The following is a 53467-nucleotide window of genomic DNA, read 5'->3' as shown; positions in this document are numbered from 1 at the left end:
AGACCATCCTGGCCAACATGGTGAAACCCCGTCTCTATTAAAAATACAAAAATTAGCTGGGTGTGGTGGTGGGCACCTGCAGTCCCAGCTACTTGGCAGGCTGAGGCCAGAGAATCGCTTGAACCTGGGAGGCAGAGTTTGCAGTGAGCCAAGATTGTGCCACTGCACTCCAGCCTGGGTGACAGAGCAGAATTCTGCCTCGAAAAAAAAAAAATCATACATACAGTTTAGGTGGGCACAATGGCTCACACCTATAAGCCCACCACTTTGGAAGGCTGAAGCAGGAGGATGGCTTGAGTCCAGGGGTTTGAGACCAGCCTGGGCAACATAACAAGACCCAAATCTCTACAAAAGAACCAAAAACAAAAACAAAAACAAAAAAACATGCCTAGGTGTGGCGGTGCGTATAGTCCCAGCTACTGAGGAGGCTGAGGCAGGAGGATTGCTCGAGTCCAAGAGTTAGTGCAGTGAGCAATGATCATGTGACTGCACTCTAGCCTTGGTGACAGGGTCAGACCCTGTCTCCAGAAATAAATAAACACATGCTTGTATCCCTATACACTACTTAAGTTTTGTCCAAATTTCTGAGTTCATATGAATGGAATCATACTACGTAAAATCTTTTAGAACTTGTTTTTCTGCTGTTGATGCATGAACTAGTAGTTCATTCATTTTCAAAGGTGTAGAAAGGGCTGTTAGTAGGCTGGCACACATGAGTATCGGCTGGGGCTTGCTGTTTACGGGCAGCAGCCACATTGACTGCATGGTGTCTACACTGTACAGGTTGTTCATTAGTTTTAGTATCACCCCTGTCCTATAGTAATCCACTGTACAGATAAACCACACCTTATACTTTCTACAATCCATGTTTTTTTCTCCAGTTTTTTTGTTTTGTTTTTTTCTTTTTTTGGTGCCATACAAAGTGCTCTGAACTATGCTGGATATGTGCTGGGTTGTAGGGTATACACATTTTCAAAGTTATTAAAATCAGTTTTCTTTGAAACAATGGTCATGGCCCACTATAGTTTATAAAATTTCCTGGGTTGGTTCCAACATTTTTAATGAAAAAGAATAAATAAGAAAAGCAAAATAGCAGAGAACATTACCTTTAGTAGAGAACTGATAAAATCAGCTTCTAGATACTTTGGCTTAAATCATACACATGTATCATATGCATACATATGTGCCAGTAAGTGAATTTCTTTCCGTTGGTCACAGTCAAAAAGCTCAGAACTGTCTTCCAGTTGCTTAATTCTTTCTCTGGCTATGTCTAATTTGCCATTAAACCTATTTGCTGATTTTAAAATTCCAATTACATGTTTAATTTCTCCAAGAACTATTTAGTTTTTTTCAGATCTTTTTTGTCATTTTTATATTCACTTGCAATTTACTCACACTTTTAACCTTTCCATTTCTTTAAAAGTTATTTTACATTCTTTCTGACAACTATAATATCTGAGATTATTACACACCTAATTCTGTTATCTACTATTTTGGCTGGTTCTATCGATGATGCCTTGTTTACTTTGTTTTGTGATTCTTGACTGTCATTAAAAATTTCTTTAAACTTTTGAACTCTTAAAGGCTTGCCCTGAAGAAAGATTCCTCCAAAAAGGACCTGCACTGGCTTCTGCCTTGTGCTACTATAGTGGAACCACTCTATAACTATACATTTGCCTTTTCTTTGGACCACCCATAGGTCTAAATTAGAACTGCAAACTTCCATGAATGCTGATTATTATTGGTTATGAAATATTAGGCAGTTTTTCTGAGATTTTCTGCGGACTGGGAGGTGGTCAAGGGAAAAGTTGTATTTCTAGCTCTACAATACACTATGAAAGTCGTCTTTAGGGGTCCCAGCTGTACGTGGAGACAGTGTCTACTAAACTTTTTTCCCCAAAGCAGGCTCTGGGCTTTGTCTCTTGTCTCCAGCCAACAAGGGACCAAGAAAATTCAAGCTCAGTTGGACTCAGCAAGTGCTCTTCAACCATGTGTTCCCCTTATCTCTCTGATTTCTTGCTTTCACTTTCAGGTCAATGTTTGGTCTTTTATTTTCATGTTTTCTTGCCATTTAGAGATACATCATTTATCCAGCATTTTTATTTGTATTCATAATTCAGAGTATCTAGCCTCACATGCCATCAGAAACCAAAGTACACTGACATTCTAAGCAGCCATTATACTGAGTTTGTGTTGAACAAAAACCATTATGTCTTTTTCATATGAACTATGTTGTTTCCTTATTCCTGCACTTGCATAACTACTACTTGTAATCTAAATGCAGAAATTCATATTCTGACCTATTCAACTTAGTCTGTATTTCAGGGATTGTTTTAAGTTATTAAAGAATTCTCAATCTCTCATTTAAAAATATTATTTACAACTTCGAACTTTTTCAATCACAAACTTAACATGCCTTCTATATTTTACTCTAAGTTGAAAAGATGTGGAACACTGTATCATTCAGCATATAAATCATTTTAAGTTTCTAAAAAAAAAAAAAAGGATCCACCTGCAAAGTAGTACCTGGTACCACCGATTTCATACCCAAAAAATGTTTGTCTGAAAACGTGCCTTTTAAAAATTCATGTTATATTATCTTTACTTCAGTATCATTTAAGGACGATTATTAAGAAACATATCCTTGAAACAGGGATTGCTATGCCTCCCTCACACACCACAAATTAAATTTGTTACAGACCTAACAGTAGGTTAAAGTTAACAGGGAGGACAGCTTTGAAAGCTGTAATACAGAAATAATCAATCATGTTTTTGATGGTGCTGACAAGTTAAAGCCCTGACAAGCAATAGTAAAGATCATTCAGGGAAGGCTAGAGTCATTCTAAGGTTTAGCTTTTGCTTCGGTGATTAATTTTACAAGAAACAGCAAGGTCATTCAGCATACCTGCCTCATTCCACCTCTATGAGAAAGGGACCAGCAACTAAAAATCATATTAACATCATGTAGGGCGACCATACAATTTATCAGTGCATGGTAAATGCATCTGACAGCAATAACTTAAGCATACCCTGAGAATAACCCTGTATGGCAGAAGCACCTAAATATTCCAAGTTAGGGAATCCTGGAGTTGCCAACCAGGAGATTTGTTCTTTGTCTATGAGGAACATCAGAACCCCCAACCGCACAACCTCTGAGGTCTGGTGGAATGCAGGCCAGACAGAGGATCATGGCCCTTAGTTTTGGATTGAGGGAAGGTTACCATATGGAGACTGTTGAGCGGGCAGACACTAAGCGAAAATGCTATATAAACTGCATGCTTTTGGGGCTGGTTCTCCTACCCAGTTCACTGCCACTAGACTCTCTTCCTTGGATGTAGGCCCCCAATAAAGCCCCACGTCATCTCGCTTGCTGGCTCTGGGTCTCTTCTTTGGCCTCAGGAATCTGGTACCGTCCCTGGTGGAGTCAAAGGGGTTCAACACAACAATCGTCCAGGATGAAAGGTCCTGTTACTATACCAGAACAACAGGAGTGAGCCAGGACCAATCCAGCAAACCAGGACGCATCCCACCCTGATCATACACTTCCCTCTTTTAATAAAGCAACTGCCTCAGTATACTTATACTGCCCATAAAAAGTACCCACCCACTGCCTGTTTTCTACTGGACAACATCAATAGTTTTAGCATAATATGCTAATAATGCCCCTCAATCCCCCAAAATATGTTTAATATACTGTTAAAGGAGACACGATGATGTACTTTTTCTTAAGAGGAAAGTGTTTAAGAAACTTGTCTAAAACAATTCACTGAATTGAAATATCTCATTCCATGATTTTTTTTAAATTAGAGTGATTTTTAAATTATTCTTGCAATCAGACTCTCTCAACAGCTTTTTTTTTTTTTTTTTTTTTTTTTTTTGAGGCGGAGTCTCGCTCTGTCGCCCAGGCTGGAGTGCAGTGGCCCGATCTCAGCTCACTGCAAGCTCCGCCTCCCGGGTTCCCGCCATTCTCCTGCCTCAGCCTCCCGAGTAGCTGGGACTACAGGCGCTGCCACCTCGCCCGGCTAGTTTTTTTGTGTTTTTTAGTAGAGACGGGGTTTCACCGTGTTAGCCAGGATGGTCTCGATCTCCTGACCTCGTGATCCGCCCGCCTCGGCCTCCCAAAGTGCTGGGATTACAGGCTTGAGCCACCGCGCCCGGCCTCAACAGCCTTTCTGATATCCACATCCCTTCTGTGGCTTCACCTGCTCATAGCTGGCCAAAATCTCTTCTCACAGGACTCAGAACTTAGTACTACCCCCTAACTCACTCCCACCAGCTAACCAGAAGATACTGATACAACTGTAAAGCACAAATCCAGCTTCCATAAGTGTTTTGTTTGGCCAACATAGTGTTTTGATGCTTTTAAAGAATGGAAATCATCCCCAAAAATCTCAATCCCTGAAAAAATCAAACCCTGTGTTTGGAAGATGCAGTCTCTGGAAGTCCAGTGTTTGGTGAAGGCACAGAAATGATTATGGAGGAAGGGTCTTTCCTACTCCATGCAGAAAACATAGCAGTTACTGCATTTACTCTTTAATCTCTTTTTAAAATTAAAGATAATGACCATTTTGTTGTATATATGGCATTTATCTTAGAATAGATTATGGCAAGAGTCATATTACCCAACTCTAAAGCAAATATACAATCAAGTTATGAGTATAATGTATAATGGGCCATTACAGTATAATGGCCCACCTAGCCAAACAACAACAACAGAAAGTTCTCGTTTGTGGGTTAAGTACATTGTTAAGATAAACCCACTGGAGACTTTTAAAGACAAGGTATATTTGCTTAAGTTGGTTTTTAATCATGGAGGTTGGTACTTAGAAAACCTGATGAAAGCAGAAAGAAGTAACCCTTAAGGATAGGAGCTAGCTTCTCATGCCTAAATTTTCATAACTACCACTCTGAATTTTGTCACCTGTGAACCTCTATTTAAGGGTCACCTTTTCCGAGAAACCTTTCCTGATGCCTCCCTTCCTCTTCCAACAGTAAAAGCTGGCAGCTGCCTTCCCTACCTGCTACATCCTTCACCCGCCCCAGCGACTGAAACACTCCCTGTACTGCTGATCCAGCTCCCCTACTGCACTTGTAAAAACTGCTCAAGAGTATTGTCTTTGTTTCCCCATCACTTACATGGCACCAAGAGGAACATGGGTACTCAACCTCTCTCTACAGTGAAGCATCAAGCACGGAATGGTAGTTAAAACCAATAGTGGTGGAGTATCCCTTGGCCTCGAATCCTAGCACTGCCCCACCTCTTCTTACCTATGTGAGTTTGGGCAAATTATTCTGTCTCAGTTTTTACAGAAGTAAAATGGGGAATAAAAAAACACAGACTTTTATGGGGTTATTGTGAGACTTAAATGAGTTAATACATGTAAAGTCTTGGGACCTAGCGCATCACAGATACTCAAATATAGATTATAAATTACGTTTTTTTTTTTAAGTCTCCAATTCTTCGCAATCCTCAACTCAGTGCTAATCTCACAGTTCTTCAGAAAATCCTCAATGATTTCCTTGTTGCCAAAAGTCAAGCCCTTATCTACATGATTTCTATCTCAGCTTTGATACTGCTGGCCAATTCTTTGTTCTTGAGGCTCTTTTCTCCTTTGTTTCTAGGGAGGTCACTGATCTCATTTTCTCTCTCTGGGCTTCTCTTCTTGCCTGGGGCCAGCTGCTAGAGCTCCCTTACTGCTTGGTTCTCTCTTTTTACTGCCTGCTGCAGGACAAGTTATTTACTAGTTGGTCTTCAAATACCAACAATGTGTCCAGTCTGTCTTAGGACTGATCATGTCGAATAAGTGATTGGAAGAATGATTGGGCTACATGACTATTTCCAGCCCAAGCTTCTTTTTGAGCTTCTAATCTTTATTTCTTACTGCCTTCTAGGTAATATCCATCTAGAAGTGAACACACTACCTTATCTTTTTCTACTCCCTCAAATGTGCTACAGTTAACTAGCATGAGGTACTGTGACTTCTTTCTCTCTCCAGATCTGGTATCCTATTAGCTATTAAATCCCACCTATTCTGACATCCAATAGTGGGCAAGAAACATCCTCTTTTCCCTATTACCAACATGAGATCCTTTCATTAAGATTTCCATGCTCTCGTTTTTATTACTGTGCTACCTTCTGGTCTCTTGGCTTCTAGTGCTGCTGGAAAGACAGGGAAATAGGCACCTCATAAATAATGCCACCAGAATGACCAGCCTATAATGATCCGATCCCATCATGTCCCTGGTTAAAAAAAAAAAAAAAATTAACCTACATGTACGCATTTGAATACAATCTATTTACTAGCATATATTTAATGAGTGCCTCCTGTGCTGAATAAAGCCCTGAGTCCCAAAGAGTTCTAATAAGAAACTGTTCCTGCCTCTAAGGACCTAGTTTGGCAAAAGCTACTTTGTTGCTTATAAAGTGCACACGCACATGCTTCTGTCTAAAATCTAAAACACTCTGGACTGGAAATGAGATAAGCAATACTTATTATTAACATAGTTATCTGTAGTACACATATAATTAACATAATATCAAGAATTAATAAAGACAGGAAGGAGGGAAAGTGGAGGTTTGTGACTGCCACTGCAGGTGCTCTTCTTAGGCGCAGTTGGTCAGTCTAACTTCCAGAATATATAAGGGTGTTATATTTAGGCCCAGTCCTAGTCATTTAGGAGCTTAAAAATAACTTGATTTGACCTGAATTAACCAGTGTTCCAGATCGGCTTTCTGCATCAGAATCTTAGAAGCTTCTACATACTCAGCTAGAATGTACTGTGTGTTTTTTTTTAAAAATTGTGTTAGAAGAGTTCATCTTTGTTTCCATGATAGGCCTGAACCCACTGTCATTAATAAAAAGTCATCAAAGAGAATTCGCTCAGCACAGATAAGCAAGTGGGCAGAAGGGCCAGGCCAAAGAGTGACCCTCTCAGCGACAGGGAGCCACTGAGATGGAGGATTTGAAGAGGAGTGTCGCGAGTCCTATGCCCCGTTTTACCACTGTGACTTTCCACTTTCCACTTCTACTCTTCAGTGCCTGCTCTTTTGAAAGATGGTACAATGACTTCCCAAGTGTCTCTCAGTGTCAATACCACCCGTCACTAGGAATTCCACAGACTATTTGGTGTCAGTGGTCCTTAATGATAAAAACTAGTATCTTTGTCCTTACTGTAGCTGCCTCTCAACCATGTTGTTCTCAATGATAATTTTTCAAAGGCCAACTTGGTAACTGTTGGCAAAATCAAAGTATACTTGGTAAAGCAAGATTCTCAATTTTTTTTTTTTTTGCCTTACAAATATTTTAACTTGCATACTTAAGTTGGCAAATCCTATTGCCAACTAAATTCACTAAATTAGTTACACTTAACTTTGTTAGCGTGCTGAATATCTGAAAAATGGAAAACAATTTTCCTGTTAAATACATGAGGTCAAGAACAAGAACTGCAATGATGTGGGTTATTTCCAGAAAAAAAAAAATCAAAATAATCATATAAATGAAAGGCTTAGTAGGAAGCTGGGTTGTTCCTTAAAGAGAAGAAAAATGAATAAGATGGTCACAGGCAAACTACCATATAAGCCAGTTAGTTAATCTCTGTGTAATGGTCATGGTTATAGCCCATAATCTCAGCCACTTCAAAATACTTAAGTCACAGCCCAACAAGGATGAATCCAAGCAAACTTCTCAGTGATGCCATAACGACGTGGCTGGCATGCATTCACTAGTAATAAGTCAGAATCAGTCAGGTGGAAGGCTGTGGTGTAATGACTTAATGGAAGGAAGCCTGAAACAAACAGGGTCATAATGACAATGTTGCTAATCTCATCTGCAGCTATTCGCTTAGGCTTTCTGAGCCTAATTTTCCTACCTATAAATTGCCAGACCTGATTATTTCCAGTGACTGTTAAGAATCAAATTGGATAATGGACATGAAAGTGGTTGAAAGACTAAAATCGTGCTCTGTAAAAATGTAAGGTGAGGAGAACCAACAATGAGGGGATAAACTGTGAACCAGGGAAACATCTTAAAATTATAGACTAAATTCACAACTTCTGTGCAAAAACCAGGAGTCCCAGGCATGTGGTGTTAGGCTTTGGGAGTAACACACTGGGCTTGTTCTTAATGCACCAGGGGGAAGAGAGGCTGGAGAAAGTTGTGTCACAGGTAGAGGGTCGTGACTACAAGCTGTCCCGGTTCTTGGTATTTTGAACAAAGAATTGGACAAAACGCCCAGCAAAGCAAAGAAAGAATAAAGCACAAAAGAACGAAGGCAGGGATTTACTGAAAACGAAAGTACACTCTGGGAGCAGACCCAAGCAGTGGCTCAATGGCCCAGATACAGATTCTTCTTGGGTCCAAATACCCACTAGAAGTTTCCCGTTGGCCACTTCATGCTCACCTCATGTAACTGAAGTGGTAGCCCACAATCAGTCTGATTGGTTGCGGAAAGCAGCCAACCAGAGGCTGAAGAGAAGTTACAAATGTCCCACTCAAAGGAAAAAGCCACCAATCAGAGGCTAGGGTGAAGCTACAAAGTTATAGTTCTGTGCAAACCAAGACTCCGCTGGTGTGGACAGCAACCATTCCGACGCTGGAATGAAGTTACGAAGTTGCAAATGAAGACTCCACCTGCACTCAGTATGATTTGTGGCAGACAGCCAATTTCCCATCCTCCAGACAGAAAAGGTCAAAGGGAGTAACCTCTGGTCCTTTTGTTACTTAAGCGGAGGGTTAAGGTTCTCCTTTCAATTGAGTTCTAGGAAGTCGGTGTGATGGGTTTTCCTTTCATTTTAGTTCTAGGAAGTTGGCATGAAACAGCCTTAGGTTCCCTGCCTCCAGACCCTATTCTCCTGCCTCAGTGGCAGCCTGGGTGAGGAGAGGAGACCAAGAGACCCGTTCATAAAAGCCTACTGGCTTGGAATAAAGTCCAAAATTTCTCGGTACAGCATGTAAGACCCTTTACACCTGGTCCCAGTCACATTATGGGCTCATTTCTGTCTAGTCTCATCCCATGCTGAGTGACTCTAGACACTGTGCTGCCTCCCAAAGGTATTCTGCACATCCATGCTCCAGAGCCAGCTACCACCATGGTTTTCTGGCTGTGGTGGCCTCTCCCCAGAGCACCCCATCACCTCTCATCCACCTTTGTGCCACTGTCCCCAGGTACTATTTCTTCTGGTGCTTTGGTCCTTGATCAGTATGTACTACCTTCTAAATAGCTTTCTGTTTCTCCTTCCTCTTTCCTTTGCATTTATCTCTATTTCTAAAATAAGTCTTTTTAAAATTCAACTTTTGCTTTGTTAGATTGAAAGGGTTTTAAAAGGCAGAGGCCATTTCTTATCTTTGTAACACCAACCACTACAAGAATTGTTCCCTTGACTTAATTTACATAAATGTTTATAGAGTGAATATGAACATTGCAATCTCAATACACTCCACTGGAAGACATTGAGCAGTAAGACGAACCTAGGTTATTCTAAAGCAATCCCAACGTTCTCTAATCTAAAATCTGAGTATGTCGAAATCTTAATTCAGGACAAAGACAGGAAAAGCTGCTTCTTATAACCAAGCTTGCTACCAACGGAAAGCTAAGCAAACTCTAGTACAGCATGAGTATCCTTTACCCTGGTGGGGTGGGTAATTATTCCTAACCTCAGATACAGCCACTCCCCCAGGCCACTGTGCACATCTAACTTTAATGATATCAAGACTATTTGTTCTCCGGCAGATCACATTCTCCCTTATATCCTGTGCCTTTGGACCTGTTGTCCTGTTTGTATGGAGTGTCCTCCCAGAAAAATGCCTTTCATCCTCAAGTCTTAGCTCAAACTGAACTTTCCTCTTTAACATTCCCTGATTTCTTCAGGTGGACTTAGGAAGATCTTTCCAGAAGCACTCACTCCCAACCCCACCCTGGGAACCCACATCTCTATTTTATCCATTATCACACTTCACAAACTATTTGTTTAAAGGCCCCTCTTTTAACAAAGTGTCTCAAAGATAAGATTGGTTCTTACTGTTTTTGCATAGCTAGCTTGCAAACATTCAACAGATACTGAATGAATGAATCAACGACAAATAAAGGCACCACCCAATCTACCAACATCAATTACCTACCAATAGCTACCCTACCCACACTGCGTTCAGGATTGAGTGCTCACTGGTCGATATGTCTAGAAGAGGCAAACGCAGAGTGCAGCACCAACAGTTTTCACCTACCTGAGCAATATTCCCACAGAAACAATACTACCATCAATGTATAGGTTTGCAAGCTGGCCCATCAAGCCCTGTTCAATTTAAAAAATCTAAAATAGTTAAAGCTGTATTGAGGGAAATTAAGATTTCTACTTATTCAGATTCTACATTAGGAAATGTTGGGATTACTTTAGAACTAACTTGGGCTTAGAGTATTGCTCTGTGTCTGCCAGCATAGTGCCATGACTAAAAATGAGAAGTATTTTAGTACAACTCCCTGTCTGTTTTGTAGACTCTCATGGACTAAAAAAAAACCTAGCCGTCCCTTATAGGATAAACATCTTTGGAAAAACATGTTCCAATTCACTGTGGACTTCTGCATTGCTCACATTTAAAATCAGAGGTTTCCTTTAAACAGAATCTCCATTCTCTTTGCAGATTAGCCATGGCACTTCTCGCGTGTTGGCTGGGCTTTCCACCTCCCTCCCTCTTCTTTCTTTCACCTCCTCCACTTGTGTGATCAGGAAAAATTAGTTTAATATTGGCCAAAATAAAACAATAATAAATAAATCTTCTAGGAGAAAAAATTACACTCCATTTACATTGCTCCAACCTCAGTGGGGGCCTCAACACTACTGAGCCCTGCTCCTTTCTCTCCAGACCACCGAACTCGCTGAGACCTTAGCCACCACTTGCCCCAAACTTCTCTGTTTTGCTCAAACTCCAATCTCAATGCCATCTGTTTTTACTTCCAAATAACACCCTTCTCTCATCCCTGACTTCACAGAGAAATTTACGGCAGCCGGACACGGGTTGTCTTACTCCATTTGGGCTGCTCTAACAAAAAGCTATAAACTGGGTAGCTTACCAATAACAGAAAATGGTATTTCTCACAGTTCTGGAGACTGGAAAGTCCATGATTATGGCACCAGTGGATCAGGCGTCTGGCAAGGGTCCACTTTTTGGTTCATGGATGGCACCTTCTTGCTGTGTCCTCACATGGTAGAAGGGAATAGCTAGTTCTCTTTTATAAGGGCACTAATTCCATTCATGAAAGCTCTACCTCCATCTTCCAAAGGCCCCATCTCCAAATGCCATTATCTTGGAGGTTAGGATGTCAACATATGGACTTTAAGGAGACACAAACATTCAGACCATAGCAGGCTCCCTCTAATTTTTAAATAAAGGACCTCACTGTCTGGCAGTCTGTCTCACAAACTCAGTATCTCAAGTTAAGCCTCATGGTCAGTTTATAAGGAAGATATATCACGCCCAGCTGACAGATGGATGATGAGCAAACTGAGGATCAAAGGGATTAAATGATGTGTCCACAGTCCCATGACTACTAAGTGACAAACAGAACCTGGTTATCCTAACCCTCAGTTCACACTGCATGCACCACATCTGTTTCAGGATAGTCCCAATTTATCTTTTCATTCACCCTTCATATGTCCCACAGTCTAGCCAAACTGGCCAAATGAACCTACCCAAGCATTTTAACAAATAAACTAGCCTTTGCTTCTTAAAAAAAAAAAAAATGCAATCTTTTTATGATTGCAGAATATTTGCTTATTCTGGGGAGACTGAAGAGGAAGGATCCCTTGAACCCAAGAGCTCAAGTTTGCAGTGAGCTATGATCTCGCCAACGCACTCCAGCCTGGGCAACAGAATGAGATCCTGTCTCAAAAAAAAAAAAAAAAAAAAAGAAAAGAAAAGAAAAAAAGAAAGTCATCCATAAAAAATAAAAAGAATGAACAATCTACAGTTATACACAATATGAATGAATCACACAACTTTGGGTGCCAGAAACCAAGACGCCAAAGAGCACATGCTGTATGATTTCATTCATACGAGGAAAAAAAAACAGTCAAAACTATGAGATGCCAATAGAAGTGAGGAACACAGGGCCTATGGAGATGCTGATAATGCTGTTATTCTCGATCTGTCCACTTGATGCATGGATTTGTTCAGTGTATGAAAATTCAATAAACTATGTGCATGTGCATATACATGTACACACAGATACAACATACTTGAAGTCAAAAATCAATGTTAATATGTTAATATTTTGGTATGTCTTCATTCTGGTGCTGTTTTTTCCTTTTGGTATTACTGTTTTAAAAAATACAAAAATTCTTATCACCTTGTATGTATAATTTTGTATTCTGTCATTTTTTCCTTATAAAAAAGTAAAGCATTTACCTAAAGTACTATAAATTCTTCATAAATATTTTAATGACTATATAACAATCCATCTGGAGTCTGTACCATAATTTACTTAACCAGTGCCCTGATATCAACCATTAGATGTTTCTAATGTTTATTATTATAAATACTGCTGGAGTAAATGCCCTTACTATTTTAGTTTTTTAGCCACTCTCTCCTCTTACTCAGCTTTGTATGTTTATATTACATATTATAGCTTATATAATATTTATGTACTTACTGTATCCTTAATGGTTGATAATAAACTTCCCCAAATCACAGACCACTTCATTCTTCCTCATAACCTTATGTCAGTCTCCTGAATATGGTCAGGTACTTACTATTTGTTGAAGTGTTTTTGGAAGCCGAGTAAAACTTCCATTCCCATTAATCTAGATTTCAGTATCACCTAAGTCATCCATGTAATATGCATGATTAAGTCAGTTATATTCCAAATTATTCGTTTGGTCTTCACACCTAGTATTTACTGGCAGTTTGGCATGGTCCTGATTTAGGGTATAAATTCACTCACCGACTAGCTGTGCTGGGCCCGTGAATCCAGTGAGAATCAGTGAGAGTCAGACAAGTGCCTGCCATTAAAGAGCTTACAGTCAGTGGATAACTAAATATGGATCCTGCTTTCCAGGAGACCCAAAGTCTAGCAGGGAAAGCAATACTAAACCAATCTGGACTTCTCACTCTCGTGATTGAAATCACAAGTGCTCAGATGGGAACAAATACCAATTCCAGAGCCAAACTCTGAAAAACTCCTGGGTGGTTACCTTCATGTTTGTTAGTCTGTGGATGAATGTGTCTGCCGTATTTACAATAAATTTTGAAGTGTTTTACAAACATTACTAATGCTATCGTATCTGCCAATGCAAAAGCACAGTACATTTTTAAAGTGCTAATAAAAAGAGACACACACCATAACAGAAACAGAAAGCTCATTGGAAACAGCTGAGAGTGGTGAAAAAATATTTTTCTTCTTCTGTTTTTTTTTTTTTTTTTTTTTTCCATATGAAATGAAAACTAGGAAGATTCCTGGAGGACAAAGGATGAAATACAAGCATTAGTGACTGACCAGAACACAGAAGAGAGATCATCAGAAGTTTTTCCATTCTGAAAGTGCAACAGGATGATCAGTGCCAAAGGTGGGAACTTGGCCCAATGTTAGTTCAGGAGGCCAGAAAATTGTTCCACAACAGAAAGGCTGTGCATAACCAAGGTTCCTTACAATTCAAGAGGTAAGGAGTGAACCTGGAGATCAAAGGCTACTGATGGGCTCCCCAGAGTCCCACAAAAATCATTAAGAAGCCATGTGCTTGCAGAGATTTTTAATGCAGACAAAGCTGCTCCATTTTAGAAAAAGATACCCCTCGAATACCTAGCAGCAAGGACATAATCAGTTATAAAGCTTCAAAGAACCAACTTGCATTCCTTGAACTGCATCAAGGACTACAAGCTTAAAGACCTCTTAGTCACTTGAAACTCATGAAGAAATGAGCTTAAGAAGAGCCTCTCAGAAGCTTAGTTGTTTGAAGTAGAGGGCTTCTAAAATTACAGCAAAGGAATAAGAACTATGTATGCACATGATATAGAAAAAAGGCACCGTCACCTCCTAAGGGAGTGAGATCCTCCTTCAGGAGAAAGGGACAACCAGGCTGGTTTTAGTGTTGTCAAGTGTTCTGGCAGGCAAAAAAGACAATGAACCATTTCTTCATGTCATCAAATAGCATGTTCAGATGTTTCAGCATCAATGCATGGGAAGTCTTATTAATGTAGTCCCGCTGGCAACTGGTGCTCAGTGCCTGAGAACAGTCAAGGGATAGGAGGGCAGACAAGCAGTAAGGCAGGACAGCCACCTGGCCAGCCCAGGGTGTGAGACCAGAGCCAGATGTCCGAGGTCCTGTGTATAACAGAGTCTGAACTCAATCCTGTGGGCACTGAGAGTTGGGCTTTCAGCAGGTCAGTGACCCAGTGAGATTTCTGTGTCCAAGAGCTCATCTGGCAACATGGAGGATGGGTTTCAGGCAGGGAGACCAGTTAAGAGGAAACAATCTAAATGAGAGATGATAAATTAGGGTAGTGAATGATGGAAGATGAAGAAAATTTCCTCAGCTGTCCAGGAAGTAAAATCAGAACTAGATGAATTAGTCAAGGCGAGGTGGCACAGGAAAGACAATAATAAGAGTAAGATGAATGACGGTCCCACAAATCCTGGCAGGAAATCAAGGAGGAAGTTAGGTGACACACTGATCCCAAGAAACTGACATAGTTCAGTGGGCAGGAGCCCGGAAATCAGGGCACAGAGCACTGCAGGAGCACAGATTTGGACATTCGGCACCATAAAGGTTGGAGTAAAAACAATGAAGGCGGGTGATGAGTGAGATCACTCATAACAGAGATTCTTACATTCTTAGGATGTGAACTCCTTTTAGAAGTTGATGAAAAATTCTGCAACCTCTCACCAAAAAAAAAAAAAAAAAAAAAAAAAAAAAAAGGGAGATTGTGTGGGAAGAAAGAGAGTTTAAAAGCATATGAACATTTTGAAAAAACATATCAGGGAGCTCGTGGCCTTCCCTGCTGCCCACACGGAGACTACAGGTTAAGAAATCTTGAGGAGGCAGGTGAGCAAGGGAGACAGGAGGTGAGTGGGGGTCAGGGGAAATAAAGGTCTAAAGCAGCATTTCTCATCCAGGATGCCACTGGCACACTGCGAGGAAATCTTCACCAGACAGGATGCTGAGTACCCCTGGCACAGCCCCAGGCCACTAAATACCAGATATACCCATATCTTCAGTCTGCAACAACCAAAACATATCCCCACATATTCCAGAATGGCACCACCCCACTGGAGAACCCCTGTTCAAGAGGGAGCAGACAAGGCAGCAAAGAAAACTTGGAAAGTTCCAGGATGGAAAGAAAAGCAGATCCAATCCTCCAGCCACCCCTCCAAAATATACCCAGGATGTGACCCTTCTCACTTCCCCACCTCCACCATCAGCAAATTAGCCATCCCTTGCAGGGATTGCTGCAATTATCTCCTAACTGGTCTTTCTACTTCTAGCCTTACTTCCCCTTAGCAAACACTTTCCATATAACAGCAGAGTGAGCCTTTTCAATTTTACTAATTCTATTTAACAAACACTTTTATAATACTATCTGCCATGCTCTGTTCTTTACTAATATTAACTCATCTAATCCTTACAACACTAAGAGACAGGTATCATTGCTATCTCCATTTTACCAATAAGGCACAGAGAAGTTATAGAACTAATCCATGATCCTACAGCCAGCACGTAGAGGGTTGGGTTTTTACCACAGAAGCCAGCTCCAGAGTCTGTGCTCCTGCCTGCTACCCAGGCTGCACTCCAGTTTATTCATTCCTCTATTCAAGACTCTCAACTGTCTTCTCACTCAGAGTCAAAACCAAGATCCTTGTCATAGCCAATAAGGTCCGAGTTACAGGGACCCCCACTACCTGCTCTGCCTCATCTCCAGCCCTTTGCTCCCTCCAGACTTACCCGCCTGGCGGCTGGGATGTGCGCACACGTGCAAGCACTGGCTCCAGGGCCTCTGCACTGTGCCCTCTATCCGGAGCGTTCTTCCTGCAGACAGCTAGAGAGCTGGCTCCTTCATTTCATTAAGGTCTCTACTCTAATGTGCTCATATTAGCAAGGGTTTCCTATCCATCCAATATCAAACAACACCTCTACTCCCACCCCTAGCATTTTCAATCCCCCCATCTTACTTTTTTCTCTTTTTTTTCCCTAAAGCATTTATCATCACATAAAGTGAAAATACTTGTTCATTTATTATCTCTCTCCCCCTAGTAGAGACTGCTCTCCATGCAAACAGGAGCTTTGTGTGTTTTACTCTCTGCTATATCCTCATTCATGGAAGGGAGTGCAGTTCGGCTTTGAATTAACAACTAAAAGAATTAACAAAGAGGTGGGGTGTGGTGGCTTATGCCTGTAATTCCAGCACTTTGGGAGGCTGAGGCGGGCGGATTACCTGAGGTCAGGAGTTTGAGACCAGGCTGGCCAACATGGTAAAACCCCCATCTCTACTAAAAATACAAAAATTAGCTGGGCGTGGCGGCACACGCCTGTAACCCCAGCTACTCAGGAGGCTGAGGCAGGAGAATTGCTTGAGCTGGAGGCGGAGGCTGCAGTGAGCTGAGATCGTGCCACTGCACTCCAACCTGGCCGATAGAGCAAGATTGATTCAAAAAAAAAAATAAATAAATAATAATGAACAAAGTAAGAGTGATGCCAAGGAAGCAACGTTTCAAGATGAAGGGAGATAGCCCAACAGTGTAAACATGCTGCGAACAACTTCAGTTATATTACAGCTGAAAAGTTTCTACTGGTTTAGGCAATTAAGATATGGATGCCTGTGGCATGAAATGTTTCTAAGAAATGCAACCTGGCTGGGGAGTGAGTTAGCAGGTGAAGTAGTAGCAGCAATAAGCACAGACAACCCCTGTAAGAAGCCGGCTGAGAAAGGAGACAGCTAGAAGCAGCACCAGGATCAATGGACTTGACATATTGTTTCCAGGCCCAGGGCAAGAAGTCAAGGAAAGGCGAGACTGAATTCGGGAGAGAGAATGGATTACTGATAGAGAAGGGCCTGGAAGACAGCGGGCTACAGGGTGTGCATGGTGAGGAGCTCTTCTCCTATCCTTGCATGACTTAAACAGACGGGGTTGTCTCTAACTCCAGTTATCTTCAGAGCTACTTGCCTGGATAGGCTGAAGAGGGGCCAGTGCCTGTCCTCGCCAGACAGCAGAGGTCTGTCCTGCCTCCCAGTTCAAACAAAATGATTATTCAGAGCTCATGGAGTTGGGTAAGGGGAAGGCACGAACTCTCCACTGAGGTACTTCATATCCATTTGTTTTTGTATGTGGATATACATAAACATCTCCTTTATTTCAAAACAACCCAGAGTGAAGAATCAGTGGCCCCATTTAGATATTACAAACTTAAGGCCTGGTAAGGCTCACAACTTCTTCAATGCTACACCTGTGTAACCAGGCTTTAACTTAAGTGGGCACTCTTTCCAAATCATGGCGTTACTCAATAGAATACAACAGGGGAAGAAACACATAATCAAGGCTAGAAAAATTAAAATTAAGTGAATGATCTAGGTTGGGAGGTTTTCAAAGAAAGAAAAGTAATATAATTATCAATAGGAAAGACTGAAAAAAAGTGTATTTGAGATCAGTCAAAAGGGGCAAGGTATGTATGTACCATCTCACCAGATTTTATTATTTTAACAGAGAGCAAATAACAAATAAAGAAAGGAAAAGAGGGAGAAGGAATGTCTGAGTAGGAAAGCCTTCCACAAAGGCTACTGTAAGGAAACTAGAAATGTGATTAAAGGTGACAAAAACATATTATCAAGTACTGGCTTGGAGACAGTTACTTTTCCTTTAGTTAGTTATCCAGCTGCGATACAATACCAATACTGTGTGATACCATGTGTATATCAACTGATACAATAAAAAAGGATATAACAGACAACTGATTTTTGACAAGGGTGCAAAGGCAATTCAGTAGAGAAAGAATAGTCTTTTCAACAGTGTTGGAACAACTGAATTTTCATATGTAGGAAATTAACTTCCATCCATAACTCATGCCATATAAGAAACACAAAATGCATCACAGATCTAAATCTAAAACATAAAACTTCTAGAAGAAAACATAGGAGAAAATCTTTATGACCTTAGGCTAGGCAAAGATTTCTTAAATACCACACCAAAAGCCCAATCTATAAAAAACAAATTTATAAGCTGAACCTCATCAAAATTAAAACTTTCTGCTTTTCAAAAGTCACTGTTAAGAAAAAGATGAAACACAAATGGAGAAATTCTTTGCAAAGCATATATTTGATGAAACACTTGTATTCAAAGTATGTAAGAATTCTCAAAATTTAACAATAAGAAAACAGTCAACCCAATAAAAACACCAGCAAAAGACTAGGACACTTCACCAAACAAGATACAAATACAGCACAAAAAAACACATAAAAAGATACTTAACATCCGTAGTTATTAGAGAAATGGAAATTAAAACCACAATGATGGCTGGACACATGGCTCATGCCTGTGATCTCAACACTGGGAGGCCGAGGCGGGAAGACTGCTTGAGGCCAGAAGTTCAAGACCAGCCTGGGCAACACAGCAAGACCTCATCTCTACAAAATAAAATATTTTAAAAAACAGCTGGGCATGGTGGCACATGCCTGTGGTCCTAGCTACTTAGCAGCTATGACTGTACTACTGTACTCCAGCCTGGGCAACAGAGCAAGACTGTAAAAATTCACAAAATACCACAAATGACTAAAAAAGACCAACTATGCCAAGTGTTGACAAGGATGCAAAGGAAACAGCATGTTTACCTGTAAGAATATAAAATGGTACAATCACTTGGGAAAACAGTTTGATAGTTTCTTAAAAAGCTAAGCATACAGCTACCATATGAGCCAGTCATTCCACTCCTGGGTACTTATCCAAGATAAATGAAAGTATAAGTCTATACAATACTTGTATGCAAGTATCCATAATAGCTTTATTTGTAATAGCCAAAAATTAGCAACAATTCTAATGTTCATCAAAAGGTAGATAAATGAGTTGTATACTCACACAATGAAATACTACTCAGCAACGAAAAGGAATAAACTACTACTACATACATCAACATGAATGAATCTCCAAATAATTATTCTGAGTTTAAGAAACCTCAACAAAAAAAGTACATTGCTGCATAATTCCATTAATCTAAAATTCTAGAAAATTTGAACTACTCTATAGTGACAGACCAGTGGTTTAGAGGAAAGGGGAGAATGGAAGGAAAAGAAATTACAAAGGAGAATGAGAAAATTTGGGTTGGGCGTGGTGGCTCTTGCCTGTAACCCCAGTACTTTGGGAGGCGAAGGTGGGCGGATCTTTTGAGGTCAATAGATAAGCCTGGCCAACGCGGCAAAACCCAGTCTCTACTAAAAATGCAAAACTCAGCCAGCCATGGTGGCATAAGCCTGTAGTGCCAGCTACTTGGGAAGCTGAGGCAGAACTGCCTAAACCTAGGAGGCAGTGGTTGAGTGAGCCAAGACTCTAGCCTGGGCAATAGAGCAAGACCCTGTCTCAAAAAAAAGAAAAGAAAAGAAATTTGGGAGAGTGATGTGGGAATGATTTCATGTGTATACATAGATCAAATCTTGTAAAATTGTACAGTTAGGTACGTGCAGTTTACTGTGTGTCAATGATACCTCAACAAAGCTATTTAAGGCTGGGCGCGGTGGCTCAAGCCTGTAATCCCAGCACTTTGGGAGGCCGAGGCGGGCATATCACGAGGTCAGGAGATCGCGACCATCCTGGCTAACATGGTGAAACCCCATCTCTACTAAAAATGTAAAAAATTAGCCAGTTGTGGTGGCGGGCACCAGCAGTCCCAGCTACTCCGGAGGCTGAGGCAGGAGAATGGCATGAACCCAGGAGGCGGAGCTTACAGTGAGCCGATATGTGCCACTGGACTCCAGCCTGGGAGACTGAGTGAGACTCTGTCTCAAAAAATCAATCAATCAATCAATAAAATAAAGCTGTTTAAAAAAAGAAATATAAGGGAAGGAAGTCATTATACACTAAAAAAGAAAAAATATAGCACAAATAAACTACTATAAGATATTCTGACATTTAACATATTAGAACTTTCTGTAGAAATGAACAAATTTTACCTTCAACATTACAAAACGTCTTTATTTCTCACTGGTATGTCTATAGTAGAGTTTCATAGATTATAAATCCATTCAAATATTTTAAGCAAAAATAAGGGTAAAACCTTACTTTCTGCCCAATATCTATCCATTAAAGAAAACTCCAATTTCTTTTAAACATACATACTTGTATCTGGAAGAATAATTTAGTCTTAAGCAATTTTCCAATAGTAAAATTACTATAAGGATAAACATGATTTAGCACTCACGAGCCAATGATAGCTAACAACAGTGACAAAATATAACACCAGTGACAAAATATATTACCTACATAAAACCCGGTGGCAAACTATCACAGCTCTCCTCTTGTTATAACCTGCATTTACATCTGATTTCTTTTCAAAACAAACAGTAAAACATATGTTAATGAGTAAGAAAATATGTTTCTACATACATAAAATTTGGACAGCCCTACAGTTCACTGTAATATCTTGTGATATATCTGAATGTGATTTTAAAAAAACAAAAACAAAAACAAAAATGCTTGCTAAGAATAGCCTTCTACATCCTATAGCAAGTCTGTGAAATAAATGGGTAATAAATATTATTGGTGTCAAAAAGCTCCAGGCAACTTTTTCAAGGTCACCCAAGTAACCAGTGGACATATATACATGATAGAAAAAAAAAAATAACAAGGGTTCCCAACCATAACTTTCCTCTCCTCCATGGTGGCAGCTACTCGTGATGTGAATGTCCTGCAGGCACAGAGGCCTTGCACAAGGCAAATCACCTGGTGTACCCCTCTCAGGGCTTGCTCTCAACATTTTTTAAATCACGTCTAAATAAGCACCAAGGTAAGGGTCTGGCTTGCAGGGGCATCTCTCTCTTCTCATGCCTTCCTGGTTAGAAAATCAGGGGTGGGGAAATGTAGGAACAAAAGGAACAATTTTCTTTTGTGAAGCAAATGTATGGAAAGAAAGCCTAAGCTTCACTTTTCCAATTCTGACCAGATAAACTACTCACTCCTCCTCTAATAGAGCACCCAACAGGGGCTCAAAGATGCTGCTTTCATCCTCCTTGCTCTCCCAACCGAAGAGCACCTGGGCTTGGGAAACCTCAGGGTCCAGACCACTCAAATGATCAGTTTGGGAACCCCCGAGGTGGACTGTAGAGGAGTATGTTCTGAAGGAGAATCAGCTCCAAAGTGCCCCCGCACACTCAGTGATCTATAAGATACAAAACTAGAAAGAACTAGAACTACACTCTAAGGGTGTGAGGAAATAATTTTTAAGGAATACTAAGGTCCTAAAAAACAAGTCAAGAGAAAAATGTAGAATTATGTAAGAAGTAGAGATTACAAACATCAATAACAGACATAAGTACTTCAGAGTTAGAGGACATCAAGCTAATATTTCGTAAAGAGCAACCACATGACAAAAATACTCAAAGCTGTAAGCCTTCCTCAGACTTGGAAGGTCATGAGACTTTTTTTGGCTAAAATAAGGAATGCTTTAATGACAGAGAAGAAAAGAACTTCCAGACTTCTAGGTGGCCCCCATTTAAAACAAACAAACAAACAAACAAAAACAAAACGAAACCAAAAAAACTCCTCCTCTCTCTTAAGTGTATGGTCCAGTGATGTCTAGTTACCATGCAAGTCACATCAACAGCTGGACAGCACTGAGCATCCTTAGAATTCTAACTCTTGTTTTTCTACTAAAGTTTTCCCAACCTTCCTCTGATGTCTGGCACCACCATCCAACAGCAGCTGACTAACGTGTTACCATGTGACGCTGTGTAAAATAGTAAGGCACAGTAAGATTTTTTTTCCTTTCAGTAAGCCTCTGCTGATTTAAAAAAAAAAAAAAAAGGATAATTATTTTAATGACATATTTAGAAAAAGGATTATGTACAACAGAAAGTCACAAGGGTAACACTAATTAAAAGGTGTCTCAATTTATTACTATGAATCTTTCACAGAGCCTACATGCATTTTTACCTGATATTTGCAAAGGTCATTTCATACTACACGTATAACCAGCAAAGAAGGAATATAGAAAACTGTGGGTCTGGCTTTTAAACAAATTTAACAGTGATAAAGAAGGCAATCAAGATACAAATACAGAAGCCAGGCATGGTGGCACACACCTGTAGTCCCAGCTACTCAGGAGGCTGAGGCAGGAGGATCACTTGAGGCCAGGAGTTAAAGACCAACTGGGCAACATAGTAAGACTCCATTTCAAAAAAGAGATAAAGATATAAATTGATATTATGATCTTATTCATTATATCAACATATTTATTGAGCACCTACTACATATACCAGGCACTGGTGAATAAACCAGGTATTATTAACTTCATACTAACCTCTAGGGCAAGAGGAGGACTCTAAGTGGTCAAATAATATATAAATTGTGGTAAATATTCAGAAGGAAAAGTGATTATGTTATGAGGGAGAAAATAAAGGACCTCCAATTCACATGATGATAAGGGTGGCCTTGTCAGAGAAGACCTTTAGGAGAAAGGATATTTGAGCTAGCACTCAAGGATGAGAAGTTACTCAAGGAGCTGATCCTAAATAGACCAACAGCATGAGCCACAGCCCTGAGGCTAGCCTGCTGGAGAACTAGCCAAGATGACAGCAAGATATCCAAGTGGAGGTAGGGACCAAATCATGCAGGACCCTGAAGTAATGTCAAGGATTTGGTATCTTATCCCAAAAATAAATAAATGTGTTTCCTGAGAATCTTGACAACTTTAAGATGGCAAATGACTTTTTTTTGTTTTTCTTTTTCAGGCTGCTGGTAGGAAAACAGACTGGAAGGGGTGCAGAGCGTGTGCAGGAGGCACTGCACCAAGGAAAGATAGTACAATACAGTGGCTTGCATTAGGATGGTGGAATAGTGGGGACTGAAAATCAGACCAGTTTGAAAGGGATTTTTGCAATAAAAATGGACAGCAGGACTTTATGATGGACTGGTTCGCTAGGGCTAACAGAAGAAAAGAGAGAGTGGAGCGAGCTACTCCTTGGATGGATGAGATGAAAAATGGAGGAGGAACAGTTTGAAAGTTTGAGTGACCAAGAGCTCAATTCTGAAGGAGTCTGAGATGTTGCCATTTATTGGCTGAAATGTGCCAGGCACATCTAATATATATTAGATGTTCTACTCACCATAGCATCCCTTTCAGTAGTAGTATCCCCATTTTCCAGATATCCAACTGTAGATCACAGAGGCTGAAGTGGCATGGCTGAGCTCGCTCACCTCGGGAGTGACAAAGTCACATGTGCAACCCAAGTCTGGCTGGCAGTGGGGTAAACATTCTTTCCACTATACAGAATACTTGGAAACTCTCTCTACACTTTGAATTTTTAAGTCTATTTGGGGTTGGAGCAAGTTAGCACCAAAGAAGAGTAAATAAACGTTATATTATTTTTTAATCCAAATCTTTAATTTGTGATGCATGTATTTCTATCCAATTCCCATTCCCACTCCACTTTTACCTGCAAAGAGTTTTGTAATGTTTTGAACACTAGCACGATATCTAAGATCTTAATGTTTTATAAGAAACGAGCAAAGCCATTATGCCAGGAATTACCCGTAAGAAAAAGGCAACAATATCCCGCAACAAACAACATTTTTACTTCCAAGTCATTATATACATCAACATAAAACAGATAATAAATGAGTCAGAAACCCTGAAGAACTAATCATTTCTCAAAATACAAGGCAGTCAGGTCAAAAACTGACGTAAGTCACCATGTACAGAAGCCCACAAGAGCCAAACACTGAAGATTCAGGTTAAAAGGTTGCAACTTTAAAAAATAAATAAAAGGCAAAACAAATTATACAACTATGTCGAATTTTAAATCTGTATTTCCCAAATATCTGAACCAAATGCCAAATTCAGGAAACACGCATCCTATAAACAACTTCAACACTCTCTGTTCCTTGTAATTGCTTTTTCCTGAAGCACACTGACACTTCTGCAAAGTGAAGTGCCTTTCCTGCCTGCACAGCCCCATGATTTGCTCCCTCTCAGGGCCCTCTAATGCACCCCTAAGCTACTAAAGCCCAGAAATACGGTTTGATCAATAAACCTAGAAAGAACTCGATGCATTACTGCCAATTGTGCCCATCACAGAAAGTACCACCCGGAGACTCTTGGGGAAAAAATGAGGAAGGGGGAGATTTTTGAAAGGTTTTATCATCTGTATAAATACAACAGTCTAGACACATCTGTATAAATACATCTGTGTAGATACAACAAATGTATCTGTATAATACAACAAAGTATAACAAATTATATGTAACAAATTATACTTTGTTGTATTTGGTCCCTGAATAGAATCATCATCAAACATATGTTCGGTCTTCTTCAAGTGGGGGATGGTCATGTGTAATTTTATGGTTTGGGGAGAGTGCCTCAGGGAGATAAAAAAAAATTAAAAGTACCATTAGTATGCCCGCGAAAAGATAAAACTCACACAAACCACTTCCCCAAATGATAGTGCTGTCTCCTGCGTCCTGATTTCTCCGTCTACCCTGCACCTCTCCCGCAGAGAGCTGGCTGGCATTCACTACCGCCTCCCTCAGGCAAAGGACAGTATGTCGAAAACCCATTAAGAAAGCTTCTCATTTTCTGTTCCTTCATGACATGATGGCAACTCCTGGCAACTCCAAGATGAAAGGCAAAAAAGAAAATAAAAACTACCTGGGGCCCCCTACCAGAATGAGTGGTTAATCTAATGGAGACAAAAGCAGAGATGCATACATATTTAAAAATGCTTCCTGGGGACAAAGCAGGTCTAATGAATTGCTGAGCCACAATCTACTGGAAAACCCATAAATGTTCGTCCCTGCTGTCACAGGGCTAGAGGATTTTTTTTTTTTTTTTTTTTAATGCAATGCTTTAATGCTAACCTGACAGGGCTAACCTGACAGGTTTAAGTCATCTATGAAACGTGATTTGCATTTATTTCGCTTCTAACTCCCTAAAGATCAGGAACAGTATTGACCCGCAATTATATATCCTACGTTGCACTGTTCAAGATGCCATTTGATGCTGGGAAAGTAGTGGTTTAGCAACACCAGGCGGCTCTATGATGCTAAAATAACAACCAACACTGGATTCCGAACCCAAGCACTTATCTTTTAAAACCCAGTGCCGCACCAGGACCCATATTCAAAGCTCGCATCCCTTCAGGTTGAATCTTTCGGCTTTGTGCGATTCACCCTCTCAAACTTTCTAGTTTGCAAGACAGAATTACTTTGAACGTCCCCTCTTCTGGACTCCTCTCCCCAAAGGGACTGGCGGCAAAGGAGAATAGAATGCAGATGGTTAATAGTTCAAATGAAATTTAAAAACCTATAAAATAAGCGTTCACCAAACCGCCATCCCGCAAGCGAGCATCTGATTTCCATTCGAAGGAAAAAATATTTTAAAAACCAGACAAAAAATTCCCTTCGCAAAAAAAGTGGCCTCTAAACTCCCTTGCCAAGGACACTGGGAGGAAGCAGAAAAGCAAAACCAAGCTCGTACTTTTCAGCCCGCGGCTTGTGTGCCGCGGGAAGAGGCGCAAAGGGTGACACACCAGGAAAGGTGAACGCAGCGGGAGCGGGAGCCCGCGGCGGGGCAGGGTGGGGGCGCAACGGACGAGGGACCCAAGGTGCGGAGAGAGGGGCAACCGCGCGGAGGACAGCTCCGAGGCTGCAGGCAGCGCGGGCGGGGTCTCCGGCGCAGCCCGGATCGCCGCCGCAGAGTAAAGTTAATACTTACTCAGTTTCGCAACTGCGCCGCCCCCGCAGGCCGCCCGGCAGGGCCGGCCGGGGCGCTGGGGACGCGGCGGCACCCGGAGCTCCGCGGCCGCCCAGCGCCTGTCCCCGCGCCGCACTCCCCGGCGCGCCGCGCGCCGCGCGCCCCGCACCCAGCACCGGCGGGAGGCCCCGGCCCCCGGGCGCTTCCTCTCCGCGCACCTCCCGGCCCGCGCTAGGTGAGTGTGGACGCCACTGGCTGGGGTGCCGCGGTGCGCGAGCGCTCGGTCAGGGGCAGAGACGCCGCGGGAGCCGCCCCCAGTGCCACCGCCGCCGCGGGCGGGAAGGGCGAGGCTCGGCGAGGCTGGGCGAGGAGCTGGGCGGCAGACGCTGAGCGGGGCGCGGCGCGGAGCGCAGGACGAACGCGGGCGTAGAAGTCGGCGGCCCGCTCGCTCCCGCGGCTGGTGCCTCTGGGCTGGGGGCCGGGCTGGGGGCCGGGCCGGGCCGGGCGGCCGGGCGGCTCCGCCCCTTCGCCGGGCCGCGGCTGAGCGCGCGAGAGGAGCGGCGCGGGGGCGCCCCCCTGAGCCCGGCGCTCGGGTTTCAGCCGCCGCTCCCCCGCGCCCCGCCCGCGCCTGGCCCGCTCGCCGGCGCCGAGAGAGACCTCGTAACGGAACTGGGACGCCAGCGCTGCATTGTGGGAGCTTTTAAAGCGGCGGGGAGCGCGGCGCGACCCTCGGGCCCACAGGGCCACGCTCGCCCGGCCCAAGACGCAGCCCCGCCGTCGCCTGGCCCGCGACGCACCGAAGCCTGAGGACCCGAAAGCCGGGCGCGGGGAGATGACCGGTGGCTCGTGACTCTCCCACGGGTAAAATCTTCCATCGCCTGGGGCTGAGACTTGTCAAACTGCCCTCTACGGTCACCCGGAAAGTAAGAGGCTTTTTCCGCAGAGGGAAAAAGATTTAAAAGAGCCCTTCCATCCCCCTCTCCAAGGACCTTGGTTTAAATTGCTTTTCATCTGCAGTGGCTGTGATTCAGCGTCCCTCTTAGCAGCAGGCAATGACAGAGGCGGGGGGGGTGGGGTAGAAAAAAAAAGAAAGAAAGAAGGAAAGAAAGAGAAAACAGCAAATGAATCAAACGGACGTGAGTAACAAAAGTTTAGAAAGAGCTGGGCTGGGATTCAGAAAAACGCCTCATGCCCCTGCCCCGCTACACTCCCAACCCCAAATAGCAGGTAATCAAGGAAGGAAACGGGTGCTTTCATATGGAAATACAGATGTGTATGTTGTTTTGAGTATTCTACTATTTTTTGTGTGTGACATGCAATTACTCGCATGCAATTACTCAAGGCACTGGGCAGAATTCAGCCTTTGAATTTTGTGGTCACACACACCCCAACTCCGCAACAGCTATTTATTCGCAGGGCGATGGGGTGCGGATAGTTGATGACATACAAGAAAGCGCTCCAATTAAAATGCCCCCCTCCCCCGCCTTTTAGTTTTCCAGACACTTGCTTTTTTCTTTCTTTTTTTAAACATCATCAAAACAAGAATATTAAACTTGAAGCAGAATTTGTTACGGCATATCTGACTCAGGACCTGATTTAAGGTTTGGGGGTTTTTGGCCGTTTGTTTCTTCCTCTTGTTTTTTGACCTTTAGTTACTCCACACCTCATTAGTTCCTTGGCCTGTAGGTGGACTGAGAAGAGAACCATGGTAAGACTTAAATTTGTCAAATCAACATTTGGAGAGGAGAAAGTTCGCTGTGATTCAAATGCAAAACCAAAGGGAATGTGATTTAAAAGTCAACCTGTAGGGCATGGATCCTCCCTTAACCCTACTAGACTCTTTTCGAAGGAGTTGCCTAGCCTTAAGGTGAATGTTTCCTAACCTCTCATTCCCTTCTCAGCCTTTCACTCCACTGAACAACATTAGCCATTGCTTAATTGCCAAATCTAATGGAAAAATTTAATTCCCATCTTGTGCCTTTTGTGGCATTTGCCAATGTTGACCTCTCCTTAGAACTTTCTGCCTTTCCACTGGGCACGGTGGCTCACGCCTATAATCCCAGCACCTTGGGAGGCCAAGGTGGGCAGATCACCTGAGGTTGGGAGTTCAAGACCAGCCTGACCAACATGGAGAAACCCCGTCTCTACTAAAAATACAAAATTAGCCGGCCATAATGGCACATGCCTGCAATCGCAGCAACCTGGGAGACTGAGGCAGGAGAATCACTTGAACCTGGGAGGTGGAGGTTGCAGTGAACCAAGATCAAGTCATTGCACTCCAGCCTGGGCAACAAGAGTGAAACTCCGTCTCAAAAAAAAAAAAAAAAAAAAAAAATTCCTCCTTTCTTTGGCTGTGGTAGTGATCCCTCTTTTGAGTACTTCTTGAAGCAGGGGTTAGTTATAGCAGGCAAGAGTGTGGTTATGGTTGGACCAGGATTCAGGATCTGACTGAGTAGCTGACTCTTAATCCAGTTTGTAGTGATCACCAGGAGGATCTGGACCTCAGTGTTATCACATCTAGAGGTGAGCAAGTTGACTAACTCCTGATAACCAACTCTTATATGATGAGCATTTAAATCAGGACAGAACTTCCTGATTGGATAACAATACCCACTATTTAGGAAAAACCCTTCCTTAAAATCCAGGTACCTAGTGAGGTATCATCACCTCCAGTCTTACTGGTGGCTGCCAAAGTCAGTGAATTTGCCTCCATCCAGTGCTGGAAAAACGCAGAAAAATCTCTACCCTGCCTAGCCCGTTTGGTTAATGCATTCTTTCTTCAGAGTATAGTACAATTTGTTTTAAGCTTTTTAAGCTATAATCACATCCCTGTTAAGCCTTCCTGAGATCACACCAAATGTCCTTGATGGGAATTGTCAACAACCCTTACTTCTGGTTTCTAATGATATTCCAGGAAAGGAGCCTAACTAGAGTCAGTGAGTATTCATGCACTTCAAACCCTGTGACATAGTAAGATTTGATTTTTAAGAAACAGCTTGAGAGGATGGATTCAGAAAAGAAGCAAATCCAAAGGGAGAGTCTAAACTGGAGAGCAGTGGGAGTGAACAGGAGGAGGCCGTATGAGAGATGAATTGGTCATCTTATAGACCTGGAGGTCAGAAATCTAAAATCAAAGTGTGGGCTGTGTTCCTTCTGGAGGATTGAGGGGAGAATTCATTTCCTTGCCCTTTTCAGCCTCTAGATGCCACCTGCATTCCTTGGCTTGTAGTCCCTTCCTCTATGTTCAAGGCCAACTGCATAACATCTTCCCCCCTTTCTTTGTAACCTCTGCTTCATGGTGATGGGAACATCTCTCTCTCTGATAGTAGGAATTGATTTAGATGCTTTTCTAGCCATGTGTGTTATGAACTAAATGCAATTGAATTACTTATGGGAGGAGATGACAGGTGATCTCATTACTTGTCAAATCATCATTAGATAACTGACTTGACTGTTAAGATTTCTGAAGCCATGATTTATTACCTCAGGTAAATCTGTATCAATCTGGTGACCCATGTAACTGACACCAAGATGTTAACACTTTAAGAAAACCTAGTTTATGTTTGCAGCTCCTGAGGATAAATCCCTTTATCTTGAAATACCTGGAAACTCCTTTTTAATGTCCAGTGGAGTCATATTGCCAAGTTTGACAAATGTGTCTAGACCAGCATTTCTCAAACAACCCACCAGAGAGCACCAGCCTGTAAGATGGTGATATCGTTTGGATGTTTTTCCCCTCCAAATTTCGTGTTGAAATGTGACCACCATGTTGGAGCTGGATCTAGTGGAAGGTGTTTGGGTGATCGGGGCAGATCTCTCATGTATGGCTATGTACCCTCCCTTCAGTAATGAGTTCATGAAAGATCTGGATGTTTAAAAGAGTCTGGGATCTTCCTCCTCTCTCTTTTGCTCCTGCTCTTGCCAAGTGATATGCCAGCTCCACCTTTGCCTTCCACTATGATTGGAAGCTCCCTGAGGCCTCACTAGGAGCAGATGCCCATCCCATGCTTCCTATACAGCCTACAGAACTGTGAGCCATAATAAACTGTGAATTATAAATTGCCTTTTTAGCAATACAAATGGACCAGTACAGACGGGATGCTGGGAAGACAGTTGTTCCACCTTCAGTAAAGTCCATGGAACACAGTTGTTACTATATTCTAGGCCAGCCAAGATGCTTGTACTCAGAAAGGGGTGGTCTCAGGACCATAGGAAAGTAAAAAAATAAAAATAAGAAAATTAAAAAGGGATTGTCAATGAATCAGAATTAATCAAGGGCAAAGTCTTAGAAAGTTCCTTCATGAGGAAGTCTAGGCGGGGCTATAGAAATGAAAATTTTTAAATAAATAGGTATGTGGTGCTAGCAGGAATAAATTATGGATTTGTGAATGTAACATAAGATTCTTTATTACCTGGTCTCACCCATCTTTCCACCTCTGCCCCCCTTCTTCCCCGACTCTGTGTTTCACCCATAATAAACTACTTACAGCTTCCTAGTGTTAAATTTACCCTAAAGCTGCCTCCTTAAATATTTTAAGTTCAACTCAAAGGTTCTCCATACATAGTGAACTATAAACTAATGATTAAACAGATTGTAACCTACTCTTGTACCAGTCGCCAAGTTTCAGCCAATCAGAGGTGGCCAACTGTTCCAACCATGCTCAAATAAGGGAAATGTCATGGTGTATCCAGCTATTTCTGTACTTCACTTCTGTTTTCTTAGGTCACTTTCCTTTTTCTGTCCATAAATTCTCTCCAACCACTCAGCAGCACTGGAGTCACTCCAAAGCTGTCCTGGTTCAGGGGTCTGTCTGATTCACAAGTCATTCTTTGTTCAGTTGAGCTCTGTTAAATTTAATTTGTCTAAAGTTTTCCTTTTAACAGATGGTGTCAGAAATGGACCCCAAAGCAGAGCTCCCAGTGACCCCCCCAGGAGCACTGAGTGACCAAAAGAGGTACCTGCTGGGCCCGTCCTCTCGCAGTGTCCACTGCTTTTTTGCAGCAACTGGGGATTGTGGCTACATTCTCTCTCAGATTCTGAAGCTCCATATATTGCCATTTTCAGCTGTTCGAGCTTGCTTGAGCAAATTTTTGATCTTAGCTGAGTTTGGAAGTCGATAGACATTGGACTGGGTCCAGGATTTGATTGGATCTGATAATTAACTGGCTTGGATCCAGTTAGATGCCTCGGGTATCTGACTGGGTCAGACAGATACCGCCAGTAAATATTTTAATAGCAATACTGCAGGTGTATGAACTCTGGCTTTAAGAAACTCACAAGGAATTTTATGTTCTATACCCTTTGTTTCTTTTTCTTGTGTGCTTCGGTCGGGAAAAAATCATTAGTCAAGTTAATCAAGGGGATCTAAGAGCCAAATACAAGATTCAACATAAAAATGGAATCCTTGGGCTGGGTGTGGTGACTCAGGCCTGTAATCCCAGGACTTTGGGAGGCTGAGGCGGGCAGATCACCTGACATCAGGAATTCCAGACCAGTCTGGCCAACGTGGTGAAACCCTGTCTCTACTAGAAATACAAAAATTAGCCGGATGTGGTGGTAGGTACCTGTAATCCCAGCTACTTTGGAGGCTGAGGCAGGATAATCACTTGAATTCTGGAGGCAGAGGTTGCAGTGATCTGAGATTGCACCACTGCACTCCAGCCTGGGCGAAAGAGCGAGACTCCGTCTTGTAAATAAATACATAAATAAAGGAATCCTTAATTTCTGAGGAACTGAGTACTGTACCTTCTGGCTACACCTACGTATACCTTGGAAGCAGCAAACACAGAAATGGTGAAATCTTACTAAAGGTAATTTAAAGTTATGGTGGAACATCCCAAATGAACAACACTGCACTTTAGGACGTGCATTGAAAAATGAAGTCTCCCAATTTAGTATCATCCAGGGAGGGCTGTTGCAGTTCAGAAGCTTCTAAAAAGATTCCAACATTTTTATAGATTCTTTTATTTTATTTTATTTTACTTTATTTTTATTTATTTATTTATTTATTTATTTATTTATTTTTTGAGACGGAGTCTCGCTCTGTCGCCCAGGCTGGAGTACAGTGGCCGGATCTCAGCTCGCTGCAAGCTCCGCCTCCTGGGTTTATACCATTCTCCTGCTTTTATTTTATTTTATTTTACTTTATTTTTATTTATTTATTTATTTATTTATTTATTTTTTGAGACGGAGTCTCGCTCTGTCGCCCAGGCTGGAGTACAGTGGCCGGATCTCAGCTCGCTGCAAGCTCCGCCTCCTGGGTTTATACCATTCTCCTGCCTCAGCCTCCCGAGTAGCTGGGACTATAGGCGCCCGCCACCTCGCCCGGCTAGTTTTTTGTATTTTTTAGTAGAGACAGGGTTTCACCGTGTTAGCCAGGATGGTCTGGATCTCCTGACCTCGTGATCCGCCCGTCTTGGCCTCCCAAAGTGCTGGGATTACAGGCTTGAGCCACTGCGCCTGGCCAACAGATTCTTTTAAAAGATTGTTTGTAAAAGGCAAATAAAAAGCTTAAGTGGCTAATTAGAAAAATTAGGTGTTCTAACCTTTTGTCATTGTTACTATCTTGCCCTGAAAGGGAAAAGAAAGCTGGATAAAGTATTTATAGAAGACAGGGGACCTGTGGTGGCTCATACCTGTAAGCTGAGGTAGAAAGATTGCTTGAGGCTAGAAGTTCAAGACAAGTTCAAGCAACATAGCAAGGCCCCATCTCTACAAAAAATGAAAATAAAATTAGCCGAGCATGATGGCTCATGCCTGTAGTTCTAACTTCTAGAGGCTGAGGCAGGAGGATTGCTCGAGTCCAGGAGTTCAAGATTACAATGAGCTATGGACACGTTGCTGGACTCCAGCCTGGATGACGGAGTGAGACTGTCTCAATAAAAAGACAAAAAGGTAAGCCCTTAGGTAAAGTAAGCTTGCGTCTTTGTTAGAGCTATCCATGCTAAGTCCAGACAAAGAAAATGCTTTCTTTAGCCTGGTGCGGTGGCTCACGCCTGTAATCCCAGCACTTTTGGAGGCCAAGGCGGGCGGATCACAAGGTCAGCAGTTTGAGATGAGCCTGACCAACATGTTGAAACTCCGTCTCTACTAAAAATACAAAAATTAGCTGGCTGTGGTGGCCTGCGCCTGTAATCCCAGCTATTCAGGAGGCTAAGGCAAGAGAATCACTTGAACCCAGGAGGCAGAGATTGCAGTGAGCCAAGAATGCCCCGCTGCACTCCAGCCTGGGCAATAGAGCGAGACTCCATCTCAAACAGAGAAAAAGAAAAAAGAAAAGAAAATGCTTTCTTTGCCCAGTTCAGTAATGAGCTCTGCCCCAAACTCAGTAATTTTAGCAAAGAAACAGTAGCTAAGTTAAGAAGACCGCCTATTAAACTAAGTTGGTCTCCAAAATATACCTTTCTGGCATTTAGCTGGCTACTTTGAAACCCTTTTGTAAATGAAATTTACATCTATAAAGGAAATCTCTGTTTGTAAGGGCATCTACACTGAGAAGAGGGAGGACTGGGTCACTAGAAACTCTTACCACTGATTTAACATAAATCTTTCCATTGTTTAAGGTGCTTTTCCTTGCCATCTTGTCTTAACTGGGCCTTTACCTACACTTTTCTTCCTTGGTTTGGGGAACCAGTGGTACAGTATTTAGGCCTGAAATCTCAACTCTGTGCTTTTGAGATACAAATTTTTCACTGTTTTCCACCTAAGAGCTTCCCTTTAGAAGTACAAATTTAGGATTGCCTAACAATTGCTTAGGGCAATGAATTAGGTAGTTGGAAAATTGATAGTCTAAATGGGGAAAAGAGACTATTTGAAAGCCAGCAAATGGGAATTGTTTATGAAAGTTATAAGATCTGCTTCTGTCTTTATGTCTGTATGTCTATGTGTGTTATGTGTATTTGATAAGATTTGGTAACTAAAGACAGCATTTAAATGGTTAGCAAAATATAACAGGATTGAAACCACCTTTGCAAAATTATGACAGTAAGAAAAATCGGACATAGTTGACTCCATCTTGCTTCTGACCCCTAAACTGTCCTTGGTCATTTCACAGGCCAAGCTAACTTTCTGAAGAATTTAGTTTTTAGTTTAACTTGAAACCAAGGATAATAGTCCCTCCCTAAAACTAATCCCCTCCTTGCTCTGGAACCAAAACCCACCTTTGTAAGACTAAGGAAAGGCCACAAGAATAGGATTATGGGAGGGCCTGAACTCTGCTAACATGTAGGCATAGTTTCTATAACCCCATACTGCTCAGGGATCTTGTGTGCAGAGGTTATAAGATTTGTGGCTTCCCTGATTGCTCCTACAGATAACATTCTACTGTAGAATGGGTTTTTTGAGATGTTTTACAGACTGACCCCACCCAGGTCCGTAACTTATGACTCACCTGGTCCTATGGCCCCACCCAGAAGTATTATAGACTCAGGGGATGAGGACTGTTTTCCCAACCCCTATGATTTCATCTCCAACCAATCAGCAGTATCCATTCCCTAGGACCCTGCACACCAAAATGTCCACAAAAAAAACCCTAGGCTCCCAGCCTTCCGGGAGACTGATTTGAATCAGCTAACTCCAGTTCTCCTGTATGGGCTGGCCGCACGTCAGTTAAACTTTTTCTCTACTACAGTGCCACGGTTTCAATGAACTGGGTTTGTCTGGGCAGCGGGCAGAAAGAACCCATCAGGTAGTTACAGAAATAGCTTCCGAATTGTCAGTTAAATATAATTCAGGCATTTTTGCTTTCGTCTACTGGTCAGACAGGTCTGTGCTTTCTCTCATAACATGTTTTAAGGTCACAAAACTGCTGATTCTGCTTTTTTTTTTTTTTTTTTTTTTTTTTTTTTTTTAAAGAGACAAAGTTTTCCTGTGTCACCCAGGCTGGAGTGCAGTAGTGTGATCACATCTTACTACAATCTTGAGCCTCCTGGGCTCAAGCAACCCTACCACCTCAGTTTCCCATGTAGCTGGAACCACAGGCATGTGCCACCACACTCAGTGCTATATATATAGAGGCATATATATATAGGCATATATATAGAGGGGTGTGTGTGTGTGTATATATATATTTTTATATATATATATTTATATATTTATATATATATATATTTATATATAGATATATGTATTTTTTTTTTTGTGGAGACAGTCTCACTATGTTGCCCAGGCTGGTCTTGAGCTTGTGACCTCAAGAGAACTTCCCACCTCAGCCTCTTAGAGTGCTGGGATTACAGGCATGAGCCACCATTCCTGGCCTTGATTCTGTAATATTTTTAACACTGATTTGCTCCCCCGTGCCTTGCACATATTTTACTGTGAGCTTGTCTTTGTTTTTTGTTTTGTTTTGTTTTGTTTTTGAGACAGAGTCTCACTCTTATTGCCCAGGCTTGAGTGCAGTGGAGTGATCTTGGCTCACTGTAACATCCGCCTCCTGGGTTCAAGCAATTCTCCTGCCTCAGCCTCCTAAGCAGCTGGGATTACAAGCACGTTCCACCATGCCCACCTAATTTTTGTACTTTTAGTAGAAATGGGGTTTTGCCATGTTGGCCAGGCTGGTCTTGAACTCCTGACCTCAGGTGATCCGCCCACCTCGGCCTCCCAAAGTGCTGAGATTACAGGCATGAGCCACCATGCTCAGCCTGTGAGCTTGTCTTTGGTTTTGAGCTTCTGGAGTCTGGACAGGTGGCCAACATGAGACTTAGAGTCATGTCCTCACTGCCCAGACCAGCAACTTCAAAGCAGAGTCACGCCCAAGAGTCACCCCTTCTTCTTGGCCATCCTGGGAGTGATCAGATCCTCCAATCCTGTACTCTGTCCTGAGTTGTATACCTAGAGCATAATTTCAGGACTCAGAATGGCCCAGCCCTCGTAGCTGTCCTAGGTACCATGTGAGTACTCAGAACCCAGGACTGCTACGGAAGACATTAGGGAATATACCTGTGTTAGTTTCTAAATTATTTTAAGTAATTTAAAATCTTAAAATTATGTTATATTACAATAAGTAATATATGATTATGAGATAACTGAGTCATTTCTAAATAAGTTAAAATTCTGAAAGATTATTAAACATAAGTTTAATTTTATATATGTTGGCATCTTATTTTTGTGTGGCATAGAAAAGTTACATTCAGATTTGTTAATAAACAAAAAATTGAGGAAACATCTTTCTAAAAAATTGTGAAGTGATTTTCATCTATAAATACTTACAGGCCAGGTGTGGTGGCTCATGCCTGTAATCCCAGCACTTTGGGAAGCTGAGGCAGGTAAATCGCTTGAGCCCAGGATTTCTTTTTTTTTGTTTCTTTGTTTTTTTTTGAGACGGAGTCTCGCTCTGTCGCCCAGGCTGGAGTGCAGTGGCACGATCTTGGTCACTGCAAGCTCTGCCTCCCGGGTTCACACCATTCTCCTGCCTCAGCCTCCCAAGTAGCTGGGACTATAGGCGCCCGCCACCATGCCCGGCTAATTTTTTTTGTATTTTTAGTAGAGATGGGGTTTCACTGTGTTAGCCAGGATGGTCTCTATCTCCTGTCCTTGTGATCCGCCTGCCTCGGCCTCCTAAAGTGCTGGGATTACAGGCTTGAGCCACCGCACCCGGCCAGAGCCCAGGATTTCAAGACCAGCCTAGGCATCATGGTAAAATCCCCTTTCTACAAAACTTACAGAAAATTAGCCAGGAGTGGTGCACATGCCTGTCCCAGCTACTCAGGAGGCTGAGGTTGGGGGATTGCTGGAGCCCAGGAGGTCAAGGCTGCAGCGAGCTGTGACTGCACTCCTGCATTCTAGCCTGGGCAATAGAATGAGACCCTGTCTCAAAAAATAAACCCAAAAACCTTACGTGAAACAGTTCAAAATTACTTACTTCCTAGGTTTTCACAAGAAATTAGGGTTAACAATTCTGCATATGGAGTTTATAAAGAAAAGCAAGATATGTTTTTGGTGAGGAAAGTGGTAAAGGCATAAAAAGGTGGGTGGCCAGGCTGCGGTGGTTCACTCCTGTAATCCTAGCACTCTGGGATGCTGAGGCAGGTGAATCACCTGAGGTAAGGAGACAAGCCTGGCCAACATGGTGAAATGCCATCTCTACTAAAAATACAAAAATTAGTCGGCTGTGGTGGCGCAGGTGTGTAATTCCGGCTACTCAGGAAGCTGAGGCAGAAGTATCTCTTGAACCTGGAAGGCAGAGGTTGCAGTGAGCCGAAATGGCGCCACTGCACTCCAGCCTAGGGAACAGAGTGAAATTCCGTCTCAAAAAAAATGTGTGTTGAAAAAACTTTGTGAAGTTACTTAAAGGTTGTTTCAAATGGAAGGAATAAAAAAAGCATAGATAAAACTAAATATAGACAGTTGGAAAAATAGAAGAAAAAGTTTTGTCAGATTATAAAAGCTTTATGGAAATCTTGTGTGGTCAAAAGCTGACTGAGATTAAATGGATTTGTTTATAAGGTTTTATTAAAATTTACTTTAGTGTTTGTAATACGTTAATACAAAAGCAAAATTGGTTTTCTTTTACATAAGATTTTCATGTAGTATTAGTAAGCGTTAGTAAAAGATTTTTGTTCACCTTTTACATAAACCATAAAAAGAGAGAGAGAGAAGAGAGAAGAGACCAATTCTGCCTCTTGCTGTCTTTAGTAGGTCTTTTGGTTATTTAAACTGAGTCTCCCCTCTATCAAAAGATACAGGATTTTGCTTTTTAAAACCTTTCAATTATCACTTTGGCTAAATGAATGACTCTTATTTTAAAGTGACCTGTGTTCCTATTTTGGTTAAGTGTTTTAAGCCTTTGATGTATTTGACAGGCTTTTCAAAATTCAACATCAAGTTCAAAATTAAGTCTTTTTGACCTCAAACCAACTTTGGGATGTTACAGAGGGCCCTTGCAGCATCCAAGAGAGAGATAATAAACAAGATTATTTGATATATTAAATTATATGGGAAGCATTGTCAAATAAGAAATGATGTTTAGCTTTCTTCGAGTTATATTTTTATGGATACATTATTTTGTATTCCAAAGTTATATGAGACTCCTAAAAATCTGGTATGTATTGCTGTATGTTGTTAGTCATAATTACAATTATGTTAAATTATCATAGGCTGGCCAGGGGCTCATGCTTGTAAACCCAGAACTTTGGGAGGCAAAGGCAGGAGGATTGCTTAAGCCCAGGAGTTTGAGATCAGTCTAGACAACATGGTGAGACCCCCATCTCTACAAAAACTTTTTTAAAAGTTAACCAGGCATAGTGTTGCACATCTGTGTTCCCTGCTACTGGGGAGGCTGAGGTGAGAGGATCACTTGAGTCCAGGAAGTTGAGAGGTTGAGGCTGCAGTGAACTGTGATTGTGCCACTGCACTTTAGCCTGGACAACAGGGGGAGACCCTGTATCAAAAGAAAAAAAAAAAAACAACAAAAAAACACCAAAACATCATAGGCCACAGAAATAAACAAACTTTCTTGTCAGTTATGACCATTTTAAGTCATTTCCACAGTCAGTTGCCTAATTTTGATGCATTTCTGCAAACTCTTTATAAGCAAGTAAAATCCTAGAGAATTGTACCTTCAAAGAGATTCATGGAAAGGATGGAAAGAACTCTTGAATACATGTTTCTGATAGCTTTAGGATCATATCATTTGGACTGGGTAAGAATTCCTGGAACTCATGAAGAGACTGACTGATTTATAAAACTGTTAATCTAAGCAGGAAAAGAATTAGTTGAATATCAAGAAAATACTCTGCCAGAGATTTTCATGCTAAATCAGTCAACACCGAAATCATTAAGATGTACAGTTTGAATGCACTCCATGATCCTAGTCAAATTTTCTTTGATGACCCATTTAATAAACAGTGCTAGGCACCTGAATTGGAGAAACAGAATTGATACTTAAATCCAATGTTAATCATAGATTCATGGAAAGCCTAAATGGCTGCTTGGGACTTCCTGAGCCCTTAAAGCTTCCATTATTAAAGACTCTGCACTTTATGAGTTATCGTTGAAGAGAGAAAATGATCCAAATTTAAAATACACATATTGGTGTGGTGAATATTCTAAATTGCGAAAATGGTTTATGACCAACATTTGGTTTGTCATGTTCACAATCCTGGAAATACATTCAAAACTTCAGGTACATTTCTGCTACCTGATGGGCTCTTTGAATATATAGAGAGGGATTTCATTAAATTGCCCTTTTCAATGCATGTTTTTTGGTTGTATAGAAGCTTTCCCATTCAAGGAGGCTGATGCTGTTATTACAGTAGATAAAATGTTAGTAGGAAATGTGTTTTCCCCCATGGGGCATTCCTGGAGAAATCTCTAGCAATAAAGGTACTTGTTTGATTGGACAAGTTGTAAAACAGTTAAATAAGGTTTTTTTTAGGTACCATAGCATTAGGCAAAGCTAACTGAATTGACTGAATTGTCATAGTCAAACATACTGCAGATCTGCTTCCAATGGAAGACAACGAAATAGTTACTGGAAAGCCTGTACCCCTAATATTAGAACCTCATGTATCTTCTGCTCCTAAACTCTGATATGACTAAATGCTGTGAGGCTTCAATGCATTATGTTAATCTATATTTTCACCAGGTAAAGGAAGCTTTTCCTGATCCACTAATTAAGGACAATCAAACCCTTCATGATCTAGAATCTGGAGGCTGTGTCTTCTGGAAATAGTGTCAGAGAAAGATTGCCCTTACTGCCGACATGCAGCAAAACTTTAGGACTTGGGTGAATTATAGGTTCATAATCTCACAACCCAGAGGGGCACCTCTAGACTCTTCGAACTGTATATCTGTTGGAGACTTTAAGGTAAAACTGACCAGAGACGTTTTTCTCCAGAAGCAGACAGCACCATAGTCATGTACAGCTTTCCCAAGATCACAGATCAAGACTACTCTGCTGTCATGAGGCTCATACCTTGTAATTTTTTCTTGCTTATGCTTCTGTGAACAATAGAATTGGAAAAGGGGTGATCCCATGTGCACTCATAGTGTATACTGTTATTTGTGGAGGATTTTGCTGCCAACTTTATACATGGGCAAACTTATGGCTTGATGGATGGAAGATAAAGGGCCAATATGGGTTAGAAATTTTAATGGTACCTTTGTTTCTCCATAATCATTCCGAAATAGAACACTGGTCCACTCTTGTTAACCTACATCATAGGTTGAAGAGAACATTGCCAGGAGGCCTTCATCCTTCCAGGTGGGCATCATTTGTTGGGTCTTTTTCGATGGTATGGAGAAAATGAGGCAATGATTAGAAATTGGTCCCTCAGCCGGGCACAGTGACTCACGCCTATAATCCCATCACTTTGGCAGGCCGAGGTGGGTGGATCACCTGAGGTCAGGAGTTTGAGACCAGCCTGACCAATATGGTGAAACCCCATCTCTACTAAAAATACAAAAATTAGCTGGGCGTGGTGGTGCACACCCTAATCCCAGCTACTCGGGAGGCTGAGACAGGAGAATCGCTTGAACCTGGGAGGTGGAGGTTGCAGTGAGCCAAGATCACCCCTCTGCATTCCAGGTTAGGCAACAGAGCAAGACTCTGTCAAAAAAAAAAAAAAAAAAAAAAGAGAGAGAAAGAAAAAAAGAAAGAGAGAGAAAGAAAGAAAAAGAATTGGGAGGCGGAGACGGGTGGATCACGAGGTCAGGAGATCGAGACCATCCTGGCTAACACGGTGAAACCCCGTCTCTACTAAATATTACAAAAAACTAGCCGGGCAAGGTGGCGGGTGCCTGTAGTCCCAGCTACTCGGGAGGCTGAGGCAGGAGAATGGCGTGAACCCGGGAGGCGGAGCTTGCAGTGAGCCGAGATCTGGCCACTGCACTCCAGCCTGGGCGACAGAGCAAGACTCCGTCTCAAAAAAAAAAAAAAAAAAAAAAAAAGAAAAAGAAAGAGAAAGAAAGAAAGAGAGAAAGAGAAATTGATCCCTCATAATAGGCTCTATAGCAGATTCTACTGCAAACGCTATGGTTGCACAACAGGGACTTCTTTGAATTTGCTTGCTAAACTTGTGCTGGATAATAGAATTGCTCTAGGTTGCCTACTGGCTAAACAAGGAAGAATCTGTGTAGCTACTAACACGATTTGTTGCACATAGAGGAATACATCAGGTGTTACAGAAATTCAGTTGTAGAAGATTAGTGAACAGACTGCTTGTTTGAAATGAATAGACCCTTTATCTGACTCATGCCCTATTTGATTTTAGTTGGTTTGGTTCATGAGGACCCTGGCTAAGGAGCATATTGTAAACTCTTGGTATTATCCTCTTGATAGGCATAATAGTAATCTCCCTGGTATACTGTATTCTCTGAAAAGTTTTAAATGTTTGCATGCAGCCATCCATAAAATGTCAAATGGTCTCTCTTCTACTGGAATGACAGAAACTCTAAGAAATGCATGATCATGAGGACACGTTGTGCGAGATAAGTACCTGAGAGTAGTGCTGAAGTCCTCAGTTTTGGTCACACTCTAACCTCAGTGAGAACCTGACTAAAAGGGGAGAATTACTCAACAAAATTATGTGAGGCCATTGTTTCGGACTGAGCTCATGCATTAGACCCCAACAGGCCAGAGCAAACCAAAATGGAGTCCCTCATGCTAAATGTAACATAATCAAATTGAAACTTAAGAGAAGCAGATAGATCCCAAAACTGACCAGTTTTCTTTTTTCTTCGGAAGACAACAGATTCCATTACAATAAGGAAGTCCCCTCTGCTCTGACCCTTACAAAAAGTAACCTAGGCCGGGCGCGGTGGCTCAAGCCTGTAATCCCAGCACTTTGGGAGGCCGAGACGGGCGGATCACGAGGTCAGGAGATCGAGACCATCCTGGCTAACACGGTGAAACCCCGTCTCTACTAAAAAACACAAAAAGACTAGCCGGGCGAGGTGGCGGGTGCCTGTAGTCCCAGCTACTCGGGAGGCTGAGGCAGGAGAATGGCGTAAACCTGGGAGGCGGAGCTTGCAGTGAGCTGAGATCCGGCCACTGCACTCCAGCCTGGGCAGCAGAGCCAGACTCCGTCTCAAAAAAAAAAAAAAAGATGTTCAAAAGTAACCTAAAGTTCTTGTTCCCACCTCCTTAAACCTACAGTTCTGCTGTTTCCCAGTGGGATTTGAGAATGGTGATAGAGTGACATCAATGCCTGAAGTTTTGGGCAATTTCTAAAAAATTAAGAGGCTTACCGGAAGGGGGGAATTGTTAAATTAAGTTTAGCCTAAAACTGCATCTTTGCATAGTTTAAGTTCAGCCCCAGGATTTCTCCATATATACTGAACTGTAACCCAACCATATTCTGGATCATTTTGCTTTGTAGTAAAATGATGAAAGAAAGATTATGGTCTTAATTTTTTTTTTTTAATTAGAGAAGGGTTATGTGATATTAAACAGGAAATCATAGAAACTTTTAAGGTCTATGGCAGGAAGAATTTGGAGTAGTATTGATTAGGGAAACTATTACAATAATAATTTTTATATATTTGCCTTCATATAATTTTCTTCCTATTTTTGAGAAGAAAATAATGCATATTTTCTCCTGTTTAATTGGGTTTTTTTGTTTGTTTTGTTTTTTGAGACAGAGTTTCACTCTTGTTGCCCAGGCTGGAGTCCAATGGTGCAATCTTGGCTCACTGCAGCCTCCGCCTCCTAAGTTCAAGTGAGATTCTCCTGCCTCAGCCTCCAGAGTAGCTGGGATTACAGGCACCCACCACCACGCCTGGCTAATTTTGTGTTTTTAGTAGAGACAGGTTTTCACCATGATGGCCAGGCTGGTCTGAAATTCCTGACCTCAGGTCATCCACCTGCCTTGGCCTCCAAAAGTGCTGGGATTACATGTGTGAGCCACTGTGCCCAGCCTCTCCTGTTTAATTGTATTCATTCTAATGTTTACTCACTTCTTTTATTTGTAAAATGGGGTTACTTGGAGTTCTTCAGCCTATCTTACCAGGTAGCCACTATTACTAACAATTTGGATGGAAAAAGAAAAATCGTATCACCTCTCCCCTTCAGTGTATGTATGTGTTAACTAAGTAAATATAGTATTCTTTCCCATTTCTAATGAAAATTTTGTTTATGTACTGAAACACTGCAAACGTCTATAAATATTGTGATTTATCTGACCAACACAAAGGATCTTTTTAGAAACAGCAAACAGTTCTCAGATCTATAGGAATTATTCATTTAATGATAGTTTCTTCTTAAAAAAAAAAAATAGTGTTTAGTTACCAAATCATAAACAACCTAAACAACCCCATAAAAGACACTCAAATAATCTCATGGGTCAGGAGGGTGATGATCAGTATATTTGGTTAATAAAATGTAGCATAGAAAGCCTAAACCATAAATGGAAAATATAACAGGTTATACCAAAGAGAATACATTGAAATACATTAAGAAATCGGATTTAAACTATGATTGGATCCTTCTTTAGGTGGAAGTTATTTGAGAGGATAATTCCATGAAAATTAAAAAGTCGTGACTCTTTCATTGTAGGCTAGAAGAATGGATTTAGTCAACTGAGATTAAGTGTAGGGGACTCTACAAGAACCTATACAAGGATAAGAATACTGGAGGAAAAACAGTGGATGAGATACCAGATGTTATGGCATTCCATCTTTGTAAATACATGCAATAAAATATGGTCTATCTGGCTTTCTTTCAACCTGAATGCCACTCACCGATATCACTGCATTTCTGCAGTACTGTAATTGAGGTTTATAATGATGACCCTGACATGACTTGTGAATCAGAGTAGAAGATTAAATTATGTTCTGCTTTTCCTTCATGTATTTAATTATATTTATATTAGTTGCAAACAGGCAATCTGATCTGTTTTAAAACCCTGCTAGATTAATCAGAGCCTCTTTATCAGGCACCCAACCATCCTTGATAGCAGAGTTTATAGTTCATGGGAGAAAACAAAAAAAAACAAATAAACCACACAGGAACTGATTTTAAAATGTGATATCTGTATTATCATAGCAAGAATAATTATTACAAGATAATTTGGAATCATCCAGCCACATTTTAAATAACAATAACAAATGTGTTAGTTAATAATAAATGCTATGTAACTACTTCTTTTTAATAAGTATACTTCATATTCTGTAGTGAGAAAAAATGTACCTTAGACTGAATAAATAAATCTTCATCTCGGATCTGATAGAATGTGGTTAGTGTCAACAAGAGAACAGATATTAGGCATATTTTCAGTTGAGTTGGTTTGTATGTAAAAGTTTGGTTTGAGGGTCCCATCAAGTTGCTTCTCATCTCACTTTTGGTTTACCCAGAGATGACTGTGGTGACAAAAAAGGTGCTCTAATAAAAGTGAATAAGCCTGTGTTGTAGGTCAGATTCTCTGCAAGAGGAGCCTGAGACAGGGATTCTTGTGCAAATGTGTTATGGAGAATGGTCTCTCAGGAGAGGGGAATGTGGAGGTAGCATGGAGAAAGAGGATAAAGCTAAAAAGAAGCATGGCCCCAGCTGGAGACTGGCTTTGGTCCGATCCTATGGGGAACCTGCTATAGTTTGGATGTGTGTCCTCCCAAACCTCAAGTTGAAATTTGATCCCCAATGTTGGAAGTAAGGCCTAATGGACAGTATTTGGGCCATGGGATAGATCTCTCATGAACAGATTAATGCCCTCCCTGGGTAGTGGGAAGGAGTGAGTTCTTCCTCTGTTAGTACCTGAGAGAGCTGCTTGTTAAAAAGAGCCTGATGCTCTCCACTGCTTTATTCCTTCCCCACTGCTGACTTCCTCTCTCACATGTGATCTCTGTACACATGGGCTCCTCTTCACCTTTGGCCATGAGTGGAAGCAGCCTGAGGTCCTAACCAGCAGCAAATGCTGGTGCCATGCTTCTTGTATGGTTTGCAGAACCATGAGCCAAATAAACCTCTTTATAAATTGCCCTGCCTTGGGCATTCCTTTATAGCAACACAAAACATTCTTTGTAAATTCTTTATAAATTACCCATTCTTTATAAATTACGCAGCTTTGAGCATTCCTTTATAGCAACACAAAACAGACTAAGAACCCTAGAGCAAGAGTGGCACCATAGAATTGGTCCCCTTGAGGCAAGGAACCTGGCCTTTTGTACCCCCACTGTCAGTAACTCACTGGCAGTGGGTCAGTGATATCCACCAGGGAAGGAACTTCTGTTCTTCGAAGGGCAAGGGTAACCTTCCAAGAGCAACTAACACAGCAGCTACGGATGTTCACCAACCCAAGAAGGGGATCTGGGCAGGGCACCACTTATTCACTACACATGGGAACACTCTCATATATGGGTTACAGCTGCAGACCAACCCCTAATCCTATAACAAGCAAAGCATACTATGGAAAGTACTGCAGCAGCCAAACGGGGCTTAGGAACCCTGTCTCTGCTCACCCACCCTTTGTGCCAAGGAATGGCAGCTGGTGGTGGCTTCTGGGACTGAGAAAAGGTGCCCAATAGGGGAAGAACTGAGGATGTTAGGAAAATTTAGGATAGGTCTAGACAGCCTGGGATAGGACAAGAGGAGCCTTGGGTTAAGGCTTATGTCTGAGGCCTACTTACCAATCTCCTTTCTTGTCTCCCATTAGCCCTAGAAATATGCTTGCCTGCTTATCTTTCCTCTGCCAATACCTTTTGCTGCCCACTAAGATTGCTATCTTCCCTAGCCTCCTCTGCAATGACCTCTGTCTCTCTTCAGACAGTTTTTCTACCCACTCTTCATGTAACAACATTCAACTTCAGTTTCCCTGACATTTTCTAGTAGTTTGACAGTTAAATAATATGGGGAGGGGGAACAGAGTAGACATCCTTCCCATGCTATTCCCCTTTTTAAATTAATTTTTAAATTTTATTTTATTTTTAAATTTTTATTTATTTTGAGACTGAGTTATGAGACTGGCTAATTTTTGTATTTTTGGTAGAGAAGGGGTTTTGTCATGTTGCTCAGGCTGGTCTTGAATTCCTGGCATCAAGCAATCTACTTGCCTCGGCCTCCCAAAGTGCTGGGATTACAGGCATGAGCTATCACGCCTGGCCCTTCTTCCTAAATTTAGCTTGATGAGCTATACCCAACAAGGGTACTTCTGATGGTTTTTTGGGAAAAACAAAGACCATGTAGTTGATTCACCTGAATTTTACGGGAGTGCCTAGAGGCTGTCCTGGGAGTGCTGGATGAAGGCTTCAGGTGCAGTGAGGAGTGGAGGAGGTGGACAGAAAGGGCCCCCTTCAGGCCCTTCACCAGCCCCAGACCTGCTGAAGACACCATTTCAGACATGGACAACAGAATGGGTGGGTGTGGGGCAAGAGTGGCAAGACATTGGCTACTGTGGGCTCTGAAGGAACAGAGGAAAATCATTTTTTTTTCCTTTGTTTTTTTTTTCCTCTGGGAAAGGAAAAGAAATTCCCTTTACTCCAAGGCTAGGGTAGAATTAAATGACTCTAAGTTAAACTACTGATATAGAAATGAGAAATACTACCACTTTGGCTGGAATCAGAGCATCTGATACTGTAATCGGCTAAGCAAGGGACCTGGGGTGGCCCCCAGCAGCACAGTCTGCATGGGCACCATGTGGCATGGTGGAAGGCAGGGGGTAAGCTAGTTAAGACATTTACGGTGTCTAGCCGGGCGAGGTGGCGGGCGCCTGTAGTCCCAGCTACTCGGGAGGCTGAGGCAGGAGAATAGCATGAACCCGGGAGGCAGAGCTTGCAGCGAGCTGAGATCCAGCTACTGCACTCCAGCCTGGGCGACAGAGCAAGACTCCGTCTCAAAAAAAAAAGACATTTACGGTGTCATCATCTTGGAACGTGTCACCACCTTCCAAGAGAGCTTTCCCTTCCTGTTGCTCTTCAGTCTCTGCAGAGAGCCCAGCCTTCCTGACCTGTATGGGGAGTGAGACCACTGATTTATAAAAAGGACTCTTAAGACCCTTTTCTGGAGAGATTGGAAAGATACCAAGACAGATCTTAGTTCAAACTTGGCTCTGCTTCTTTCTACCCAAGTGATCATGAGCGAGTTGTTTAAGTTCTCTGGTCTTAATTTTCTGCCCACCTTTTTTTTTTCACTAATAAAGAGAAGAGGTTTAATTGGCTTGTCACAGTCCTGCAGGCTATACAGGAAATGTGGTGTCGGCATCTGCTTAGCGTCTCATGAGAGCCTCAGGAAGCTTCCAATCCTGGCGGAAGGAAAGGGGAACCAGCCATCACATGGTAGGAGTGTAAGAAAGAGAGGGAGAGGGACAGGGAGAGAGGAGGAAGAGAGAAAGAGAGGGGGAGAGAATGGCCTTAACTTTCTTATCTGCAAAAAGAGAAGGGGATGGCAGGAAGGGGAAGATAATGTTAGTGGCACACACAGAGTTATTGTGAGGATCAACTAGAATGTGTATAAAGTATAGTGCTGGGTACATAAGTATTGTTATAACATCGTAATCATAATAACTGTTATTATCTGTGGGCTCTAAGCAAATCGTTTTCTATTTCAGTATATTCTGTGCCAGACACTGTTCTAAATGCTCACATATTAACTTTTTAAATCCTCATAATAACTGTTATGAATTAGGTACTATTATTGTATCTGTGTTGTAGATTCAGAAGCCAAGGCACAGAGAGATTAAGTAATTTGCCCACAGTCTCATCCTTAGATAGTGACAGGGCTGATTCAAACCCAGGAAGTCTGACTTCGAAGTCTGCATCTGCCACTTCAATAGGTAGTTAAAGAGTGAGGCAGGAATCAAAGATAACTGATAGAATTGGCACCAGCTCAAGGTGAAGAGATCAGAGTGGAATTGCAAATTGAGAGCCTGGATTAGGCAGGTTCCTTTCGCCTGATGCCCAGAGTATGCTGAGGGTGAGGAGTGAGTGAGGATTGGACGGGTCCCACAACATCAAAGCCTCACCATGGACTGTTTACCTCACAAAGTAAATTAATCTATTTTATTTTAGAGTGACTGGTAAGTTTCCAAGTCTTTTTCCAAGCAAATTGGGAAAATAACCCATGGATGACTATGACTAAGGTTAACTATGTGCATTTTACTGTTTTCTTTCTTTTACCAGGTAAGAGGACATCCTAGGAAACAATCCTGTGAGTGATATTTCATGAATTATCTTCATGAACCGGAACAAGTCACTTTGCCTTCCTGCACCTTCTCTGAGATGGAAGAATGATCTGAAAATATGCCTCCCCAGTGAACCTCAGCCCCGGCTGGCATATCTGGTTGGCTAATGGGAGTCCCCTTGTCCTCTCCATGGCTCTTGTGCCTCCCCTTCAAGACTGTGTGTGTATTCCAAGAGGACTACCTTCCCAGGTGGGGATGCATTGTTCTTATAACAATGTAAAGGCTTACAGAATTTCCTTGAATGTTGCATCTACTTTTAGGGTTCTGAATCTATGAATCACAAATTAGAATTGGTGCCTTTGGAAGAGGAGATGGGACATGAAGCCCGCTCCAGCTTCTGATAATGCCCTAAAGAGCAGCTCAAAATACAGCTGAAAGAACCCAGAAAACAAAATAGGTAAGTCTTGAAGAGAGATCAACATTAGGAACATAATATTCACTGAATATAATTCTGTGGTCTGTTTTATACTTTATTCGATGCATCCAGTGAGCTCTATTAGTCACTAAAGCGTTATAACAAATAAATTAATAAAACGTTGATACCCTAAGAAGAAATAGCCTCATGCCACTTGTTGCCCCTTGGCGCCCCTTGGCTCTCAAAACTGGAAAGTCCACATACTTATAGTGGTTATGATAGTTTATCAAACTGAAGGAAAAAAGTCTGAACAACACTCCAGTAATTCCAGACACAAGCAGATAATCTATTCAGTCCTGTGTAGTTTCAGAGAGTAAATGAAGAAAAGGAATTTTTTTTCTTCTCCTCAGGGCAGAGATGTTTTTCAGTTCTTCTTCTTCTTCTTCTTTTTTTTTTTTTTTTTTTTTTTTAATTTTAGCACTTGATATTCCCTTGGGAAGTGTTGGTTACAACAAAACACTATTTATTAGAATCCCAGTATCTGAAATTAATGAAAGATAGATTAGCATGCCAGTCTCCCCTTTCCTCTTTTGTAATAAAAGAGCAATAGTCATTTTACTGTTGCTAAATGTCGTTTACATTTAGTCATTTACTAAGAATTGTAAAAAATTTCTTAATATAAGCATAAAGTTACATAAGCTGAAGAGAAGATGTACCAGAAGGTAAATAGGCATGGCAGAGGTTTGAAAGGCTGTTAGGCACTGGATTGTAATCCTTCTCGGGTATGGACAACATCTGGGTGTTATTTTCTCTCTCATAGCCAGTTCAGTACTCACTGTGCACGAGAAGTGCTTGAGTGAGTCTTTGTTAGTAAATGAAAAGCAAATTAATCCACTTTTCAGAGCTCTCTTCAGAGACCTGACCCTGAACAAGACAATTCTCTAAAGGACAGAATATTTGGGAATGAAAAATAGGACATTATAAGATGCCATTTGTTACTTTTTAAATCCCATTTTCATCCTGGCTATGCTAACTCTACCCTCAAGGGCAGGAAAACAGAGGACCAGAGATGGCTCCAGGCAAGTCGTGAGTTGTGTGTCATCAGCATCTGTCTATAGTGGTGATTCTGGTGCTGACATGCGGTGGTTTATTTAATCAATTTGGGCCCCAGCATCTGCATGTGTAAAAGGGAATGATGATAATGAGTATTTTCCAAAATATGTGGTTGAAGGATTAACTGTATTTGAGATAGAGTAGGCCTCAGTTCGTGTCAGCTATTAGCCTTTGTCTGTCTGCAGGAACCAGCAGTTTCAGGTTGGGAGAAGCCTGGTCTTTTAGTGAGATGCTTTCTTGTGGCGGGACAAGGAGTTGGTGTGAGACCAGAAACCCAGCCTCTCAGGAGCAGAAAAAGAGGGGACTGGATGTTCTGCTGGTGATTCTGAGATGAGTGTTAACATCAGATGTGGTTGTTAGTCTCCAGATGGGCAAACTGAAATGTTTCCTTCATGCACTTCTTTGTTTTTGGTTTTGGTTTTGGTTCTTCCTGCTGATAAATATTCTTACTCAGAGGTTATTACTGCAAATAATAAAGAAAAATACTGGTAAACCAGGCCTCTGATGTGTTATTGTTAAAAAACAAAATCAATGTTTTATTCACAGTCTGAGTAGAGACTTGGCTTGATTGTTCTGAAAGAATTCTGTGTGGCAGGACAGGGGCTGAGCAAAAGAGTAATGTTCAAAGGATTTATTGGTGTTGACTGTGAGTGTCTGTTTGTGTCTGTCTGTGAAGTTGGCTTGGTAGTCAGAACGTATGGGAAAACCTTCCAAGGGTCATATGGCAGCTTTTCAAAAATTCGATAGAGCTGGGTACACAATTTCCCTGGACTCACCCCCATCTAAGCAGCCTCTAGCAGAGGGACCAGAGCAGCTGTAAGATACCTGTTCAGGACAGATTTATATAGGCCTGAAGCAGGATACTGCATCCCAAGCAACCACAGACTGCCAGGAAAGTTCCCTGTCATGGCACAACTTAAGCTGAAAAATCAGCATCACAGCCTGTTGAGCTGGAAGGGGTCCTAGAGCTGCTACCATCTAATCCCTTCATTCTCTAGTTGAGGAATCAAATCTACACATCTCTAATGACCTGCCTAAGATAATGCAGCTAATTAGGGTCAGAGTTAAGATTTGAGACAGAATACAGAAATTTTTTTTTAAAACCTTCTGTACTGACATTTGTTTTCATTAAACTTGATACCACTTCTATCCTTTGTTTGTCAACTTCTATCTCTGAGAAATTAATGTTGCAATAAGGTAGAATCAAAGAAATTGGTGAGAGAAATTGTGCTGACATGTTTGGGGTTGTCTTTGTATTCTCTGAAACCACAGAAAACATTTGATAAAGAGTTCGCAGTCAATGTGACAATTTATGTTTACTTTCAAAGGGGACTGTCATTTTCAGAAGTTAAATCTTTGTTTCATATGTGGGCTTTACAGTCTGGGCTCTTGATACCCATGGTGATGGGTTATTGTTGCTTGTGCCACTGTTAAACCAAGTACTGCTTTGAAAACAATTCAAAGCCATTTTAGAGGAACCCAAATGTCAGATCTGTCTGATTGTAGTACATGCAATTGTCAAGCTAGAAAAACCGGCATCCGTTGGTGAGCTTTGCTGTCCATGAGCTGTGAGCAGTCAGTCAAGTTCCTAGGGAACAGCCCTCCACTGTATTTAAGACACAGGTCTCACCCCCAGATCGAGCTGCTCCGAATTGCCATTTTACTCAAGATCAAGCATATCAGAAGTCACAGTGTAAGCAGTAGGGGAACTATTAAGTTGAACTGAAGTAGAACAGCTAGAAAGAGGAAAATACACGTGTACTGGAAAGATGCAGGGAGGCTGGGCATGTTCACCGGGATCCTCCTGTGCAGAGGTAGTATCTTTTTGTTTGCCCTCGTCTAGTTTAAGAATCCTCTGCCGGCCGGGCGCGGTGGCTCAAGCCTGTAATCCCAGCACTTTGGGAGGCCGAGACGGGCGGATCACGAGGTCAGGAGATCGAGGCCATCCTGGCGAACACGGTGAAACCCCGTCTCTACTAAAAAGTACAAAAAACTAGCCGGGCGAGGTGGCGGCGCCTGTAGTCCCAGCTACTTGGGAGGCTGAGGCAGGAGAATGGCGTAAACCCGGGAGGCGGAGCTTGCGGTGAGCAGAGATCTGGCCACTGCACTCCAGCCTGGGTGACAGAGCCAGACTCCGTCTCAAAAAAAAAAAATCCTCTGCCAAGAAGGTTCTTTTAGTTTGCATTTTAAGATGTTATCCTTGTCATAATTTTAAACCATGAACTTTCCTTGTGCCAATTAAAGAAAAATGAAATAGAGGTCAGCCTCTCCCTGAACTCCTCTCAGCGCGTGAACATTCTTTCTCTACACATGCGCATTTGCACACTGCCTCCCCAGCCCGAGACCCGTACTGCGGACACTAATTGAATTCCTAATGGTTGGGCCAGGGAAAACTCAGTTCCAGATTGCTCTCCTCCTTCCCCTAAGAGATCACGCGTGTGTCAGTCTTTGTCCCTTGCCCTAACCCTCAACCTCGTCCTTCCTCTGCCATCGCTTTCTTTACATGCACATGTAGACATAGAGACTTGCACTTGGAAGCCTTTTCCTCCTTTCTGCTGCCTCCCAGCTCTTTCCTGTTTCCTTATAGAATCCTCTCCTCCTACACCTCCATTCATTATTTTCTCCCTCCCATTTTGTTCCCCAAATCTACCTGTAACACAAAGCTGATAAGCATATGAATTTTGCTTGTGATAAACCTTGAAGGAGGAAATAGCAAAGTCATGCATTTTGGTGTGTGTTCAAATAAAGAACCACTGCCACAATTCTTTTGAGAATTTACTTTATATTGAAGCCTTCATTTCCTACTCCCTGCTCCCCACTATATGCTTCTCTAGTTGCACTTAATTTCCTTATTAAAAATGTACTGGCCGGGCACAGTGACTCATGCCTGTAATCCCAGCACTTTGGGAGGCCGAGGTGGGAAGATCACAAGGTCAAAAGATCAAGACCATCCTGGCCAACATGGTGAAACCCCGTCTCTACTAAAACTACAAAACTTAGCTGGGTGTGGTGGCACATACCTGTAGTCCCAGCTACCTGGAAGGCTGAGGCAGGAGAATCCCTTGAACCTAGAAGGCAGAGCTTGCAGTGAACTGAGACTGCACCACTGCACTCCAGTCTGGAGACAAAACGAGACTCTGTCTCAAAAAGAAAAAAAAAAAAATGTACTTTATGGCCAGGCATGGTGGCTCACACCTGTAATCCCAGCACTTTGGGAGGCCTAGGCAGGAGGATTGCTTGAGCCCATCTCTACCAAAAAATAAAAATCAAACAACAAAAAACAGCTGGGCATTGTGGTACATGCCTGTAGTTCCAGCTACTGGAGAGGCTGAGGTGGGAGAATTGCTTGAGACTGGGAGGTTGAGGCTGCAGTGGGCTGTGATTGTGCTATGCACTCCAGCCTGAACAATAAAATGAGACCCTATCTCAAAAAAAAAAAAAGTACTTTAAAATTTTTTCTAGTTAACAATTTTTCCATTTTGAGTGCTATAGTACAGTATTGTCTTCCATTACTTTTCATTGCTGATGTAACACATAAAATAAATAAGTGCTTTTGAAATAATTTTGGAACCTGGCCATTTTTAGAACATTGTTTCAAAGAGAAAATGAATTTCCAGCTTTTAGAACATGATTTATTTTAAGTTGGCTATTTCCTCTGTGTGTTTGTTAACACAAATATTTTTGATGTGGTGACATAAAATCAGAGAGGCCTGCGTTGGTTTTTACCTTGTTAAATATGTTCATAATAGAAAAAAAATTAACCTGTTATTTCATATATTTAATTGTGTTTGTATAGCATTCTTAGAGACTGTATTAGTCTGCTCTCATTGCTGTAAAGACATACCTGAGACTGGGTGATTTCTGGAGAAAAGAGGCTTAATTGACTCACAGTTCCACAGGCTGTACAGAAGGCATGGCTGGGGAGGCCTCGGGAAACTTACAATCATGGCAGAAGGTGAAAGGGAAGCAGACACAGTCTTCACGTGGTGGAGCAGCAGAGAGAGAGCAAAGAGGGAGGT

General features: G+C 41.9%; 1 long non-coding RNA gene across 1 annotated transcript; it reads left to right on the top strand.

Moving 5' to 3' along the window:
- Positions 1-26416: 26416 nt before the first annotated feature.
- On the top strand, positions 26417-53237 carry LOC140712745 (uncharacterized). Its single transcript, XR_012094469.1, has 2 exons — positions 26417-26796; positions 47919-53237. It is a non-coding gene; the product is annotated as an uncharacterized lncRNA (long non-coding RNA).
- The last annotated feature ends 230 nt before the right edge of the window (positions 53238-53467 follow it).

This window comes from Chlorocebus sabaeus, chromosome 11 (genome assembly GCF_047675955.1).
Source record: "Chlorocebus sabaeus isolate Y175 chromosome 11, mChlSab1.0.hap1, whole genome shotgun sequence".
In the NCBI taxonomy this organism is placed as follows: domain Eukaryota; kingdom Metazoa; phylum Chordata; class Mammalia; order Primates; family Cercopithecidae; genus Chlorocebus; species Chlorocebus sabaeus.
Note: the sequence above shows the minus strand (reverse complement) of the source record. Positions and strands in the feature narration are given on the sequence as shown.